The sequence below is a fragment of the Carassius gibelio genome, chromosome B19 (assembly GCF_023724105.1).
Source record: "Carassius gibelio isolate Cgi1373 ecotype wild population from Czech Republic chromosome B19, carGib1.2-hapl.c, whole genome shotgun sequence".
Classification (NCBI taxonomy): domain Eukaryota; kingdom Metazoa; phylum Chordata; class Actinopteri; order Cypriniformes; family Cyprinidae; genus Carassius; species Carassius gibelio.
The window spans coordinates 18,592,385-18,664,473 of NC_068414.1; the positions used below are offsets into that span (position 1 = coordinate 18,592,385).

The 72,089-nt window shown below is 39.7% G+C and overlaps 1 protein-coding gene across 4 annotated transcripts; it reads left to right on the forward strand.

Annotated features, from left to right (window-relative positions):
* Nucleotides 1–6,939: 6,939 nt before the first annotated feature.
* On the forward strand, nt 6,940–60,223 carry runx1t1 (RUNX1 partner transcriptional co-repressor 1). 4 transcript variants are annotated; one of them, XM_052584875.1, is made up of 11 exons: nt 6,940–7,385; nt 38,249–38,386; nt 40,603–40,844; nt 42,750–42,839; nt 45,993–46,174; nt 49,838–50,088; nt 50,766–50,863; nt 51,417–51,618; nt 51,838–51,906; nt 54,593–54,783; nt 55,790–60,223. In XM_052584875.1, exons 1-11 carry the CDS (start codon nt 7,358–7,360, stop codon nt 56,066–56,068), a joined length of 1,770 nt encoding a protein of 589 aa, XP_052440835.1. In that variant the 5' UTR covers nt 6,940–7,357; the 3' UTR covers nt 56,069–60,223. The 4 variants fall into 4 exon arrangements, with proteins under 4 accessions (XP_052440835.1, XP_052440836.1, XP_052440837.1 ...); XM_052584876.1 differs by having other exon boundaries at nt 6,951–7,385; nt 54,596–54,783; XM_052584877.1 differs by having other exon boundaries at nt 6,951–7,385; nt 50,766–50,854.
* The last annotated feature ends 11,866 nt before the right edge of the window (nt 60,224–72,089 follow it).

The following is a 72,089-nucleotide window of genomic DNA, read 5'->3' on the forward strand; positions in this document are numbered from 1 at the left end:
TTATAATGGGTATTTTGTCGCATAGCGCTGAGCTGCTCGTGTCCGGTGTACACGCGGTGTAAGGAAGCATCCTAATTGTGATGGAATATCTTAGGTGAGAGTTTGGGAGCACTCTGTATGCAAGTTCAATTTACATAGAGTTTGCTATTAGCATGTTGCTAAGCTAACCGCACGATACTCTTATAAATATAAAAATGAATGAATAAATGACTGAATGAATGAACTACAGTTCCTTTAAATGTTCTATTTATTAAAGAATCCTGAAAAAAAAAAATTATATGTTAAAAAAACATTAACTCTAAACGATCATGTGACACTGAAGAATCGAGTAATGATGCTGAAAATTCCGCTGTGTAATATCAGGTAAAAATGACATTTTAAATGAATGTTTGATTGCATTGAGTGTTTGTGATGTTGTTTAAAATGTATGATGTTGCTTTAGAACTTGTGTAAAAAAGGTATCTTAGTAGGCAGCATAATTAAGTTTCCTACTTCTTGGAACAGCTTTTACATATGTTGCCTTAAAATGCTGCCTCGGTATAGGCGGCTAACTAAGTTTTCGAACAGGGCATCTGTGCCTGGTTTATTTTGCTGAAATAAACTGCACCTTTTCTGTGCTTGTCTAAAGGACAGTAATGATTATTTATTTGTGTGGGGTTGGTATACAGCTCTTGGGGGTTTGAAATCATTGGTATTCAGCACAGGAAGCTGTGTGCATTTTTCTATCCTCCACTCTGCTTCAACCTTGCCCCCACTCCACTACGCATGAAGTCACTCCGTCTTTCTCTCTCTCTCTTGCATCCACCTGTTCCATGGTCCAGTGGAGGGCTGTGAATGCTATCAGGGGAAAGCATGGTGCGGTGCAGGCTGCCTGGCTCTAGTCCATCAGGGGTTCACTCAGGCTACTTTCCAAGCCCGCCAGAGCCGTGCCGCACTGTATCGGGGGCCCAGCTGCAGACCCAACTGCTGCATTACAGCATGACGGATGGCTTCATATCAGGTGTTTAAACCGAGTGGCCGCTCCATCTGTTGAAGGATTTGGGAAGTCTGGAGTTCCCGTGTGATGAATGGTGAGAAGTGATGCTGCCAATCAGGCCTACCTTTGGCAGTGTCGCTCCTCTGCTGTCTGTCTTTTCTCTTCTCTTTTCCTCAACCAGAGACAGCTCTCTCCTCCCTTACAAAGTCTGTTTTCTCTGCTTCTCTTTTTCTGTTTCTCCTGTCTACTAGTGGAAAGTGTCATGGTGAGTTGGATAGTTCACCCCGAAACGATTCTATCATAATTTTCTCACCCTCATGCTGACCCAGACTTGAACAACTTTCTTCTATGGAACAATGTATGATGAATGTCTTGGCCACTCTTTAAAATTCAGTGAAAAAAAAAATTTGACTTGGTTGATCCAGTTCACAAAATCTGTCTGAATGATTTGTTTACTCACTCACTCAATAGCTCTGAAGCAGCAGTTAACAGCCTACAGAAGTGAAAAATTATCTGAGAATAATGATTTTAGTCTGTTCTTCACACAAAGCTATTGAATGACTTTAGAAAACTTGGAATATAGTACACAATTCATTTAGGGTAGATTTAAGATACTTTAATGATACTTTTATGGTGCCTTTTTTGAAGTTTGACAGCCCCAGTCCTCATTTACTTTCATTATACTGAGTGTCCAGGAGTGGCTATTCTTCAAAAAAGTACCTTGTGTTCCATGGAAGAAATTAAAGTTATATGGCTTTGGAACGTCATAAGGGTGAATAAATAATAACAGTATTTTCACTATTTTCAACTATTCCATTAATTGTAGAGTGTGGGAAGTCTCTAGACTCGGGTAGTCAGCTTGAGAGTCAGATGTGCTTTCCACATGAATTGTCTGCAGAGCTAATTTGGTTCAAGTGGCTACTGTGTAGCAACCATCACGTTAGAATCAGCCAAGTTCAGTTCCGCCTAAAAACTTATATTAAATTACCATTTATGTTCTTAGCAGACATTTTCTTAGCAAAGCAACTTACAAGTATTGCACTCAGAATCAGACTCACAGAGCCTTAAAACCACGGAGGTCTATAACAGCTGATAGCATTACAGTACCTTGTTTTTTTTTTTCCAAAACTTTGCCATATTTGGTTATGGCCACACAGATGCAAAAACCCATCAATACTGAGGCATTAATGCCATGTGACTACGCATGAATGGCTGGGGTGACAGAAGACTGGGCTAAATGTCCATTTCATGCTTTAAAGTGCCTTCAAATAGTGTTACAAAAATTGGTGATATCTGATATAGAAGTTTGCAGCTTGCATAATGATCAAATAATTTGAATGATTGATTATGACAATTATTACAACAAAAAATACACTTACTTTGAATTGGCCATCAAAGGAGAAAGGTGCTTTTTGAACACACAATGATGCATTATCCAACAGTAAGACAGTGCTAACCATTGAACAGCAACAATGTAATAACTTAATTTTGACTGTTGTCACCAATTCCCATTACTTTTCAAACCCCTCCACTCCAATCCCTGAACACCATTTTTACCTTTTTCAATCCATTGATGGATTTTTCAGCTTTAAATATCTAACTTTAATCTTAAATACATCAGATCATCAAATCAAAATGTGGCTGAAAATACTGTTTAGAGTTAAGTTTTGTGTCTGTTGAGAACCTCATAGCATTTGCTTCATTTGGTTTATGTGAATTGAGGTAGACCAAGCCTGTAAACACAAGCTGAAAATACTCCCTTGTTAAAAAACTTATTTGTTGATATCCCTTTCCACTATGGTGGTTCATTTATGTTGATGTCCTCTCCTGGTGCAAACAAACACTTCTGTGCCTAAAGTGGACCTTGGATACCTTAAATCATATTTGTCTAATGCGTTTGTGTTTGCGTAGGGGGTGTCTTCATATGTAATGTATGCCAGAATGTGTTCATGCTTCCTCTTTCTGGATTCTTAATTTGTCTGCTTCACAGACAGTAGGCTTCTCCTGATGTGTGGGAAATCCATTTGACTGAGAGCACTTCCAGTTGTTGAAACAAGGCAGGTCTGGGCAAATCAATACACCGTCTTTCATTCTCATGGCACAGAGATGGGGACATATTTCGAGGAGCATGGTTCAGGAAGACTGTGTGTGAGTGTGTATGTGTGTTTATACATCTGTGACTGACAGGCAGTGCAACGTTACACTTCATATATCTTGTCTGTCAACTTTTATTGCCAATGGGAGCTGGGCTGGTTGAAGGCACTGAGATGTGTTTTTCACATGTGTGCACTTCAAAAAGAACTGTACAGATCCCGGCACCCAGAGGACACTCCTAGATCCCCAAACTTCAGCACTGAGAGACTCATATATCTGCCACTTTGGCCTGATCTGTCTTATGAGATACCCAAGAGCAGGACTGCACTGTATTGCTTCCCTCCATATTTTCATTTACACAAAGAGAGGTCTGTTGGCTGATTTATCTGAGGAATTGTCTGAGGTATAAAAAAATAAATTAAATTAAATGTAAAGGCAATTGTGATTTGTTAATTTAAGGAGAAAAGGCAAGGTGTGAAAAATCATCCACTAATATATGGCCTTCTGACAAGAACATGGTTGGAGAATGGTGAAGCTCAAGAGAACGGCCCACTAATTACATTATTGCATAGGTAGAAGTGCTTGTCAATTTCTTCCCACTTAGATTCTCCTCTTCACTCTCAGGAAGTGGGAGCTGCCAGACGGAATTTGAATTCAATAATATGCCAAGTGAACCATGAGTCTGCCATACAGATGCTGCAATGGAAAGAAAAATCTCTTATACAGTAAGTCATGACTTTTGCAGAAACATTTTTGTAGCCGTATAGAGTTAACTTGTGCATCCTTGTCAATAATAAATCCATTTCATTTGCTTTGCAAAAGATTGGAAAGTGCAAATCAGAACTTTAAATGAGCAAAACAGGACACAAAGGCAAAGTGTGCACTTTCAGTTGATATTGACGTTATTTTCCATTAAGGATAATAGCAACTCTGATGGAGGATTAAACTGCATGAGGCACTCTGGAGTTTTAAAGGTTTTAAAAATCCAATATTTCATTGAGTTTACTCTGCCTTTATTCTCCGTTATTTAGTTTTAGCACTTTATTGACTAAGAAGGTATCTATATATTATTTTTTTTTTTTTTTCAAGGCTTTACAACATAAATACTACATAGAGAAAACAATTTTTGCAGGTTCTCTGAAATTCATTTGTTAAAGAACTAGTTCACCCAAAAGTAAAAATTGTGATCACTCACTCACCCCCAAAACATGTTCAATTTCCTTCTTCTGCTGAACATAAAATAAAATATTTTGAAGAATGTGGGAAACTGAGTTTGATGGTGTTTTTATTTATATATATATATATATATATATATATATTTATATATACAACATCTGTTTGTTCCATCATTCAGAACTTTTAAATATTTAATATCTGGCTCTTAGTTATCTTGCTGTAAAGGATGTGCTTTATAAATGTGGATTGCAAACATAACTTTATTTGAGTTACTTCCTTCTTAAGATAAATCATTCGTTTTGTTACTCATTTGGTTAAATTAATAAATCAGCGTCACATTAGTGACTTTTGCTGTTATTTTAGAGCTACCAGACAGTGGCTTGATTGCATGCATGCCACAGGTGGCTGACCTGTAGGTGGGGAAATGCAGGAAGTCTGTGTGGCTGTTTGTGTTTGTCAGGCCCAGCATGTTTTTCCCTCAGCAGAGGCGAGGTATCCTGTATGTGTGCGGCCCGTCGCCCAGGGCGGATAACTTTCAGGAACCCCAGCGGCAAAAACAGCACTGTGTGTTTCCTGGTCTCTTGTGCTGTTATCAGTGGACACGACACCCGCTTGTGCCCCTGCAGGTTTCCTAAACCACCATCCTTTTTGCCTCCGGTGTCAAGATGTTGCCCTGTGATTGCCACAAGAAGCTTTTCTCTAACGCACGCTGTGCACAAAAGAGATCGGATTGAGTCCTTGTGATAACAGAGGGTAGGGTCTGTTTGTGCTGATCTGACAAGAGCGTGTTTCATTCAGCTGGCGGCTTGCAGGCTCCCAAATTGAGAGGCATCTCACTGAGTTGTCTTTGTCTGAAAGGAACAAAGAGTCAAACCTGCACATCACAAATTAGTGAGAGAAGTTTTGTCAGAGTTCTAGACTTTTTATGATCTCTAAGAAAACATAACTTGTCAAATGAGAAAAAAAATACCAAGAATTAAGCTCAGTGTTTGCATGAATTGCATGAATAAATCCTCATTTGAGCAGCTGTAACAAGAGAAAAACATTGTTAACATGAGTAATTTAACAAATTAATGGTAGTTGCCAGAATGATTTCATAATCTTGTTGCAGACCCTTATTGTAAAAGAAACCCCCCCTAGAATATACATATCTCACTTGAACCATGCAACGTATGGGTCGAGTTGGGGTTAAAAGTGAGATTTGGGAGAGGGAGTCTGCTAACTTCATGAACGGCATCTGAGTGAAAAAGGCTGTTATCATCGGGCTGTTAACGACGCTTCTGCTTTTCCTGGCTCGGCGGGCGAGATGAAGTCCAGATGGTCAGGGAAGTGTTTGCCCAAGGATGTAACCGAATATTCCAGATTTAGGGTGGGACCAAATGTAAAAGTTGAAGAAAGGGTCATTGAAAAGCTCAAATTGATTGACTACAAATCAGTTTTTTTTTTTTTTTTTTGGCTTGGGGTGTTGGGGATATCTATGGCCCTATTTACACCTGGTATTAAGGTCTTCGTTGATCTGATCACAAGTGTTCAGCTGAGAAATATTGCTGTTTAACATGTGTTTCCATGTCTTCTTTGTACACTTTCTTTACAGCTTGTTGTGAGGAGGAGTACAGTACCTGTACTACCCGAAGAACATTTATTACTTAAACCTGTAGTATTCTTTAGTTTTTCAAAGTATGTAGTCAAACCCATGGTCTATATTTGATAGCGTACGCAAACATAGGCAGTCAACACATGCACACAAGAAAGTTTCATCCATTTCTCTCTAAATGAATGAGCGATAAAAAATGTCTTAGCCCTCATTTAAACTAAACTTGAGTACACAACTTAACCAATTTGCACACTTGTAAGCACAGGGATCTATTGTTTTTGCCAACTCCAGTATACTGAAAAAAAAGTGAAACTACTGTGTTGTTCTTTTAAAGTGCATTTTCACATTGGACTGAGTGAAAATCATGGTTTCTGGTTCATTGTTGTTTTGATCTGTCTTCTCTTTTTTTCTACTTTGAAACAACAGCCAGGACTAATTACTGCAAAAAAATAAATGTTCAAGGAACATGTGTGAGCTAAGCATACAAAAAAATGAATCAGTGCTGATGATGAAATTTTCTTGCGTGCAACACGAACCAGAGAATACTTCTTTTTAAATATATTATTATTTTTGCGTTTATATCTGTTTTTCCGAAGCAAGTTTTCATCGCAGAGTAAAAAAATAATAATGACAAAAAATGCAATATTATTTCTATATTCTTCTTTAAATCTTGCACTAGCAGCTTAATATCTCACAGTGTGATTTTATCTCTTCCTTCAAATGTTGTAGCAATTTTGCTTTGAGGTGAAAACGGCTTCCTTAGTAGTTGTAGCACTCTCCAAACAGATCAGTACACAAGGTTTAAATGGGGCCTATTGGTCAGTGTTTGCTTTAAATTAAAGCAAGCTGTGTGTGTGTGTGTGTGTGTGTGTGTGTAAGAGAGAGAGAGAGAGAGAGAGAGAGAGAGAGAGAGAGAGAGAGCAAAATATCACAACAAACCGTATCGTTATCATCCCCTATGTTTCTAATACAATCTAATTTCTTCCAATCTGTATGGAGTTTATACCATAAACCTGTGCACATTTATGTCCAGATGCCTGTTGTATCAGGCTCCGCCCACCGCTAGAGAAAGCCCCGCCCGCTCTGCACCTGGGTTTCCCGCCGAAGCTCGCCGACTAGAGGCAAAGGACCACAGCTTCTCCACACAGCCGGGCAAGCGTTATTGGCTCTTCGGAAGAAACCGTTTTCTTCACTACTTCGCTGTTCTCCAGATATTTGTTACTCTTGTCGCACACTAGGATCAAACGTTTTTGTATATTTCGTGTTTATGTATTCGGACAGTTAAAGGAGAACGGCGCATTAAATGCGTTTAGTTCGACACACACACACAGCATCATCCTCTCGCCAGGTCGAGCTTCTGCACACCGGAGCGTCTCTAGAGCTGTGAGCACTGGAGTTTGACGGACACACTGTCTGCTTCATCTTGGAAGTATACGTTTAAGACTGAGAAACATCACTAATATATCAACCGAAGTCGAGGACAGGAAATTATTTTTTCTTTCACGACGCCGTTACGCATGGTGGGAATTTCTACCTCTTTTCAGTGTAAGTCGCCTCAGTTACTGGCTTTATCTCTATTTCCCGTCACCTCACACGAATAATTATCCTTCTGTACACCTTAGCCACTTTTGATACATTTATTACGGTGCTTTATTTTACATTTGGGTAAATGAAAAACCCTTCATTATTTTTCTGTCCTAGAATTCAGTTATTTGTCTATTATATGATCGGATTGCCCACATTGCTCAGTGTAATTCTCAACGTAAGGCGAGTATCACCTACAATACATAATAATACATAAAAATGTCATTTTTGATGTTACCCATATGATTTTGAATGGCCACTTACATTTCTGAAATGGTTTGCTGCCAAAGATTTTAACAAAATTAACGTTGTACGCATTTACCTCTATTTGTAAACAATGAAAAACATCGCAATACTATCTTTCTTTCGTTTTACGCTCATTAATGGATTTTATGGCGTATTTTATATCTTCTTTATCGCTTTGAAATATATTTGATCGGGTTTCCCCCGCAACTAAACCTAAATATTGTGCAAGAGAATGTATAATTCTCGTTATAAATTGCAATACTTATATAGACTAACTATAATATTTGTATGTGAAGATGAATATGTTCTGTCATCTCACGTGCTCCGTAAATTCTTTATCTTATATTCTATAGTTCTGCAAACCAAAAACAAAACTTAGGTCTTGATGTACGAATTTTAATGCCGTTTCTAGATTTGTTTAGAATTCGTAAATGTATTTTATTTTTTATCAAATATATAATATAGGCTACTTATTAAATATATTACAGCCTATTCAATAAGAATGATATAACATACATTTAACATATTTCTACATTAATTCATCGTAACATTCATACTAATGTATGAAGTAAACCATTAACCGCCAACATTAACTGGCGATCAGCATGTCATCTGTTGGCCGAATGTAAAATCACCTCCGTCTATAAACACATTAACGGTCTCTAATAAGCTTGAATTGTTGTTGGCCAGTCTGCGAGCTTCTCACGCGTTGCAAATTTGATCAAATCAAATGTTTGATTGCAAGCACAGGTAAACATCTGGTGTGAGACAGGAAGAAAATTGTGACAGCATGATGCATTTAGAAGGTGCTTTATAAAATGTTAATAAATAACGTTTTAAAGGAAGCGTTTGACAACTGGGATATGACAGTGGATTAAAAAGCTATGTTTAATTGTGACAGAACAATCAGTCACACTCGTGACATCACAATTCAGAATAGTTTTTTTTTTTTGACAACAGATATATATTTTTTAAGAAGATCCAAGACAACTGTGGATTAAGATGCATCTGAGAAGTGTGATTTCACAAAGGTGTGTTTAACAATTGTGATATCAAATTTGATGAACTGATCTGTTGACAACTGTGACATTATTGACAAAATGAGTCTGCCAATTGTGATATCACAGTTGATTGAGAAGCTGTATTGACAACTGTGACTTCACAATGGATTGAAAAGATGTGCTTATCAATTGTGACTTAGCCAGCTTTTTAAAAAGCTGCTCCTGTCACAATTGTCAAGCTCATCTTCTCAATCCATCATGATGTGAATAGTCTGCTCTCAGCGCTTAAATCCTCTCTTGACTGAAGAGTTGAGTCTTTAAAGGTTGGATGGGTAAAAGTTGAAAATTAAAGGGTAGAATTTTATTTTCCTTGCCCTCTGTGGCAGCCCGTGTGTATTTAAGGCGGAAAAAAAACCCAAAGGGATTTTGAAGAACTGCTGTTTCCTCGACAAATTTAGTTTGTTCTCACAGCTTGTGTTGTCAAATTTATGCTTTTTATTTTTGCATTTAACTATCAGTCAGAGTTGTTTTGTAATCTTGAGCATTCTCATCTTAAAGTAGATTTACATTTTATTTTCCAAAAGAGGTTTCTTTTACTTTAATAGTCATGCAGTTCAGGTTTTTAAAGATATGTTATTCCCTTGTATTTTTGTGATTCGGAAAAAAAAGAGGCAGCAATAACTGCTGTAACTATGACACTCTCCACTGTGAAATGGTCATCACCTCATTAAGGTCTTTGCCCACTGCTCCTGTCAACACGAGATTCGAACTGGAGACCATTGGACAGTGCAGGTAGTGAGTGTACATTGATTAAAGGCAAACAGTGTATAGTAGCTGGAGGTGAGGGTTCGGTGAGTGATAAGCACCATGTGTGTGTGTGTGTGTGTGTGTGTTTGTGTGTGTTTGGAGCCAGCATTAGCAGGCAGCAGCATCCTCTGGCTGAGGCCATCTGCACAGCCACCAGTCTGCCTGCCTCACACCTGTTCCCCTCTCCTTCACTCCCACTGGCCTCACACAGGTCAAACGCATGAAACCAGACACTGCCACAGCATAATGAAGAGATGACTCGACTGTCCACACCAACACATACAAACAACTGTGTTTGAGATAGAGAAATGGAAATACTCATCCATTATTTTTATGTATGTCCGAGAGATATTTACTCATATTGGTTTACGCTTGTATGTAAATGTTATACGTATTTACTGTAAGGATGATCTATAAATATGCACCGTGCATCACTAGAAATTAATTAACCTGTCAGTGTGAATCTTTTTTTGTTTTTTGTCACATTCATGAAAGACGAGCATTGCGTGTTCCACCACTGATAAATGTGCTTCTCATTTACCTTAAACGCAGAGCAGCGTAAAAACATTTGTAGTTAAGTGCTTACTGTGTATTTTAAATGATGAACAGCAGACGTTCTGGCCGAAAGCCAAGCGTGTTATCATTGCAGTAACTCATTTCATTAGTGATGTCATTAACCCCATACATAAACTGGCAGACATTCTCACCAGACAAATATGCAGCATGACTCGTTGCTTCACAATTTCTTTTTCATGCATGTTTAAATCAAAAACATGCTCTTTGAGCATAAGGATACAGAAACACATGCGGTACATTTTGCAGCGAGCAACCGGTATGTGTGCAAAAAGGTCTAAGCTGACAGACCATATAATTTCACTGGATGAATAAAAATTGTAATAACAAAAGGGAAGAAAAACGAGCGAGTTCAGTTACGCGACATCAGCCAAGTGCATTATATGCAGTCTTAATGTTTCAGCTCTTAAGGGAAACATTCCCAAAATGCATTAGCGTTATTTCACTCGCTTCTCTTTCCTTTGAGCTATATCATGTATGAGGCTCTTTATATTCATCGAGGGCTACTGTTGGACTTGCTGACACACTCAATCTTTGGCTGTAAATAAGCGACCTGAGATGTTGGGCTTTGTCAGAGGGGAGAAAGGACCCTTATTTGCGAGGGCTGTAGATTTGACTCGACGTGAGTCTCTATGGAGGGCAGGCCATGAATGATTGAGGCGGCCCTCATCTCCCAGAATCCGTACTTCGGATCGATAGGGGGCATAATGGCTACAAATTTTTCAACGAGGGGAATTTAGCGTGTGGTTATTGGATTTCATAAAGCATGAAAGTATAATGTGAGAGAAGAGGATGAGTGGTTTTTATTGTATCGTGGGGCTGGAGAGTACAATATAATGAGGCAATATAAAGTCAAAGGGGGATGTGTAAGAATTTACAAGGGGCTTTTTTAGCTGATACAGTTTGTACAAAACAAACTTGTCCTAGGTATTACATTTTTGTTTATTGATTTTAATAAGTTTAACAATAAAGAGTGGAGAATTTAAAATAGAGAATATTATTTCAATATAAAATATTTAAAGTCAGATATTTCTGATCAGGTCAAAACTAATTCTTGAAATTCATGAATATTGATATAGTAAACTTGATCAATTTCTGATGGCTTAAAAGAACAGAAGGATTTTAACTTGAAAATGGGGTCTATTTGAACCTGAGCCATCATTGTGGTCCAGACTGGGGTTAACTAAACAAACCGCTGCTCCAGCTGACAGGTGTCCAGGCCGCCCAGCCTTGCTCACTATCTGTCTTCCTTTCTCTCTGTCTCTTTCACTGTCTCTCTCTCTGTTAATCCAAAATTCACTTGCCAATTAACTTCTCTTTCTCTCCCTTCCTCTCTTATTCCAACACGTCGTCTTATTCACTCACATCCATCAGCCGCACTCACTCACACACATGCAGTCACGCGCATGCTAAACTACCGCTCTGTCTTCTGTCTCTGTCTCTCGCTCGCTCTCTCTCTCTCCCCCTCTGTTTATTTTCCTGCCTCCATCTGGACCAGGCTGATATTGTAATCGCCCTAATGCACATTGCCTTCCCCTTAGACACACACACAATGTGCCATCCTGACAAGCCCCTTTATATTTCAGATAAGCCGAGGATGTGTGTTTAATGAATACAAAGCCGCGGTGTGTCGCCGTGCACTCTGCCAGAAGGTAATCTTATTGAATAGGTGCTTTTCAGCGATGCAGAAGATGATAGCGGCGCAGTAGTGAAGATGTAACCTGTTATCTTGCGCCTCCTCTATTTTCCCGTCACAGAATTTACATTTAAAGATTAGCTGTAAAAGGGTAAAAAATTCAGGGTGGTGAAGGTGTCAGGAGGAGTGTGTATGTGTGTATATGTTGGGGGGGGGGGGTCCAGGGGAGTGTGACTTTAGCAGGAAGGAGTGAAGAAGACAAAAAAAACACACAGGTCTGTCATACAGTCTGTATCTGGCCTGTGTTTCAGCCTCGCGGCATCGCTATCTCGCTCCAGACCGAGTCTCTGCTCTGTGGGAACAGAGATTAGCACATTGTTATCTGTAATTGGGTTTTGTCTGTGGATTCAGGGGCTGCTTTTGCCAAGGAGAAGGTGAGAATGGCACATGACCAACATTACGCTTTGGCATATCAGTGTAAAGGCATGATTGATGGAGAATATGGACTGTGTAATGGCTTCATTAGGGTTTACTTCTTTTTATGAGGTAACAATTGCTGAGGGATGGACTCAGCTCTTGCAGGAAGTCTATAAAGCTTCTCCATAAAAAAGGGTGACAAACTGCCAAAAAGACGTCAGAAACATCCTTTCAGTGACGTTTATCCTATCTTATAGCTAGGGGTGGGCAGTATGACCGGATCTTATATTTGTTCATTTCATGTCGAGTTATTTCGCTGGATTAAAAAAAAAAACTTTATATATTAAATAACCATGTAATAATGCCTGGAATAATTAATAATGTGTATAATAATTAATAAAGTGCACACCAGAAAAAAAAAAGGTTTTCATTTGATTGATTACAGTGTTCCTTTAATTACTTTTCTTTGATTATTTTTCTTGATGTAAACTGAAAGATATGATTCATAGTAATGCACCAAATTATTTTCTTACTGCAGCATAGAAACCAAGTATATTTTGGGCCAAAAATCTAAACTGAAAATAAAGTTTTAATAATTACATTTGGGTAATTGAATTCTTTATGACAAGGAACAGTCTCAATATTTCAGACAACAAATTTTACGTATTGCTTCTCTACCATAATTTTTGGTTATGGTGAAGTGCGTCCACTTTGTTGACATGTTTACCTATTGTAGCTTATTCATGTTGTGTGCATTAAAAAAAGACACTGACACAGTCAAAATATGTCATCAAAGAATTGCTTATTCATCTGTTTTGGTCAATGATTTTGGCCCTCCAAAACTTTTTTGTCAGGAAATTAATAATGGTTCTTGGAATCAGTGCAGAAATAGACTCACAATAAATGACACTTGAGATAAGCAAAGGATTCGAAACAGAGGACACGTTCTGGACTGTTATAAAGCAAAATGCATTATACCTGAAATGCATCCAAATGAAATTTAAATTTGACTCGAATCAAATCTTATTGAATTGGGAAATCTGTATCGATAACCAGCCTTACTGGCAGCTATCACTGTATTCTCAGTTTACATGGAGCACAAATGCATTAAGCACTACCTTTTTCTGTAATTTATGGCATCAGAGTCAGAATCTGTCGGCCGTATCTGTTCAGTCACTAATGTTTGATTCATGGGCCGCTCACGCCCATTAATTTTGATTTATGGATTCTGATATGTATTTATGAAAAGGGCACCCACTCGATTGCAGCCTCTGTGGCCCAGTAAAGAGGAGTGTAATTAAGATTTGTTTTGAGCCTAGAGGCTCAACTCCTTCAAGAGCTATGGATCAATAGGCAGAGACAGTAGACCCCTGTGTGTTCACTACACATATTGACACGCTCAGTCAATTAGAGCTCCCGAGAAAGCAGAGAGCAAGCAAGCAGAAAGACGGCGAGAACAAGACGGATCGGTAAAATTGTACTCACTGCTCGACGGTCTGAATAAATGAAAAATAAGGTAGTATGCAATTGTGTAACGCAGTGATTTTCCAAAGCTCACAATGCCATATGGTGTGCATTCATTATAATGTCTATAGATTCTTACACCGCTAGAGAAAATAACACCTGGTATTCAAAAGCTTCAGTATACAGAGTTTTTCGAAAAGAATTTGTGTGTGTGTGTGTGTTTTCTTGTCTCTGGATTAGTCCAAATTGTATTGAGGCTATAGTTTGGGCTTTCCTGTTGTTGGAAGTTAGTGTCACAGACACTGTGGTGGGACAATAGCTCTGTGGTGTAGCACACTAGAAGATTGTGTTGTAGTTGAATGATCAGCAGGTGCCTTCGAGATAAACGCTCCGTGTCAATTATTTCTAGAAGAGGTGATTCATAAGAGGGGGCTGAAGTGTAGAAGTAGAGGAAGACAGAGCGTGGGGGAGCAGGTAAAGAGGAGCATGCGCCCGGGTGGATGAACCTCTTCGTTTTCAATGCGGCTTCGCATAAAAGAGTCATTTTGTTAAACGTCCATTGCATCTAAGCTTTTGTTTGGCATGAATGGAGGGGGCACCCCTGGCGCATTAAAAAGTGTTTGTAGCTGCAGAACGAATGGAGAATTGCGCTGAATTACTTGACATTATCTCCCCATGTTACCATCATCACTATTGGAAAGACTAAAAGAGCCGTTTTAACACAAAAGTCAAAATATAACAATATATGAAACACCATAGACCAAGACGATAATGCATTGATTACTCAATCGCTTATTTAAACATAATGCTCTGAATTATGGCAGCTAAGGAAGTACCGCTGGACTTTTCCTGACAAACGCGGTTCCTCTGATAAGACTCTCATATGCAGACTTCGTAGAAACCGTGGAAAGGGAATGAACCTTGTCTCAGATCCTGTTTATGGCTGGATGGATGTGAGCATGTTTTTTTAAACAGCTGGGAAGGAATTCATCCTGCCAAGAGCCATTCCTGGTCACTCAGGACTTCCGCCATTAGCAGCACGGCTCCACTGCACGCACATGACCACAGAATGAACCCACAGATGGGCACTGGCCTCGGCTGCCGCAGACCTTCGACACGCCAGTCATGTTTCAGACCCCTCCAAAAGAAGATACTGAAGAAGATCAACAAAGCAGATCAAGTCCAGCAAAGTGATGTAGCACTCATGGTTATTACGTGACTTGTGTGTGGTATTGTGGAGTGGATCTTTTTGGATCAATAGGGTCTGAGTTGAGGGGGTCGGGAGAGAAGGGCAGTGATCCGTACCACTTTAATTTGGGTTTAATTAACCTTTATGCCTCTAAAGATCTGAGACTCTGCCTGCAAAAACAATTTGGAGACATTTGTATTAAGGATGCTTCAATGTGAAATACTGTTGATGATTATTTTCATGTTATGTCTGATCTTAGAATTCACTATTATTATGTGTAAATAAATTGAAAAGAAATGCACTAAAAACTAAAATCAATCATTTTAAATGCTGCATCACAACATTGTAATGTTTAGTACAAGAAACTAATATCCCTTTTAAGACTTGCTTAAGATTACATTTAATAGTCTAAATTATTACTGTTTTAAAGATTAACTTGTTACTGACTGATGTGGATAAATAAAAAAAGTCTAATGCATTGGATTTGGATTTCTGGATATTCCTGGTTTTAATGTGATTCATCCGTGCATATTTTCTGCTGACATCACCACGGCCGTGTTGGCTGTCGGATAACTTTAACCATTAGAAGCAATTTAGGCAATGTTTGAGTCCCACCCAACTTAGTTTTTGCAGTTTTTCGTTGGGAAATTGTATGGCGCATGTCATTTTATGTTGACTTTAAGACTTAATTGCATGAGTTTGCATGAGTCCCAAAGAAATGGTGATTTTCAGTTTGGCAGAAAAGTTCCTGAACAATGTATCCAAGCATATACGGTATAGGGCTACGTATGGATTGGAATGGCATTATGTGGTATTTAACTGCACTGTGGTCTCTCTGATTTATTCCTTTCAAAATACACTTCAGTGCCAGTGTTCTAAATAGTTGCACGTTGCGGCGAGTGGCGCAGCTATGGCAAAGTTGAGACCCCTCTCCCAATGGGAAGGGGTCTCGTGGAGCAATAAAATGGCAGTGCATATAAATCCATCTTGCCTTATAAGGTCAGAAATGTTTTAAGTTGTTTCAGGACAGTTGTGTGTGCCAGTAATTGTTCCCCCATCTGTCTTAATGTGTCTTTATCAACATCTGGTTTTGTAAGCTATACTTCAGTAACAAGTATCATGTGTCAAGGGTTCCCAGTCCTGCTAGCACGATTAGCCTAGCCTTGACTACTGCTCCGAATGCAGCGCCACATATGCTTGCCATTACTCCATACCATTCACAAAATGTAATAACTTTTTAGGGGAAAGATGTGTGCATGTGCCTGTTTTTCTTCTTCTCTTCACTTTTTCCATAACTGTAAAGAATTATTTTGGTCTGGTTTTAATGTTCCCCCGGTGACTGGACAAATTACTGGCTCACAGGACATTCGGGGCTGCATGAGTGAAACGTGAATGGTTCATCCCTTCAAGCACAGCCCTGTCTGCACCTCCCCGTGTACCTTACCAACACAGAAAGCGAGAAAGACATCTTCCAGCCGTCTTGTTTGGAGCATGAAAGGAGATGTGTCTAATGAACCCATCCCGTGCTCTGAGGCTCTGGGCTCAGGAACATGCGCACACTTTGGCAGCGATGCAAAGATATGATCTTAATCTGCTATTTCCTCTTTGGCAGTATTAAATTGTCCACATAATAATTCACAGCTGCACTGGGATCAAATATAATGGTGCAGCTGCAATTTTATGTTTGCGAATTTTAACTGTTCTTTCTTTCTGTCTCAACGTCTCCCTCCAGCCCCGCCTCCTCCCGGCACCATATGGGAGATGCTGCTACAGTCAAATGAAGGGGGTTTGTGCCTTGGATGTGGTATGTGAGTCATGTGCAGCTGAAGCACCTTGATGGTTAGATTGTGTTGCAGTTGCGCGCGGTGTAGCGTGTGCTCTCAATAGAGGGATTAGGAGCTTGTCATGGTTTCATTCACCCTGAGACACTTGATTCCAAACATTTCCGTCCTCCGGAGACCTAATCGCATCTATAATTTGCGTTGGCCAGGTCACGGTCTGACTGCTCACCCTTTTATAGCTACTTAAATCTACCCCTGCGGTATTTTTTGTTGCGATGTGCAAACCTGTATATTTTTTAATCAAGTAGTCAGGGAGCTATTAGTCTGAATGAATAGTTGAGGAATCAGTTTATTAGGAGTAGTCCACAAAAAAATAAAAATTCAGTCATTGTTCTCTCTTCTGACTGCCGTTATCGGTCTCTCTCAATTTATTTCTTTTTATTGAAAGTCATGAAAACAATATCGTTAAGTTTTTCTTTTGCCATTTGAGCAAATGGGAATGCAAAACATAATATATTAACCCAACTATAATGATATATATACATCTTTTTATATAATTTTATATATTACTAATACGTTTTAGTAATTTCATGTATTAGGAAATATTAGGAAATAGCATACTAATAATAAAACCATTGCTAAAACAACAAATAGAAAAAAAAAATTGACTTTAAGATCGACTGGTCAGCATTTAGGCAACTAATCAACCATTGTGATCCATCCTATTTTTAATACGGTATCCAGAGTGATCCTGGGGTGATTCGCCACCATCATCATGAACAGCAAGGAAGACAGCACCCGTCACTGACAAGGGGGTCCTTTTGGACTAAGCCTCCCCAAGCACTTATTGCCAAAGAGATGATTTGTCATGCACGGCCTTAGGCTATTGCTTTTAATGACAGCGTAAATGGAAAAGTCGGTGGCTGATTAGAGAGCGTGCATGCACAGCATGTTTATTCAGATCTCACTTTTGGCTCCCGTCTGGTGCTCCCTGTCACTCCGCACCAAACATGACTCTCTTAAAAGGCCCCTTGCATCAGCTGAGCGCTGGAGGCGCCTGTATCTCTGTGTGTGTGTGTGTGTGCACAAGATGGATTAATGCTATAAACAGAGAGTTGGATTTATCTGCAATTGGCACCACGTTTTTCTCCACGCAGGATTTGATGCCCGAAGAGGAGGAGAGAGAAGAGAATGCCTTTATTCAAAACAACTGTTTGTGAGTAATTAACATATGAAAGGAAGCTTACAGTCTGGCAAATCCCTGCACTTGTTTTCAATTATTTATCCACATTCTGGGAGGGGGGGAAAGGGGGAGGCGTAGGTGGGTGTCTGTCGCAGAGGGAGGGTGGAGGGTTATCCAGAACCATGAAAAGAAAAGTGATTTTGTGAGAGGGCCTCTGGGAATTTGCTATCAGACATGATGAGATGAAAATGGAGTAAAGCCAAAGAGTGGATTATGGGTAACGCAGAGGGTCGATGATGAGCGGACAGTGAAATGGAATGAGAATGGACTAGAATTCCAGATCAGCGTGATTATTGGATATACCTCGGCTCATGCCTGCCGTCTCCCTGAGGCACTGATCTCACGAAAGCGGATGGGAAAGACAAGGCCACAACTGACCTCAGGGTGAGCTGTTCATAGGACACGAGAAACCACAAAGATAAAGAAAGAAGGACTGGATGGAATAAAGTTTTCACAGGCTTTTGTCAGGGTGGGGCCTTCCCGTATTCACCGATGCCACAGGCTGGAGATTGATGGACAGGGCTGCAGGCCAGGACAGTATCAGCACCGAGCAGAGCTAGTCAGAGGAAACCGGAGGGAGGAGAAGATCAGGCAACCCTGTTAGAGACAAGAGAGAGAGAAGGAAGATTGAGAGTGGAGCGCAGAACGATTGAACAGACGTATAGTCGCTGTGCCAGATGCCACAAAATATAGAGGCAGGAAGAAGTGAGGGAGGAGAAGGAGGAATGAAACAGGAGGAGATGGTCTGAACAGCAGCACATTCAGAAGCATCATATAGTATCATGTTTTAATGTGCAGATTTGAATCACGCTTGCAAGCTGTGCTTGTTCGCCCATAATCACTAGCTTTATTTATGAAGGGCTCTGGAATAATGTTAGAATCAGATTGCCTCATTTATGGATAATGCAGGCTGTTATGTTATACGTTGTACAGAGCAACATAACTTTGCAGATTCATGTCTTTTTCATTAGGGTGGTGGTGCAAACCAACGCAAAGTATTTCAGTAGAACTGAACATTTGTGGTAGAAGGGTTGCATTTGTAGTAGAAGCGTGTAGCTGGAGGCTATAGAGGGTTCAATTAACTCCCGCTGTCCTCATTCTCGCAGATCTCACTCGCTCAAAGACGTCTGCCTCTGTTCATGCCATTCATTTCAGTCTCTGACTTTGGAGTGCCTGACAGTGCCATTGATCTGCTCTCTGCATCTTGATCTCTGGAGTTTCAGCAGAGTGTGTGCAAAGGGATTGTGTTTTTGTAGTTGTTGTTTTCTAAAACCCTTTTAATAGCACGTAGTGTTGTGTTGAAGTGGAATCGTATTTGTTACTGCACACGTATTCCACATTGCACGTGTCTGTTTACTGCCCTTAGGGATTTTTGTCTATGCTGCGCTCGAAATTTACTTAGAGTCATAAAATTATTTGCCAGTTGTCTTTATTTTTTTTTTTTTTACAAAAAAAGTTACTTTCAACTATAAATAAATAATTACATAAACTTTAAATAAATATAAATACAATCAAGTGGTTAAAAACGCATCTCTTCCATCGTAGTTTGACCCTATACCTCTACCACCTGTTTTATTTTATTTTTTATAAAAAAAAAATAAAAAAAACACTTGACCCGCTTAGGCTTGCACTCTCTATTCTATTTCTATTCTAATTGTTTTCTTTTAAAAGAAAAAAAGTCCCTCCAACACTAGCATTCTCTATTCTTTTTCTATTCTATCTACTTGTTTTATTTATTTATTTATTTTATATATTTTTTGTCCGAGACTTACATATTATTGTTCTTTTCTTGGTTTTGATTGCTTCCTCATTTGTAAGTCGCTTTGGATAAAATCATCTGCTAAATGACTAAATGTAAGTGTAATTAAAAATAAAAAATTATTTAATTATTTAAAATGTATATATTTTTATTTCTTATCACCATTTAATCACAGCCTAAAGCTTGTAATGGCAATTACCTTTAATAGTTTTAGTTAAACTACCTTTAAAAGTTATTAGTGTTATAGCATCTAAAGTGATATTGATATTCTTATTATCATAATAAATATATTTAAATCACAGACATGCACAAAATTAGTCATTATTTTTACGTGGTATTTTTTACATTAATAATAGTATTTGTAAAGTTGGAAAAGTGAGAAAACCACTTTCCCTTTTTATTTTTTTTAATTTCCTTTGTCATGTGGTGAAGCTGTTGTGCCCCTGGCTTTCCTCAGCTAATGGACGAATGTAAACTCATTGAATTGAGCAGTTGTGTAGTCCCCTGTCCTCTCCCACCTCAGTCTTCATGCCATCTGTGGGTTTGATTTAGTGGCTAAGAGGCTTTCTGAGCAATGGACAAGTGATGTTAATAGCACACATATGCCAGAGGACTGTTTTAGTTTTATGGCTCTGACATGAGACTGTTTTGATTTGAGCGAGGCCGACCATAACTCATCCACTGCAGCACCGGTCAACATATATTTTATTAACAGCAATGAGTTTCTCATTTTATTTCCTCTGTATCTGTTTCTCATTTTTTTAATATGTATCTTTCTAGTAGTGGCGGTAACTTTATTTGGCATGTAGTACACACACAGAAACCCCTCTGCAGGTTGACAGGCTGCTCACCTCACAACATATCTGCAGTGCCTGTTGTCATGGCGACTGCATCGTGCTGCTGGCGGTACTTTGTGGTCAGGGGTGTCCTGAAGTAGAGCAGTACTGACCAGAGGGATGCTCGGGTCTGCCTGGGACACCCGGGGTCAGCGTGCCACAGTCCGTCCTCACCCCACCGAGGCTAGTGAATATTTCATGAGGATGCTGGAAGTGTTTTATCCTAATCTGTGAGTATAGAGTGTGGACATTTGTGAAATCCATGCCTCAGCTCCTCCTCGAGGGACTGTGTATTGTTTAGAAGAAATAAGTGGATTTCCTGTATTCTCACGCCTGTGAATAGAAATGTGTGCCACATTTTCTGTGGTAAAATGGAGTAAAACACTATTATTGGTAACTAAAAGCATTTACAAATAAGCAAAAATATTTAAAGGAAATAATGAAAAAGTAATAAAAAATTGAAGTGTCCATTGACTTTCATTGTATGGGAAGAAACAGCTGAAATATTATTTTAAATTTCTTCTTTTGTGCTATCCAGAATAAAGAAAGACATACAGGTTTAAACAACATGAGGGTGTAAAAGTTATGATTTTGGGTGAACTATTATTATACAAGGGTGCAGGAGCATTTGTGAATTTATGAAAGACAGGCATTCGATTTCTGTGGAAATCTATGGAACTTTCTTTCATTAATTTGCCTCCTGGGTGTTCCTCAAGAAGGGCAAGAGTGGGGTGGATAACAGCAGCTTGTTGATGCCCCAGTCATGGCTTGCGGAAGCATGATAGCAGGACCAACCTCTCGACCAGGACAGTGTAGGTCAGTCTGTGAGCTCGCCCGCCCTCCGGGCTTCCGACTTTAATTACCTGAGGAGCAAAACATCCCTGCTTGCCGGTGGAGGAAGAGTGTGTGAACAAGGGATATCGGGCCGCGCAGTCCTGCAGCAGCAACATCCTGCCCGGGGAGGCCGGGCCCTGTCCGTCCTGGTTCCTGACAGTGGGCTATCTCTGCCGGACCCGTGGTTCCTTCCATTCTAAAGGCCATTGTGTGGAGAAGGGCTGGGCCAGGAATGACTGGTTCCTGTTAGGCTCAATCTCTCGCTCGGCCAACTCCGGTCCCACTGACAGATTCCTCCTGTTTTGTTTTGCTCTCTCTCTTTTTGTGTTAGTCACTCGTGAGGATACCGAAAGTAATAACAGGACTAAGGAGAGCCTGCATTGAGCAGCTTCTGTCCTCTTGCCACAATATGTTTGCATTACATAATCTAAACATAAGATGGGACAGCTGGCATCCTCAGTTTCAAAAAAAAAGTTGACAAAAACGTTCTAAAGCAGGAACATCTTTTTTTCTTTCTCTCCTCAGTATTTGCTGGTGAATCTGTCAATGTGCATCTGGACTCGCCTCTGCAAACCGAACGGCTCATGATCAGTATTTAGAAATGAGATGTAGGTGTTTTTGTTTGTTACCTAACTGCAGAAGCAGACAATGAATCTGTCACTCTGTACATGTTGGTGTGTGCGTGTATGTGTAAAGATTTAATATCTGAAGTGTGTCTTACTAGCACCACCTAGTGTGCAAGCACTAATGGGATGAGCCACGAAGGCATCTCTACCTCTTTACATGTTAAGAGAATAAACAGACTTCAGATTAACATCAAACTCCACCGCCTAATGAAACATGCTCTGTTTTCTGCAGCAAGGAAGAGCGGCTCAGCTGTCAGACAGTTACTGGACTGGGCTGAGAGCAGAGTCTGGCTCCGGTCCAAATGAGGGGGCTGATTTTGTTACATGCTTTTCATGAATCAGCACAACTGCCTGTGTCACTTTCTAGTGTGAGACACACATTCAGATGATACTTGCACACATTATACAAACTGGAAAGCGGGATCATTCTGCAGTCACTGGAGTTGGGGGGGTGGGGGGTCTCTTTGGACCTGGTGACCGTAGTTGAGCTTGATTGGCGTGCACTGTGTGCCGCAGTCATGCTGAAAAGGTGGAGTGGGAAAGTCATGAATAGCTGTGGAACACAGATCTGGCCCCAGCCCTCAGCCACAGCTTGCTCTGGGACTCAGGGACAGCAGAACGGACAGATGGCTCGGGACTGGACACACACACACACATACACTTACTTATGCTTTTTCTCTTCTTTTTTGCATGCAGACCCACAACACAAGTTACATATGAAAACTAGCGGTGTGATGCACCAAAACAGATTTTTTACCGAAACACCAAAACTGTTTTCAAGTTTTGGTAATTCAATTAGGTTAACTGAACTCTTCATGTTGAGTCTCAGTATTTCAACCAAACACATGTTGTTTGCATAAAATGAGAGGGTTATTAAGATCAGGGGATGTCATTGGTCATCCATTCATATTTATATTTGCAACATTATACAAACTGTTTCACTATGGCTTTATTACAGTTTAAAAGCGCGACAGAGGCATTTCCGGCCTGTTTGAGTTTTCATTGATGCCTACTTGTTCATATCCGTAGCGATTCTACATAAGAGGCAGAATAAGCACTTCGCTGCTTATTTCTAGTGTTTTGCTCCTGCAAGGAGCATCTTCTTATGGTTTCTGCTGTCTGAGAAATATTTACACTGTGATTCAAACCCTCTTATTGGACGCTCTTGCCCTTTGGGGTTTCTTCTGTGAGCATCATACTGGCTGATCTAATGACCATCTCTACTTCCATAGTTCCTCCTCTGCTTCTCTTTTTCTGTCTCATTGCAGCCTCTGCAGCTAAGCCATCGTACAAGCAGATCATCAGAGAGCTCTAATGGCTTCCAGCTGTGTGGAAAATCAAGCCCTTTGGGTTGGGTCGAGAAGCAGACAATGCACAAGAAAAACTGAACTAATTTAGGCCCTTTTTCAGCACCAACAGACAACAAAAGACACCATACCCTTGGTGTCAATGTGCTGCACAGGTCAAGGGGCAGAGTGTGTGGGGACACCACATGTGTGCAACTCTGTCCCACTTTTCAAGTTGAGACCTTCACCTTGAACGAATAGACCCTGCAGAAAAGGTATTTGTATGCTCGCAGGCTTTACACGAAGCTCTTAAGCCCATCATGAAAAATCTGGCGCTATTGGTCCTTGGAAAACGAACGAAGTGGAATCCCTTCATCTCACAGTTTCCTCAACTCGCATTGTCTCCTTCCTGCTCTTTCAGTCTGTTAATGCAGCCAACTCTTAAAGCAGGCCTTTATCAAGCCAGCCTGGAATTATATTCTCTTCCCACCGGCTCTGAAAGGGTTGTCAGATTGGTTTAAGGGGAGGGAGGGGATGGGAGCAAGCCACAGAAAAGCTTGAATATTTAGTTTGCTACGTTGCCCCTCAATAAAATTCTGAATGTAGTGACTTATGAGAAATGTACTAGGTTAGAGGCAAGGGGAATTGACGGATTTGGCTTTGTGCTGAGTGGGCGTAAAGGTGTGTAAGCACTGACGAAAGGAAGTTGAAAGGACATTTTCTCACACACACCTCATTGCAGGATATAAATGCAGCAAGGGTTTGTTTTTTACCTCATGGTAAGTGATCATCCTAGAATTGTTCAATTATGTTTACATTTTCAGACGTCAATGAAGAGGTGTTTGAAAGCGTATCTGTCAGTAGCAGTCTATTTTTCTTGTGCCTTGTAGCACACTTTGCCTTTTATGACTTTGATAGCTACACTGCATTTTACTTCACTATTTAAAGCTGCAGGAAAAAGCAAATGAGGAAATCTAGCATTGTTGGAGTGTTGGTAATGTTCATAATTTACAAGTGAATGCATCCACTGCCAATTAAAACAAATAAACTTCTGGAACTTCCAGAAAAGTCGTTTTTCTTTTTTGCCAGTGATTGAACATTTAAGGTATAATTATCCCAAGTATTGTATTATTACCCATCTCTGTGAAACGGTTGGGCTGGTGAATCTCAGGAACATCAAAATGTGTCTTTGCCAGTGCTGTTTATCTCAAAGTCACACTCTGTTCAACCCCCAGTCTGGAGAGACAGGTTGGATGCTGATGAAGAGAGAGAAATGTGCCACTAAATGTGCGAGAAGGAAAGATCCGTCTCTCCACCCCTCGCCTCTCCATCCTTTCCTCTCGCTCTCTCTCCTGAGCGCTTCCTCCACATGGAGCTCATCTGCTGTTTAAGGCGGCTGGGAGAAATGCCTTCAAGCTGACAGGGGCTGAAAGCCCAGACATATGTTAATCACATGCAGTGATGGCAGTCTGGGAGGGCAGAGAGAGAAACAGCAAATCTGAGAAAGAAAGCAGAAAAAGAATGAGTTCGGGGGGTGGGGGTGGGGGGAGAGAGAGAGAGAGAGAGAGAGAGAGAGAGAGAGGAGGAGGAAGAGAGCCACTATAGAGACTTAAAACACAGCAGTGGTGGCAGATGCATGCCTTTGTTTGGACTCTCCAAATTGATTTTTCTTGGTTTTAATGAGGTTGTTCCTGCTTGGAAAAAATGGTGGAGGGGGGGCTTATTGATACAGACAGGACGGCCACATGCCACTATTTTGGATGAGTCTGAAGCATTAAGGCATCCACACAGTGAATGTTTAGACTCATGAATTAGGAGGTTAATAACTGAATCTGATAGTCTGGACAAACTGGCAAACATGCTGTTCACCTTACTTCTATATTTTTTCATCTGATACGAGTGCAGTAGTGCAGTATGAAGTGAATCTGGTTAAGCAGAAGCAGATGTGACTGAACTAAGATTGGTTGGTTGGACCAGAAGAAGGTTGTTTTTGCTGTTAATTCAGAGCATATGAGAGGACAGATTCACAGCAAATCTCTATATCATCAAACAGCACACATATCTATCTATCTATCTATCTATCTATCTATCTATCTATTTATATATCTATCTGTCTATATATCTATCTGTATTTCTGTCTGTCTCCGTCTGTTTGTCTGTCTGTCTGTCGTGTCTCTCTCTCTCACTCTCTCTTATGCGTGCTGTGTTTTCTGTGGCTGCTGCTCATCAGTTGGGAGGGGTCAGTGGAGGAGGCGGAGAGCGTGTGTGTGTGTGTGTGTGCACATTTGCGTGCGCTCTAGCTGTCATTGTCTCAGTCTGGAGGCTCAGGGAGCAAGCGTGTGCAGGATAACGCGAGGCCCCAGCGGCCACACGTGCCCTTGTTAGTGCAGGGCATCCCTGGAAGCAGAGCAGAACAAGAGGCAGGTCTCCATCTGTCCCTCTCAGGATCTGAAAGCAGGAGGACAGACTGCTCGACTCTCGCCCAGACCTGGTATACCGGCCTCAGGGACCTGTGCCTCCCCCCTGTCCCTCGCAAAGCACAGAAAGACGCAAAGAGATTAAGATTACTCTGGATTCTTGGAGATACAGTTTGTCTCCATCATCCATGATGCCAGGTGAGATTGGGAAGCTTTCAATGTGTGTGACTTTGTCGGTGGGAAATTGTGCATGTGGTTTTTTTAATGTAAGTATCTTAAAATACAGAAGTGGACTGTATAAGACAATTTGTATTGCTTTTTTACTTTATTGACTGCTTTTGGAAGTACGTTACTCAAATAATATATATTTTTGTTAATGTATTTATTTATTATTTAAGATCTCAGCTGATACTTTTTTATACACTATGTCTTTTTCTGATAAGCATAGATAAATGGTATATCTGCCTGTGCAAGGGAATACTGGTAAACTAGATCATTTATACTATATATATATATATATATATATATATATATATATATATATATATATATATATATATATATATATATACACTAATAATTTATTATTTTACATTAAATGTAAATTTTTTGATGCTAAATATTTTTAATTTGTAATTATAGCTGCCAATTCTGCAGCTATGATGTAACTTCATGATAGCTAAATCCACACACACAAGCTTTCCTAGACTACCACAAATTCATTAGCCTTTTAACTTCACCTTAGTCACTTTGGGCACAATTGAGAACGTTTCATTTATCACAGAAAATCCAAACATTATGTTCACAATATATAACCGTTCAAATACAAGACCTGTAGAAACAATGCAATGGCCTGATAGTCCATCCGATCTCTCTCACATCCTCATTACTGAGCCCTGTTCAGGAAAATCAGAAATCTGTTCTAGAAAGAGTAAATGTTCATGTACAGGAGCATGCAAGTAAAGAAAGCAGACTGAGAGGAAGAAAATGAGAGAGGAGAGTTGCAGAGGGCAGCTGGCGTGCTGTGTGTGTGCAGGCTGCAGGGAGATCTCAGTGCTGCTCTTCACAGATGGTGTTGTGAGACAAGCTCTGTTGGCACTGCTGCTCTCCTGTGTGCCGTGGCCACTACCTCTCTGCCAGCCAACCCGTCTGGTGCCCACCTCTCCGACTCCCCCTCTCCATCTACCCACCCTCGACTTCTCTTTCTGTTTGTTTCTCTTTCTGAACTTGCAAGTGTAACATTGTTGGCTGTGTTTTTGGCTCAGTGTGGCTGTGGTGGCTTTTTAAACTGGAGTTTGAATGATGAAATTCTATGGTTGAGTTAATAACGTATTGAAATCTTTCATGAGTTATAGATGGTTGCATTTCTACATTTGTGCTTTATTGGGAACAGTATATGAAGCAAAGCATGGCTTTATTCTTTTCTTTAAGATGTCTGTTTCTTACTAATTGTTGCAGATCTGGGCTTTCGATTTGTTCTTTTCAAACGGCCACTTAAAATGTGTTTGTTAACATTGGCCTTTGTGTGAAGCGTGTGTTTATGAATTGTGTGTGCATGTGTAGAATTGTTCTGGAAGCTCTGGAGGAAGCAGCTGTAAGCAGGCGCGTGTGCCAGGTCAGGGACACTTGAGCAGAACTGACACTGGGTTATTTCGGACACCCATCTGCACTGGAGCTACCGTTCCTCCAGGCCGCCGCCACGGACAATCTGTTCACTCGCTGGCAGGGTGCCAAACACAGTGCCGTCCATCTGTGGCAGGGACTGAAGCTCTCAGTGCTGAGCAGAGCTTGGCTCCTTCCTCTACGCCTGTAGTTTTATAGCTTTTTTTTGTTAGCAAGAGTGTTTTCGTACAGCGTGTTTTAAAGCATGTTCTCGGTTTGTGATAATATGCTACTGTAATATGATAAAGGTCATTCTTTTTGATAATGGAAACATGGTGAAGGTCCTGTAAAAGTGTTTTCATCGTGTTTAACAGGCTCTTAGTTTGCAGTATTTGGTTGCAAGTTTTTTTACAAATTTAAAAGTCAGCAATTTTCATATAATGTGTTTTCAGTGCATTTTATTAGATTTGGATATTTCGCTCTCAACTATAACAAAATGTTCTCTTGGGCAGTATAAACACAAAGCTTAGGTGTTTGTAGTTTTGTATGTTTTTGGGGGGGGGACTCCCCAAAAAAATGTGACCTCAATTCTTGATGGGACAGTGGAAATTTGACAGGAAATGAGTGGGAGAGATAGAGGGAGATGAGATTGGGAAATGTCTGCAAGGTGTGATTCAACTTGGGACACCCGAAGCACAGTTGCGCTATATATTGGTGCACTGCCCACGAGGCTATCACCGCAAACTAGTTATTTTTGTAACTAGTGCTTGTATTTTATGATTAATATTTGTTAGCCAGAGGGATTTTTGCAATACATTTGTATCACACTTTCTCTGTTCTCAATATATTGATGGTGCATTCCGATACTATAACAAGAAAAAGGTTGTTGTCTTGGGTAATATGGAAACAAGACCTCTTAGTCTTGTCAATTTTTTTTTTTTTTTTTTTAAATCGGTGCAGTTTCTGATGCAGAAAAATAACCTCTACCTCTAGCTTTGTAACTGTTGTATAAGATGTTTCCCATGCAATCTTTTGACCCGAGTTTAAGCGTTAAAGACAGGCTCTCTGGAGTATATTTAGTCATTAAGAAGGCACTCAGTGATGGCAGCCAATCGGTTGAGGGGCAGTCATTGCCTGGAGATATGCCTCAGTTCCTTGTACTGAAAGCCATTAGCAAACTGTGGCCAGTGCCACAATCATGCACGCACACACACAGAAAAGCGCTCCGGGTGGAAGTGCCCTGACGTTAGGTCATACTCCACCATCTCTTGCATCTCCTGCCTGCCAGATGTGACTCGAACCATTTTTAAGGTCTCATGGAGGGGAAGAGGAGGAGGGAGAGAGAGACAGAGACAGAGAAAGAGAAAGAGACAGTTTGTGTGTGTGCACACAGTAATTGGGCGGGGAGGGGGTTAGTTGTTTTCTGAATCTGGTTCTACTTAGTAAATCTCCATCCAGGACTGCTTTTCATAAATTGTCGACATATTTTTCTGCACAGCGGACTTAACTCACTCTAATTTTGAACACATGGCTTCTGTCATGTGATATTTTCAAAACACTTGCAGACAGAGGTCCCAGCAGAAATAAACCGTCATTCTGCCGCCAGGGTCTTTCTTTTTTCTCACAAATCGCCTCCCCCCCCCACCTCCTCTATGCCTGTCCGTTATTCTTTTATCACATAGCTGTGTTTTCAGTTAGCGAGAGCAATATATTATTAGCTCACATTTTTGAGTGCAGTAAAATAGTGCTTTGTTAATGTAAAACATGAGCCTCTTTATTATCTGTCGAAAATTGATTTGGCATCCACCGCCGTGGGCTCGACTCATCCTAGCATCAGAGACTTTGCCATGCTTTTGTTGCCAAGCGTGGAGAGACGTCCGTTCGTAGCTGACACAGCCAGTGAGAATAAGTGGCTGAAATGAATAAAGTGAATAAGTGGGTAAAGGGCTGCAATTTGCAGGTTTGAGTGGTGCTGAGGGCAATGAGCAGAGTGCAGAGGTAATTGCAGACTGCTCGAGCTGCAGGAGAGGACAGGAGCTGTATATGGATATGGATGAAACATCTGACGTGTGTTCTCTTAGCGTTCTGAGAACCTCCAGGGCTCTCTGTGGGAACCTCATGAACTTCTCTAGCTTCTTTCAGTCTAGACTTCTGTTAGGCTGTCAGCAGTTGCATGTTGTTGTTCAATATTGATTATTCAGTGGCTAATATTATATTCATAATATGATTTAATAACAGTGTACAGAAATATACTTACAACTGATCAAATGATATGAGCACGTATGCAACCACCAGTCAAAGCTTTGGACAGATTTGATATTTCTCTTTAATAATAATAATAAAAAAACGTATTATACAAAAGCTTATGCTTAAATGTTCAACATAGGTTTTATAGACAAATACAATTTGTGCTTACATGTTATTTTCTTTACAAAATTAAACCTGATTTCATAGTTTGATCAAAAGTGATAAGTTTTGATCAGTTAAATTATTTTAAAGTGTTGAAATGAGTGACAGCAGATGAGTTTAAATGGAGAGCAGAAGACTTTTGTGTGTCTCATTAACCTCAGAATGAAAACTTGAACTATAACAATCCTTTAGAGATTCTGAAAAGAATACCTCAAACTGTGATTTGCCAGGATACCAAAGACTGAAGAGAAATCTGATGTAATTATTCTTGGGAGAACCTAATGAGAATTGAGGTCATATTAATATTTCTCTAATATTTCTCGTCTTTGGTATCTTGGCAAATCTGAGCACAGTTTTAAGACTTTGTTGAAATCTGAATCTAGAGGATTATAAGGCTTTATCTCAGAATAAAAAAGTGTTTGGATGAGACCTAGAAAGTTATTTTCTTTCCGTCACATTGCTGTCTAGGAGAAAAAAATATATATGTTTAACTTTATTTTCATGTCTTCTTTCATGTTACGGAAACATTAAAAAACAACAAAATGTTGATGAGTCTGATTTTAGATGCTGGAACGGACAAGGAGCAAGGAGAACAAGGGGAAAGTGCCACTGTATTAATCTGACAAGCGGCACAGTTATAATCTCAAAATGACCCAGTATTGCTCAGTATCAGTCTAACACAAGTTGTTAATGTCTACTTTTTCTGGCCATGCGATGTTCTGTTTATGTGATGTTGTTTACACCAAACAAAATTTTTCCAATGACAGTGTTGCTTGTGGACCAAGTGCAAATCCCACGAGGATGTGTGTGACTTTAACCTACACGCTGCTAATGTGGGACACCGTGAAAAACAGCAGTGTTGGTGGATAGCCAGTTTAAAGCCATGTGTCTAGGTGCTGAGCCATATTGCACGTGCCGTTTTTCTCTGTTTCTCTCTCTTTCTCCCCACTTTTCAGCTGGCATCTGCTCATGCCAGGAAGCTGAGTGAGTCATTGACTTGAGAGTTGGACGAGCTTCATACTAGCGTTTGAGAGCACTAATCTCAGTATGAAAGGCCTTTTATTGAAAAATGCTCTAATTCTGCCTCTCTGGATAAGAAGTCAGTAAATAATTATTTACTGTATGTTCAAAAGATGCTGAAAATTGCAGTTGTGCATATAGTGTAATTGCAGAACCTTCATTGTTCCCAATTCAATTATGATTGTCTGTTTGTAGATGAGGCACGAGAGAAGATTACAAGTGCTTTCTATGCAAGTTCCCCCGTGAGGTCTTGCACTCTCACAGCCTTTAAGGAATGATCCTTTTCCTCTTTTTATAAAAGTCTGGCAACAAGATACTGCACAAATCTCAGCGATTTCAACGGATGCGTAACAGCAACCGTGAATCACTTTTATTGTTCCTCAACACTTGTTTTCTTCCTCTGCGCTTCATGCCAACGGGGCCTTATTTCAACAGATGGTTAAAACAGACGTTAAGATAAATCCGTTTCGAAGAAGACGACGAAGGAAAAAAGAGTGACTTCCACTATAAACGCTGCATCTGTTTTATTGGTCAGTCTTTTTTTCTTTGACGCAAGACCATATTTTGAATTGGATCAGCAGATGGCTCCCGGTCTTTCCTATTTACTGGAGAAATGCTCCAGGAACACATTATCTCACATTATAGCCACACTGTAAAACTAACAGTGCCCACTCGTCAGTGTCCACTTAAGTCGGCACGACTGGCATCAAAGTGGGTAGCTATAGTGTGAAATCACTTTCTTTTAAAGGTTACTGCCATCGGTAACCGATGATGGCATTTACGGTGCGTTTAAGAGGTGGAATGATTCATACATCTGTTGTAATCCAGAAATAACATCTCGATTGGGCGTGCTGTGGAAAGAGCCCGACGGAAGAGTGCAATCTCTTTAAATATCGGAGTGCACAGGTTGCTGTGCGCTGTGGTTTGTGGTTGGGTGGGTTGGTAACTCTTGAGTGAGCACAGACTGATGCAGGTCCCTTCAGCGTGCGCGCCATTTGATGGGATGGAATGGAACGTTGGCACACCACCTGGCGCCGGCCAAGTGGGGCTCAGGAAAACAATTGCGCCTGGGGAGAAGCCTTGAAAAGTGAGGGCTCAGGGAGAGAGAGAACGAGACAGAGAGGAAGATGGAGATCCAAAGGGACAGGCTTTGTTGCAAGGAGAATGAGCGGAATAAGTGTTGGGAATGAGTTCCACGAAGGGTGGGGGCATCCATACATCTTCCCTGACAAGCCGGCAGGGTTTGATGGGCCACGCTCTGTGCGCCGTTCCATCTGGCCGAGATGATTGCATGGTGCATAGGCGTGCACAAGTTCATAATGTATTCATACCAGCGCAACATGCTCTCTCAGTTCACCCTCGGCCTCGGATACCTGAGACCGCATCTGAATTCCAATTATCTGAAGTCAATGTTCTCTCTCTCTCTCTCTCTCGATCTAACCACATTACTGACTTCTTCATCTTTAATGCACGGCGGCTCTGAAGCACAGCAGCTGGTTGTAATGCCACCTTCGTCATCTACTTTCACGGCGCTATCTGTCCCATGAGACATCTCCCATGAAAGGTGTTCTCTGTCTTTGCCTCCCATACCTCGTGACCCTGATCTGATGAGTGTGAGTCCGTTATAAGCAGACATCTTGTTGGCATTAGTATGCAGCTGACTGGCTTCCTGTGGCTTTGGCACATCTAGCTTTACGTTAGTGGGCACAGCTTTTCTCAATATGTTCCTATGGGGAGAAAACCTCCCTGAACTTCCTGCAAACACATAAACGTGTGGATTTCTGAATTTCTGCGGGCACTACAGAAATATAAGGCTGAATCATCACAGCCGATTAGGTTTCAGAAAGCTTCTATACTAACTCGCTAAGTGAATAAGCAACTTTAGCTGGTGTGTGGGAGGATGAATGTAGCTGCAGCTTTACTGTTTTTCACAATGATACAAAAGCAGAGATGCATTGGTGTGATTCTTAAATTCATAACGTGTTTGCACACAGGGAGGATTTTTAATACACAAGAAGAAAACGAGATTATTCGTGACCCTCTTTTTCCTCATGAACTGCATTGTGCACACAGATGTCTGTTTTACCCACTGTGGAATGAGCTGAACAGTACTTTTTGTGCGAGTGATGTAAGAGACATGTAAGTCGAGCTGTGTGCGTCAAATATACGAACGGTCTCATGTTTTTTTTCTAGTTATGTTATCTGACGAAAAGATCTAACACAGGGTGCATGTATGAAAGGAGCAAACTAGACTAATGGATAAATAACATAAAGAGTGAATTTAAAGAGTGATGTTGATATCTAGGATACAAAATTAGAGACTATTAGTTTAAAACCTGCAACTCGCACGTGTCAGTGTTTAGGAATAGATTAAATGAAACAGGACAAATTAATCTTGACAAACTATGTATCATTATAAAGATCTAAGCCTCAAGCATCGATGACAGATCGCTGTTTTTCAATGGAAAGCTTATAAACACTGTAATTACTACATTTGTGTAAGCAGTACACATAAAAACATGAACATTAGAAATGCCGTACATACAAGATTTGTCGTAATAACGAGTCAAAAACACATCCACAGCTGTAAATCCCGGTTTAGTTAGAAAGGTAAGGGTCCACTGAACGACATATCATGAAGCACGTTAGTCCAACGAAGCAATAACATTGTAATACGGATCATAATTCCTTTGTTTACGTTTCAGTTCTTCAGCGACAATACTGTTTGTGTCCATTATGGAATAACTCACGATAACTCACGAAACTGCGTCTTGGTAGTAAAAAAACGGAATGGTTTTGCAGCGTACAGTGTCACAAACAGAATGAGATGATCCACAAAAAAAAAAAAAAATACATTCACCTGAAGATAGTATATTTGAATTCTGGTGCTCTCTTGTTTTCTTTTTTTCTTTTTGGTATTATTCTTGTTTTTCTTACTCAAATTATTCTTATTGTATTTTTCTAGGGCTCAAATAAATCACTCATATGATGTCTAAGTTTCTGTCTAGTGTTTTATAATTGAAAAAAACTATACAGTGCTATGTTTAAATAGATTTTAGAGGCCTTCAATACATTTGGTAAATATTTTTTTATATATTTGGAGGGGTGGGGGGTCTAGACATAGTCTCATAAAAATTATTTGCTGGAGTCTCATTTTTCATGATATCTTATTCAGATTTGAAATAGAAACTTATGAGACATGTGACTTTTAACCCATTACTTTTCTAGATTGCTCCACGATATCAAATAAAAACATATTTAAGTGTGGTAAAAAAAAAATTCAAGGCACTACAGTGTCTATAACTTTTAATATTTTTGAGCATTATCAAATCTGGTTGATAAACAGTAAAGCCCAAAGGGTCTTCTTTTCAAAGACACCAAAATTATGTTTGTAACACACTGAAGTATGAAACTGTTACAATTCTAAGTTAAGTAGAGCACTTTCAGCTGTGAGTACCATAATGGGGGGTGCTGGCTAACAGGTTAAAGCTTATAATATGCTAAACCAGACAAATTGTGACACATGTGACATACAGCCAAGTATGGTGACCCATACTCAGAATTCGTGCTCTGCATTTAACCCATCCAAAGTGCACACACACACCGTGAACACACACCCGGAGCAGTGGGCAGCCATTATACTGTATGCTGCTGTGCCCGGGGAGCAGTTGGGGGTTCGGTGCCTTGCTCAAGGGCACCTCAGTGGTGGTATTGCTGGCCAGACCGTTCCAGCACATTGACCAGACCATAGTTGGTTAGCTGTTTGGTTGGTTTGTTTTGGATTTCTAAGTAATGCTCTATGTAGATTATGTACTATTTAGTATAATTGTCTCCATGAAGCAAAATTGAAGCAAAAATTCAACTTCATGGACGACTGTAGAAAGAGACAGCAAGCACAGCTGACTGTTTAGATCTTAGAGGCAAACTAACTAACTGAATCTGAAGGATGTGACTCAGTTCTGCACCAAATCTGGCTGGTCTTTAGTAGTGGTCTCATAAAATAGTGTGAAAACTTTTTATTCTTTTTTTGACTTCTGTGTGTGTTTTTATATAAGGGTTTATAAGGGGAGCAGCTAGAAGAGCCAGTCACGTGTTCACTGCCACTGTTGGGTCATGAAAAATGACCAGGCGTGGAATGAAGATGAGCGAGTCGGTGCTTTCTAATGCTCAGTTTGGCGTGCCGTTTAATGGCGATCCATATTACTCGAGAGCTCTTTTGAAAAGCAATAAAAGACCTTGCCGAACAGGAAAATGGAAAGCACTTCATCGTCCTTCCTGGGAGCCACATTAAATCTCTTGCTGCATCAATATCCATGGTGGCCCGCCTAATAGTCATCTGTGCTGCTCGTCCGCCAATTTCTCGTTTTGAAAGGCAAGGTAACTGCCAAACAAATGCACTCTGTGCGTTAACTGCTCAGATTAACTTTATGAAATCAGGGCAGGATGGATGTGCACTCTGGTATGTTTTTGAGCCTGTTTAAAATGCAAAATTGATCCTTTTCCACTCGAAGTGGGAGCTCATTTGAATTGAGTTATGCATCCCTTTTTTCCATAAGATATTTGCGCAGTCTACCTCTTTTAGGTGGGTTTAATGCTGCTCTTGTACAATGCAGTTTCATTAGCAGTCCTTTTTACTTTAACTAATAGGAGATAAAATATATAAATATTGTGCATATGCACCCCACACTCCATACCATGTATGTAATACCTAGTTTTTCCAGACACTCTTGGTCTAATGGAAATAGTGAGGATAGAATATAAAAAGTAGAGAATGCTTTTATCTAAATGTTTTTGTTTTTCCTTTTCTTCAGATGGGTTTTTACACTCATTGATTGTTCTTTGTGTTGAATTCTCTAGTATAAAACTGAGATGTATTATGGTGATTATTATTTCACTTGAACATGGGATGACGCACACTATGGAAGTGCAATGCTTTTTAGTTGTCTGATGTCTAATATTTCAGAAGAAACAGTGAAGGAAATATGAAGCATAATGGATGTGTTGTGCTGACACATCTAAATGGAGGACATTCCACATTTACACCACTTTTTTTTTTTCGAGGGTCAGAATCTCATTGTGTATGTTGTGCACGCCTGTGAAAACACACATGTATGTGTGCTTACAGATTACAACCTATTTTTTTACCTCCTATCATCAATTTCTGTCCGACAGGTAAGGAAAGAAGATGAGGTTTAGACGCTTCGGGGTTGTTTCTCTTTTCCCGATTCCCAATCCAATCCCAACTTTGACCCAGATGTTAATCCTCAATTACACATGTAGATCCACAAGCTGCTTTTTATATGGCCCTGGGCTCTTTCTGAGACCATAGCTGAATAAAAGTATTTCCCGTAGACCTTATCTGTTTTGGACAATTAATATAATTTTTCACTATTTTATGTGATATTTTCCAATTACAGCGATCTGACAGGCATATTGACTTAGAATAGCTTTCACACTAGTGCTTGGGCTATTTTATTCATTCATTTCAGACTTGTGCTGTGGCTCATGTGAATTATAGTACCTGGACTTGTCACGTTGTTAACATTTCAATGTAATAACTGGCCCCATACTGAGATTTTAATGTTGAATCAAGCCACTTGCTTTTGCCTCATCCCTTTTACTGACTCAAGAATCTTTCATTTCTATCATGTTTTTGAATGAATATCATGGAACAAATGCAGAGTCGCCTTATTAGAAATAATTATGTCACATTTGACATTACCAGCAGTCATTTTTCACAGTAGCCTGTCCATTATATCTTCATTCTTCTTTTTTTTTGACAAAACATATAAAAAAAAACATAAAAAAAATTATTAAATCACCATTTAGTTAATCACCACATGTGTAGGTGTGAGACTAAAGACCCCTGCTGATTATTCTGTCATTTCTTTATCAGAACAAATAAACTGTTAGGGTCGGAGGGGATAGATGGATCCGTGCATGTGTAATATATAAAGTTTAAGCTTTGTTTTTAGTATGGACGACTCTGTTCTCAATTGGGGTAAGGATTGAAGGTGCATGGGGAGCAAGTATGGGGCAGATTAAGCCTACACAGGCACATATGTTTAGGATCTGGTGCACACATAGCCACAGAGGTTCCTAGGGAATGGGAGCCATACAGAGCTGAAATTCCCACCTTTTTTGTGCTTTCATGGTCTGACTGTGGTTATCTAAAAGCACCCACCTTTTTTCAGATCATACTACAATGTGTACATAGCAAGCAAAACAATAGCTGTTTAACATCTTTAGTTGTGAATAAGGGCAGAATGGTTCAACTTTTTCACGGTTTGGTTTGTTTCACGGTTTTAGAGTCACGGTTTCGCTACAGTTTGGGATGTGCTATGTTTATGAAAAAATTAAAGATTATTCTTTAAATTAAAAAGCTTTGCAATCAAGAGCAGTGAGAGATTTCTTTGTTGTTGCTGTTCATTTAATATGAAGACTGTCACTTTAAGAAAATGATCCAGTGCACTGATACAGTAGGCTTACATTCAGCCATCTATGTCTGCTGTAGGATACTTAACAAAGACGGGCATTTTGACATAATTTTTTTGTGTACCGTATTTTTCGGACTATAAGTCGCACCTGAGTATAAGTCACATCAGTCCAAAAATACGTCATGATGAGGAAAAAAACATATATAAGTCACACTGGACTATAAGTCGCATTTATTTAGAGCCAAGAACCAAGAGAAAACATTACCGTCTCCAGCCGCGAGAGGGCGCTCTATGCTGCTCGTGTAGGCTACAAGAGTATTGAGCAGCAAAGAGCGCCCTCTCGCGGCTGGAGACGGTAATGTTTTCTCTTGGTTCGCTTGTCTTAGTTAATTTCTCCTGGTTCATGTCAAATTAATTTTGATAAATAAGTCGCACCTGACTATAAGTCGCAGGACCAGTCAATCTATAAAAAAAAGTGTGACTTATAGTCCGGAAAATTCAGTATTTGTCCATTTAAACACAATTTGCGTACGTTCGCACTGAACAAGAGAGAATGGTTTGTCCAGGTTTTTTTTTTTTTTCATCACTGTTGCTGTAATCAACTGGGAAGCCACAATGCGCATCCATCAACAGAAATATATATTAGCTGAACCCTGTTTGTTTTATGTGTTATTTATAGCAACCCATTTTACAAATGTTTTGTCAGATTTAAGTTGAACCGTGGTCCCAGCGCGTGCCGAAATGAGTGTGGAGAACCGAACAGTTACATTTTTTTCAGCGAACCGTCATTTTTATTTTTCTTTATTTTTTTTGTGTGTGTTAACAATAACAACACTGGTTCTAACCCTGTATGCAGTTAGACAGAAGTGGCCAGAATATTTGGCTTTTTGTTTTTCTGTATATACATTGAATCTTTTGGTTTGGCCTGGCAAATAAGGAAATTGCATTGAAACGGGGTACTTTAGACATTACATGTCTGTTGTAGATGCTGAAGACCTCTGTGGGGCTCCTCCAGATTTCTGAAACATTTTAATGAGAGTATTGCCGGTGTCTTTGATCATTAGGGAAATGGGGATGACAGCTGGAATTTGACTGGTGTTACTATCTATGAACTCTCTAAAGGCATGTACCGTGTATGTAGCTGTGTGTGTATATCTTACAAGAGCTCAGGTGCTGTGGAGAGGCAGCTGTTGGGATATCACTGGGGTCTCACAAGAACTGTTCCACTTTTTCTTCTGCAGATCGCACTGAGAAGCGCTCCACCATGCCCGACTCACCTGCTGATGTGAAAACACAGTCCAGGTTAACTCCGCCCACCATGCCTCCTCCCCCCACCACACAGGGAGCTCCCAGGACCAGCTCCTTCACCCCCACTGCATGTGAGTACTAGCACACACTGTACTCAGCCTGTACATGCACACCTCAACAGAAGACCAATGCATTTGAATGACATGAAAGTATAAAACAGTCCTAAAATACCTGAAGTACCTTTCTTAAAATGAGACCAGTTCTGTTTTTGTTGTTCCTTGAAAAGAGGGGATATCTGAATAAATTTCCAGAATCTAAACTATTTTAACCAAGTCTGCCTAGCCAGATCATTGCAGTACAGATTCTTACATTTGGTTCATTAAAAAGGGAGTTAAAAGAGATGCAATGTTTCATTTAAAAATTGAGCTACATATTTCTGTCATGCTGAAAAATTGGACTTTCATGCCGAAACCCGGATTTCCAATCCATCTTCCAGCTTTTAACAGTTCTTGAAGTGTCATTATTGTTGACTAGTAAGTTGGTTTGAGGGAAATGTGCTTCAAATATTAAATCAGTTATGTTTCTGTCCAATAGAGAGTAGTACGAAAGCTGTGTGTAGTTCCAGTTGAATTTTCGGATCTAATTTGAGCTTCGATTGACAGACAAGACAGAGTAGGTTACTTTTGGTATAAAACTTAATCTCAGCTTTCAAATTGAGTCGTTTTGTAAGAAATTCAAACAATAAATACCATTTTATGGCTCTTTAATGTGTCGTGACGTGACAGATCGCTATAGTGCCACAGTTCAAACAGTATCTCGTTTCAAATGGGCAAAGATATCAGTACACCATTTTTCAAGTTCAAGTATACTGACATTAATCTACTGTCCTATCTGGTATGTTTGTCGGACAAAAATGGTGTTCAAAAATCGCCTGTCAATCAAACTCTCTGCAAAGGGTCAACTGCATTAAAATATTAGAATTTTCATGACTAAACGACTGCTAAACTGGATATTATGTATCGTTGTCAAATGTTATTCTTTAAATACTAGTTCTGTAAAATGGGTGATTATTAATAATTATACCCAAAATGATTATATACTTTTTTTACATACTCTATTTTGCTTTGTTTTGTTTTGTTTTATTCTCTCATTTTACCATGGTCAATAGTTGCAGGTTAACGGTTGCTTCATAACTGAAATACGGCAATCATTAAATGTCAGAGATAGATGAAAGGCGTCATAAATTATCCTAATGGTTACTACTACTACTACTACAACTACTAATAGCTCCTTTCTAATGCTCAAAGTTACTTTACAAACACAAAGAATGACAGAACAGATCAGAAAATGACAATGCAAAACAATTACAGAAACAAAATAAATCAAAAATTAAAAGTAAAGTAGTAAAATTATACTGTTTAGGGCCAACTAGTTGACAAGTCATTCAGATAATCAGTCAACTTTTATGTTTTTAAAGAATATGCAGTTTTGCGCTTCCCTCATTACAGTCGACAGGATTTCCCCTTGTCTTCTGACCTGCAGATTTTTGCTTCTGCCCGCTGGCTGATGCCACAAAGAGCATCACACATGCCAGCTCAGGGGAGCGCTAGAGCGGCTCTCTATCAAAGCCGTCCGTGCCACAGCATCCCAGCACCATGTCAGTGTAATTGAGCAGTGGTGTGCTGTCAACAGCAGTAACACATTCCTCTCTCTGATGTTACATCCCTAAAAACAGATCAGTTGGACTCTGCAATTAGCGCTTATGAAAAAAAGAGACGAAAAGCAAGCCGGGTCTGAAGCAATCCGGAGCCTTTTTAAAGGCAGACTCTAATTATACATTCTGAAGGTTTAACAAAGCAACTGCTTTGATTTCCCCTCCATGTAATTGTTACCAGATGCAGCTCAAGTATCTCGTTTCTGTTCTGTTGGAGGGAGGCCAGGCAAACGAGGCTATCACGCAGCCTAATCTCATTAGAGAGACGTTGATTCCAAGCTGCATCCCTCCGCCGCGTATGTTTCTCATTGTGGCACGGGGGGCACTCGACCACATGTATTCTCCTCCTCTGGACTTAATATGTCTGATGTATGGAAGCAAGAACGAACAGCTTCCTTCTCAAAGCTGCCGTGGCTGATTCAAAACAAATGTTCCACTGTCAAAAGAGCCTCATTCAAGCACCGTCAGTCACAGCATTCATACGCCAGTGTCATTTTTGATGCTGCTTTTTAAGGAATGTTCCTGGCAATGTTTAATGTGAATCTTTTGGGTTTAGATCATTCAATAATGCTAGGCTTAAAAATAAATGCCAAAGTTGTGGTGTGTAGAAATAATAAACTTTCTGTTTTCCAGTAACGAATGGCACCAGTCACTCTCCCACTGCACTGAATGGAGCTCCATCTCCACCCAATGGTTTCAGCAATGGGCCTTCATCATCATCTTCATCCTCGCTGGCCAATCAACAGCTGCCGCCGGCCTGTGGTGCAAGACAGCTCAGCAAGCTCAAACGCTTTCTCACGACACTACAGCAGTTCGGCAATGACATCTCACCTGAGATCGGAGAACGCGTGCGTACCCTGGTGTTGGGGCTTGTGGTAAGTCTGCAGTCACAAGTGTGTGGCACTTACATGTTTTCATTTTTTGTCATAACTTAATCCTTGTGTGAAATGATAAACCTCTTTCTGGTGACATATGCAGGACTTCTCTGATCATTTAAACAGCTTAAACCTCACCCTTGCAAGTTTGCATTCACCTATCTCTGAAATAGGGCTGGGTGATAAAGCGATAATTACTGCAATTTAATTTTCTTCGACAAAACGCTAAATGTTCGATGTAATGTTTATGCAGCAAAAGTGGAATGAAACAGCACTATTCATTTGAACCACACGGACTGTTTATTCATTATCCACTATGATGCACAGATGCGTTTATTCACAGATTAATCTTGGTCACATTAGCACTAAACAATGCTGTAAAATCCAGTGTGAAATGCTTGAATTCAGAAAAGAACACAAATGACTCTCTGATTTCAACTACTTTAAAGCCAGATGAAACAGTGCTGACAACTGTGAGCAATGATAATGTTAGAAAGTATTTCAATCTACAAATTACCTTAATTTACACAACAACCAATGAATTGAACCAAGTCCCCACCCTACAGTACATTTTATTCTTTTAGATAATCTGTTTCACTCTAATGTATGTCACAATGTGGAAGAAAACATCTGTCACTACTTCCATTTCTTCAAGACTAATGGGAAAGGATTTTCTAGCATAGCATAAAGTGTATATTTTGACTCATAGTCTTTAAGAAAAAAACAGTTGTCTCTGACAGGATACTAGTAATTATTGTGTCTCCTGAAAAGTTTACAGACAGTGGAAATTGATTTGTTTTGCTTTCTTGCCACCAAAAAGGTTTTGCCACCAAATCTTGTTTGGCTTCCATCATAAAAAATAACGGTTAGTCCAACAACAATAAATCGAATAGAACACATCTGTAGCTAAGTATAGCAACATAACTGAAGAAAAAAAAAAAAAATCCACTTGACAAGATGTGCACCATAAGCTGTACCACAGTGTTATTTTCGTTAATATGTAGTTATGGAATAAACAATGGTGAATTAGCAGCCTGTACTAAAGGAGGGCTGCTTTAATTAGCCATTCCAAAGGAAAGCTCTTTTTTTCAGCGGGCATTTGTTTATTTTTTGCTGTGTCTACACGCAGAGGCTTCCTTGTGTCCCCTTGGCTTCCATGGCTCTTTTTAATTCGCTCCCCACTCTGCCTTATTGAAAAGAGTGACACACTTAATTAGCACCACCGATGCTGGAGAAAAGCTCAGGAGGCTTTCTGGCTGTCAAAACAGGCCGCTGCAATCTGGCCGAACAGATGTAAGCCTAATGTAACAAAATTCAGGTCTGGGAAATGAGGGGAGAAAAAAAGGCGGTGTATTTTTCTCAAATGTATGACTCCCCGCTCTCTTTCCCATCTTTCCTTCCGCTAGCTCTCTTGGAAAAAAAACATGGAGAAAATTGAAAATGGTGCCCTATCAGTTGTATCAGTCTGTTAAAAGATGATAGAGCAGAGAGCAGGAAAGATTGAAATGAGTCATTTCACTTTTTTTAAAAGGGGTAAGATATATTTCAGTTCAGTAGGGAACATGACACATTTTTGCATATCTTCTGTGTGTGTTACGATGTTTATACCATGTTTTATCTTGCAGAGCAAGCTGCGCAGTGTGATACTGCATCTGTAGTTTTGTTTGCATACATGTTTGTGCATGTGCTTGTTGATGCGGTTGGCTCATACACACGTAAAAGCCTCCAGATCAAACTTCCCCTTACAAGGCCTTTCACCACAGCCATCCATATGCCTCCCATTACAGTCTTCAAATCATTCAATCTTCAGCAGGATATAGTTTTGCCTCCAATAAGTAATATTATCACATAATGCTTTCCACATGTATTCATGCGTGCACCATCTTTTTTCCTCTCTCCCTGCAGAACTCCACTCTCACCATTGAGGAATTCCACTCCAAACTGCAAGAAGCGACCAACTTCCCACTTCGACCTTTTGTCATCCCCTTTTTGAAGGTATTGCACAAGCAATCTGGAAAACATTTAAACAACTGAGGCACAGATGTACATATTTCTCCCAGCCATTTTTTTCATCCTGGTTTCCTCATGAGCAAAGAAGTATCAGGTTTCTTGATCACTGGGAGCTATTTTTTAATATGTCATGATGTGAACCCACATTAATCAGAATAACAGCACCATACGGGCCTGTCCCACTACACACTGTCTCTATTTATTAATACGTTCCAACGGACACCCTTGTTCGGCCATCGCTTTTCTCACACTCCGAGTTTTGAAGGGCAGGGCACATCTGAAACTATTACCACGGTAAGATGATCTGTTGACTGGGAGAATATCAACCTTTGCCCTCTCTGCTGCCCATTTGTCACTGCGGCCCTTATTTCATTACAGTTAAATGTGTCTCAGGGCCTGTTTATGTTGGAGCACTTAACACGAACCATTCAAATAAACACTCTGCCTATTATTCTTTCGACCATGGGAAGTATTTGAGTTACACATGCCATACATTGTATCACATTATCGTGTTCGAGATAAATGACTGTAGCCTGCAAAGCGAATGTATAATTTGTTAATTTATGACATATGTTGCAAATATTGTTGCAAAATAGACATCAGCGCTTGATAGAGATTAAATTCTCATGAGCATATGGTGACTGCTGTATCCATCCACCCTCAATCGTTAGCCATTCGTTTTCATCTGCTTGTAAGTGACAGCTATTACGCACGGCGCTCCAACCTAACCGTTCCCTCCCTCTTTGTCTAACCTTCACCCCCCCCATCTTTTTCTCGTGCTTTGTTTTCTTCCATCTTCCTTTCCATAATAATGAAATAAGCGACCAGTGGAGATGGATCAAATCTGTGTTGTTTACTCCATTAGACTATGATGGAAAAGAGGCCGTCGGTTTTCGCAGCGCACCGTTCGGAGGCATTTCATCTTGTCCACTGCTTGTCCTGGCTGGCTCTGTCGCACAGAAATTGGTCCCATTAGAGGTTGCTCAGGTCGCTGACGGATGCAGAGAAGCATACAGGGACACTTTCCCTGACTCGCTCGCTCTCGCGCTGCACTAAACCATATGGTTACTGTATCATCTAGTCAGGAGGGGTGGTATCAAAGATGCAACTTGTGTTATCTTTTTTTTTTTTTTTTTCGCTTCCTCTCTCCCTTTCGTCTAATTTTAGTGGTTTTCCTCAAAGGAGCCTTTAATGACAAATACCATATGGCTGTGGGAACAGGGGCTTTTATAAGTGTGCAGAAGCGCAGCTGCAACAATGTGCATTAGCAGCGTTTTTTCATTAGGCTAATGTTGTCTAGCGACCCTCCCGTCAGAGTTGGGTTTTGCGGGGAAGTGTTTACAGGAAGGGCAGCGTGCATCACTCTAATAATGTAATCCAAATTCGACGCCAGCTGACGGCCTTTGTGCTGATGGCTTTTGTTTATGATTCCTCTAAATGGATTCCTCGTCTGATAAATTTGTAATATTTAGCCGCCGTTTCGTTCGGCAGGCTCCATAAAGCCTGTAAGCACATGTGTTCCTCTGCGGCTCTGTGCCTCATTGCTCAGGAAGTGAGGATTACATATACGTGGCAAACTGCTTTGCGGCTTGTGTTTGATATGCTGGTTTCCAACTAGCTGTGTGCTAATGGACCACACAGGAGCTGGAGAACACACTTAGACATAATCATAGCAAATGTCAAATCTTTGCGTGTTTGTAGTCTTACTGGATTGAATTTAAAAAATCGATGATGATAAACAATAAAATTGCAAATTAGACTGCTCTAACTTTTATGGACGAATAAGCTTTTTTATTCATTGTCTTGAAATACACTGCAATAACGACTTTCTTCCTCAGTTTTTTGTCTTGTTTTCCAGTAAAATATCTAAACATTCTAAAAACAAGACGAAATTAAGATTAAAAGCAAAATTACTAGTGATATGAAGTCTTGTTTTCTATACAATGTGTCAAAATTAGGTGAGTTTAAACAAAAAAATAGATATGCCTATAGTGTAAAATCTAAAAAGTTGTATTTTTTTTACCCTATTGGCAGATATTGTATTTCTTATTTATAAAGTTAATTTTTTTGAAATTCTTAAGTCATTTTGCTTCTTAAGTAAATGTTGGGAAGCAAGACAAAATCATTTTTGCAGTGTACATGGTGTATGTGAACTGTCACTAACTATGAGGACCTCCATTTAATGAAAGTCTGAGGTCACTGAGGGTCAAAGCAATTTCACTAGCCTCTGGTAATTATCAGCATAAACTACTAACAGACCATTACCTCATACAGCTGGCGACCAGGCAGTCCTTTATAAACAACCCCCATCATTATCATCATTAAAATATATCAGAATGACTTTTATTTATTTACATTTTTAGATTTATTTTTTATTTTTGCCATTTAATCTGCTTCATGACCAGCAGCTAAATCTTGGCCACACTTTCTTAAAATCTGTGCTTTCGTTGTGCTTCGTTCAATATTCAATCAACGCACCGCTCCTAATTTTAGCCATTACATCACTGAAAAGGCGCACAGTGGGAGTACACTGAAGAATATTCCAGAGCTGAAAAGATGTTTGATTGTAGTCTTAGATCAGAGTCACAGGCCGTAGAGAAAGAAAAGAAAGAAAACAGAGATGAAGTAAGCACAGAAAGAGAGAAAATAGACATCATCCTCCAACTAACACCTTGTGCTGTTTAGATGCTGCAATAGTCTGACTGTTGCTGGATGGGGATTCACAAAAACCTTTCATCTGCCGTGAAAATGCTCCTCAGTGTGTCTTTGAAGTGGCGAGGCCTCCAAGTGCTTTCGGAGAAAGCCAAGCCAGCTAGTAATCATGACGGAGATGCAGAGGAAATGAGACAGAAAGAAAGCGAACGTTGCCCCCCTCTCCCTCCCAAACCATCTGCTTTGAAGATGTCACTTTCTATGTTGACCATGATTGCCCATATCAAGGGCGCAGGGCACTAATGCATGTTTCAGGTCACAATAGAGTGCTGCTCGAAACGGTGCGAGAGTGTCTTTATTTTGGAAGAATGTACCTGTAATGATAATAATGAGTAAACAAAAAACGGTGTTTAGAGCCTCTGGCTGTGGACAGTTTCATAGTGCTACATCTGTTCAGCACGTCCTGACCGCTTTCTCCCCCTACAGGCCAACCTGCCGCTACTGCAGAGGGAGCTGGTGCACTGTGCACGGCTGGCCAAGCAGAACCCGGCTCAGTATCTCGCCCAACATGAGCAACTCCTGCTGGACACAAGCACCACGTCACCTGTCGACTCGTCTGAACTCTTGATGGACGTCAACGAGAACGGCAAGAGGAGAACGCCTGACAGGTGAGCCAACTGTGAATGGACATCATTATCAATCGGTCATGTAGTGTTGTTGGTATTCTAAGAGTCACACTATATTTTCACTTGCCATAACAAAAAAAAAATACAAAAAATACAAACCATTTATTTTTCTGTAATTTATAAGTATAGCAATAAATGCATTTCTTTTTTTATTTAATATTATGTTTTCTTTACAAAAAGACCGCAAATTTACAAGAAGAATATCACAAGTCATTATGACATTTCACGCCAATTTAAATTCACAACAACATGTTCAGTTTATCACAAAACCACTAAACCAAATGTTTGGAAAAGTTATCAAGGTATAAAAAAAATCCAAAATCAACGAAAGTGAGTGAACAATCTCTCATAAAAGCTCATAATAAATATTTTTTGGGAGGAGTTGTCGATAAATGTTTATTTAAGCATTCATTTGTTAGCAAGTGGACTTTAGGCAGCCACACACAACTATAGACTAGGAATGCAAGCTTGTAAAACAGCTGGAGGGCTGTAGAAATGTTGCAGCAGGTTATGAGTGTCTATATTGTCATGCACCATTTGGATTCTCGTCCTTTAATGGAGCAGAACCAGGAGGAACCAGACACATCTGGAGAATGCAGATTCTGTGAAGGCTTCCTGTTGAGATGAACATGAGTGAGAATTTGCACTACTGTATAAAACTAGAGCAAGGCTACATGTCTGTTGCGGCCTGAGAGAAAAGATATAAAAGCTTTTATATATCAGTTCACTCCCCGGAGCTCAGAATTATTTCTTCTTTTCAGTGAGGAAATATGATTTTTAATACGCTATCTTATAAGAATACATATCAGCTCAGGCCCTTATGGTTATTAGAGAAGAATATACAGCTCTCTATTTTTCTCTTTCTTTATATCTGTCTCTTTTTATGTAATACCTGCATTTTTGCATGAGCTCTTATGTATGGTTAGGTGAGCCTGGGGACATGGCTGATAACACATACAGATGAGACTCAGCTCAGATACGGCTGGCTAAGCGCTTCTGTTTCTGCTTAGCTCGGCTCAGCTCGACTCAACTCTCTGCCTTTAGAATGAGGAGGTGCAAAATAAAGAGAAAGCAATATTGGAATTTGAAAGGGAGCAATGCCGTCCTTAATCACAGAGCACAATGTACGGTCACTTCAGTCTGATTAATATCAAAGGAATCGGGAAACTACGGCTACGGAGAACAGCGCACCCCACAATGCATTCTTAGTAGGACTCACCTCATTTAGAAGAGAAATGTGTGCCGAGACTTATTTGAATAAAATATTCCATTGTGCTGCACAACCACTATATATTTAAAATTCCAAAAAATAAAAAATAATAATAGGTTCGGATTTAGTTCACTGCTTTCAGTGATCCCCACAGTCTTGTAAACTAAGGCATTTTAAGATGTTACATTAGATTTTAAAATGCTTGCACACAAGGCCTGTCAATGAGATCTTAGTTGTATACAGTAAAAAACATTTATTTAATGCATTTGAAAGAAGTCTCTTTAAATTCATCAAGGGTCCATTTGTTTGATCAACAATGCGGTATAAAACAGCTGCTTTCTCTTTGATATATATATATATATATATAATATAAGTCAGAAGTCAAAAAAGAGCTTTATTAGCAAGTGTTTACACACAACACACAAGGCATTTGACTTGACGACAGGAGCTTCCAGTGCAGAAGAAAGTACAGACAGTGTAACATATATGAAAGTCCAGACATACTTATATAACACTAATATAAGAAAAACACAAAATTAAATAATGCACTATATACTGACGTAGAGAATTTTTATATTTTTTATTTATATACATTTCTTATTGCTATCAATGTTGAAAACAGTTGTGGTGATTAATATTTTTTTGGAAATGTGATATTTTTTTCAGGTTCCTTTGAGGAACAGAAAGGTCAAAAGAACAGTACCCAGTTTTAAATACGTTTTAATTAAATTACGCAATTAAAAATATAAAGTCGAAAAAATGAATTTTACTAATTAATATTGGGAATTTCAGACCTTTGTAATAAAATACAATAAATAAATTGCAAAGTAAATAAATTAATAGTTAAAAAAAAGTCATTTTGTGGATGAAAAAAAGACATGGTAGACATGAGCACATGGAAACCACATACCGTACCTGAATCAGAGACACAAGTTCATGAAGAATAGATAGAATTAGAATTGGTATTAAAATGTATGAGACAGGGGCAAAATAAAGGCAGCTGTGTTTTGGAGGTGTGGGTGGAGGAGAGAGGTGGCTTTGAGGAGCATATGGACGGTGATGGATGCACATTAGCAGCTCATAAAAGCAGCTCATTAGGAAGTTCAGTGTTTTCAGAGGTAACTGAGGGACGACCCCCTCACAACACACACACAGCGACTCATACAAGTACCAGCATCTGCGAACACCTGGACCCGTGACACATGAAAGTGAAGGGCAGAGCAATGTGAAAGCCCTAGGGTTTAGGTGCGCAGAACGAGTCCTGTAAGTGCACATCTCTTACTGTTCTCGTGTGCTCTGTCAAGACCTCCTTTTACTGACAACAAAGTACTCGACAGAAGCATAGAAGCTGCTTTTCTATTTAGCACATTAAATGTCAGACTTCTGCTGCCTTAGGGGCAGTTTGACATTGTCCCTCGACCCACAGCAGAGGAAAGTACATTACATCAAAGAACACACTGTCCTCAGAAGACATCTCAGTGTCTTGTTGGAGTGGCAAAACACAAAAATAAAAGACACTAATGATGGAGTCATCATTTTCCCTGACAATGTCTGGAAAGACAACCAGTTGTTTAGAAGAATCTATCTATCTATCTATCTATCTATCTATCTATCTATCTATCTATCTATCTATCTATCTATCTATCGTTCTATCTATCATTCTATCTATTGTTCTATCTGTCTATCTGTTCTATCATTTTATTGTTCATTCTATCATTCATTCATTCATTCATTCTCTTTCTTTCTATGTATCCCTCTGTCATTCATTCTATTGTTCGTTCCTTCTATTTTTCTGTCGATCATTCTGTTGTTCGATTTATCATACGTTCATTCTATCTTACTATCTATCAATCAATCTATCTATCGTTCTACCATTGTCGTTCTATCTATCTGTTTTTCTTTCTGTTGTTCGTTCATTCTTTCTATTATATATCGTCTTTTCTATCGCTGTTGTTCTATATATTGTTCATTGTCTTTCTTTCTATCTATCTATTATTTGTTCATTCTATCTTTCTTTTTATCTATCTATCTATCTATCTATCGTTCTATCTATCTATAGTTCTATCTATCCTGTCATTCGACACAATCTGTTTTGTTAAAAGCACTGTATAAAGGTGACTTGACTATTGTTTATCGATCATTCTATCAAACGGTCTATCTGTCTATCATTCTATCATTCATTTGTTTATTCTCTTTCTTTCTATCTATCATTCTATCTTTCTATCATTCTATTGTTTGTTCTATCGTACATTAATTCTATCTATCTATCTATCTATCTATCTATCTATCTATCTATCTATCTATCTATCTATCTATCTATCTATCTATCTATCGTTCGTTATATCATTTTACTGTTCTATCTATCAGTTTATATCAGTCTCACTTCTGCTCCTATGTTCCTGTTCCTCACTCTGGATTCTTCCGTCTCCTTCCAGAACCAAAGAGAACGGCTTTGATCGGGAGCCGCTCCATCCCGAGCATCCCAACAAGAGGCCCTGCACTATCAGCCCTGGCCAGCGCTTCAGCCCCTCCAACGGGATCTCCTACCAGCCCAACGGCCTGCCGCACCCCACCCCGCCCCCACCACAGCACTACCGTCTGGACGACATGGCCATCGCACACCACTACAGAGATTCGTACCGCCACCCCAACCACCGCGAGCTCCGCGACCGCCCTCGGCCTCTGGGTAAGAGAGAGATTACAGCAGTCATTAATAATGATTCTGAGACGTGGCTCCATGGCTGCGGTCACCAATGCCTCCAATCCTCAAACTTTGTAAATAACATATTCCATTTTGATGCAAGACTCCTATAAATGTTGAGGGTAAAAACAAGTTTCAAATAAAATGAGGCTCAAATTCAGTTAATAGACACCGGAAATATAGAAAGTCACAGTAAAAGGAAAAGGTTCTTACTTAAATAAATAATAACTGGTAATAAAATGTCAATTAAATTAAAAATAATTACAAATATATATAGGAACATAAACTTTTTTTTTTTTTTATGATTTGAGGTTTACATGAAACCAACTCTCCATATCAGGTTTAAGTGTGCTAAAAATATTCAAGCACGTTAGCCAGTGATATATGTAGGAGATATGCATAAGCCTGGCAGCTCTGGTGCTGTGTGGAGAGAGTGAGAGAGCATGCCCACAGGCTGCATGGGAGAGAGGACTGAGGGATGAGAGCGTGTGAGGAATGAAGAGTGTGTGAGCGATGGAGGATGTCAGGAAGCGGGTGAGCTATGGCTGTGAAACAGACGGCCACGACATGCCGCTGAGGGCAAGCAAGAGAAATGGAAAACTGAGGCCCAAATAGTAACACGTTTAACATTCGCTCTCTCTTTTTCTCTCGTTCTGTGTCAGGGATGCACGGAAGTACGCGCCAGGAGGAAGTCATAGATCACAGACTTACAGACAGAGAATGGGCAGAAGAGTGGAAGCACCTTGACCATGTAAGAAAAGTAATAACATTTTTATTACTATCCAAAGTATGTGTGTGTGTGTGTGTGTGTGTGTGTGTGTGAGAGAGAGAGAGAGAGAGAGAGAGAGAGAGAGAATATGACATAAGAAGTGTGTTTGCTGATACGATTGTGTGTTTGCATGTTTTTTTTGGGGGGGGGGGGGGTTGGGGGCAATCTTCTAGACAACAAGAATATATTAAGCTCAACTGGAGATTTTAGCTTTAAGTCTCCTGTTTTATAATGCAAACATTTATTTCAAAGTTTTTTTTATTTTTTTTTATGATTACCTATATTAACTTGTGTACAGTTTTGTTTAATAAGTTTTAAGAGACACATCAGTTGTTATTTAAGCTGTAAGGTCTCCTGGGCTATAAAAGAGCAACTTCAGAGCATTGCCTTTTTGTCAGGGGTTGGCATTAGTGCTTTAGTGACTGTAAACATATAGAGGTGTGAGACATCATTCAGTGCCAGCCTTTAACATCGTGTTTTTATATCTATTTCTATTTAGAGCAGATGTTGTGTTGGTAACATTCTTCCTGCTTGTCCCCCGCAGCTCCTGAACTGCATTATGGATATGGTGGAGAAGACACGCCGCTCTCTGACGGTGTTGCGTCGGTGCCAGGAGGCCGACCGGGAGGAGCTCAACTACTGGATCCGTCGTTACAGTGATGCTGAAGATCTTAAAAAGACCAGCAGCTCCAGCAGCAGTCAGTCCAGACAGCAGAGCCCTGCCAGCCAAGACACCAATGCTTTAGGTAACATTATTCATCTCAAGATGTTCGTCTGAGATGTCTGTATCACCTGAAAAGTTTATGTTCTATTTCATACATCAGTTAGTTTATTTAAAACTGATATGTCTGATCTTAAAAAGAACAGATTTAATGTCAGTTGTAATGATCTATCAGTTATTTTGAAAGGGAAAATGGTTGTACCATGTATTGTAAATGAAGTGTCCTTTTTGCTCTCTCTTCCAGATGTCCATAGGGAGCTCCTTCACAGGCCAGTGTCTGGATATGTACCTGAAGAAATCTGGAAGAAAGCTGGTTAGCATGCCATCTTTTTTCTTTTTTTTTTGAACGTGCACACACTCTCATAAGCGCAGGTGGAAAATCAAAGCTAAATTATTCAGGCAGAGCTCTTTCAAAGACTGTCAGTGATTTAAAAGCTCTCTGAAATTCAATCAGTCAGTTATTTGTATGCAGAACTGCGGAGTCAGGTGGGAACTTGGTTGGTGTCACACCAAACTCGGGTGTGATCTCGACATTACAGTTGTTTTCCAGAGATTGCGGTTGTTCTTGTGTAAAATCAGGGGGGGGTGGAATTCAAATTATATGCACAAGAAGGGATGCATATATAATGATGTTGGAACACTACAAAAAAATTGTACAAATATTAATATCTTAGTAAAAAAAAAAGGGGAAAAAAATGAATGCATATTTATAAATAAATAAAATAAACAGTTTCACAGATTGAATTCCTGTAATGATTTTTAAGCTACTGTTTTTTTTTCTTTTCATGCATATTTGCAACAAAATGACAATAGAAAAAAACTATCTTTTATAGACAAAAAAGAGATTTAGTCATCATGCATTTATTTTAAAATCATTAACAAAAATCTTGAGAAGCAGATATAACACTTGGAAGGTTAAGTCATTATGCATTTTATTTAAAACATTATTTGAAGCAAACACTATGAAAAATCTTTAGAAGCTGATAAAACACTTGGAAGGTTTAGTGGGTTTTTGTGGCGTTTTGTCTGACTCCTGTAATGTTCCCTGAGTCGTGTGTTGGGCAGTTCAGTGATTGGCTTCACTGGAAGCACCTCTACACATTCCAACAGTGATGTCAGATCATAAAGCTCTTTTATTGCTCTGGCTGAACAGGACACATAAGTGCTCCCAGCCTTTACAGCACTTCAGCACTACTGCCATTAGCTGTGCAACAGGCTCTCAGCTCTCCACGGCTCTCTGTTTTATCACAGCAGAGGAGCTGGTTAAAAGACGGATAAAGATATTAAAAGGCTTTGTTTAAAGAGCAGTTGATCTGTGCGAAATATGACAAGTGATGGGTTCTGTAATAGCAGATTGTTTATCTTGGCCTCATACGCGATAGAGGCATCTGCTAAAGCAGTTTGTCTTTGCTGTGTGGTCTTACCAAAGGCTTTATAAAAGCAAACAAGCCTTTCCATGAAAGTGACGTTACAAAACACAGTCTAAGTCTGCTCGTTTTAGCTAATACGTTGCCTTTACATCACAACGGCGGTAGTAACACCCTAAACAAATCACCACAGATTGAAATTCCATCTGAATAGTAATATATAAATGCAGTAAAATGTATCAGGGAATGTGGTGCATTTTCCGTGACCTCAGCCCATCAAAAGGGATGACTTTGTGCACCAAACCACCATGGTTTCACAATTCAGTCCAGTCTTGATGAAAATGTCCCTGGCTCTGTAATCCTTCATATTTAAGACTGGGGAGGAGGGTCTGTGCAACCGCAGCCATCCATTTCTGCAGAACAAGAGACTGCCACGACAGTTTAGTCTATTAAAACTCCTCAAGATCAGCATGGCTTTTTCAAAACCATTGTACGCCTCTAGTGATGGTTACACAACCCAAGCTAAAAGTGTTTAAGAGTCAAAACTGCCTTAAAGCGGTCTTCACAAGTTGCCACAGTGTAATAAGGGGTGAATGTCCTTTTTTTTTTTTTTTTAGAAAGATTATGTACAGTATGTGATGAATATTCAAGCCCTTTCTCACACCGTGCCATATCCTGATCTGAATGGGCCTTTGGGGGTGCAATTGAAATGCATAATTTAAATATAAATTGCCCGATTTGCATATGCAATTAGTCAGGCTGCAGCCTTGAACAATGAAAACAAACAAATACACACACACACACACACACAAAAAAAAGCCTAGTCTGCTCTTCAGATGAGTTTTCCAGCCAGAAGTATTTACGGTTAATGGGATAACAATGTAAAAGTACAGATAAAGTACGAGTTCAAGGAAATACATTTATACTTCAGAGGGAAGAATATCAAGGATTACCTGTAATCTGCCTTGTGCACTACAGTCAAGTCTTTGTTTTGAGGCAAAACTAAAGCACTTTTTGTTGTTTATTTGTGTTCAGCAAACACAGAAAGTCATCTGAGCCCATTCAAATAAAAATTGATGTTTCTAATTAATCCCCAGATTAATCGTTCAGCTGCTTTTGAACAAAACAAGCCAACAGGATCAATTAAACAACATAAAAATCGTTTTCAAATGAATTAAAATGTCAGATACTAATGTTGGGTGATTGTGTGTATGTTCTGTATATATAGAGAGACGTTCTTGGCATGAGCACTTTCAATTTATTGAATGTGCATTAGTGTGGTTTTCTATAGTTTTTTTTTAGCCCTGGCATGCATACATATATACATACATCTTTGGCTGTTGTTGTGAGATATCAAGTGCATGTGCAGCTATGTAATTCTACATGGTCTGACCCTTAAAATCTACTTGATGTAAAACAATCTAGTCAGGTTGATTAAGTCATATCAAACAATATTTTGGACTTCAGTAAAACCAGTTAATTAAGATGTTGTAGTTTCGATGGAAAAATCTGATTTGCAATGAACAGCAGACAGATAAAGCTATGTTAACATCAGTTATTCTCTCTGAACTCTTTGCTGGGTTTCTGTTGCTGTGCCCCGGACACTTAAAAGCACTGTGCTCTTTCTTTCAGAAGAGGCTGTGAATGAAGTGAAGAGGCAGGCCATGTCTGAGTTGCAGAAAGCCGTGTCAGAAGCCGAGCGCAAGGCCCATGAGATGATCAGCACCGAGCGAGCCAAGATGGAGCGCACTGTGGCCGAAGCCAAGCGACAAGCAGCAGAGGACGCGCTGTCAGTCATCAACCAGCAGGAGGACTCTAGTGAGGTAACAGCTTGAGCGCCTACTGCACATTGTTATTGTGTTAGCGAACAGCTGAATGATTCATTAGGATGGTAATACATTCCATAATTGATTATATTTTGCATTATATATCATCTTGGGGATTTTATTTTATTTTATGTAATATGTACATGCCTGATTCACTTGGCTAGGCTGTTTTAGTCCCATTGCTTACATTCGTTCTCTTTAGTGTGGAAATCTTTAGAAAACATGGATATCATATGAAAAGCACAGGGGGAAAAGAAAGTGTCCCAGATAATTCCTCATGCAGCCCGGTGTCATGCAGAGCTGAGGAATATAACATTGCATTTATCACTGCAGGCAGAGCGGCACTTTTCCTCCTCTAAATGAAACATGTGGACAGTTAAGGTGGTACTGATTTGGATGAGGGAAATTGGGAAGGGAGCGCCGAGTGTCTGCGCACAGCGGGGGTACGGCTCGTTTAATCAGTTAGCAGAGAAAGGTGGCACGCATCTGAGTTTAATTGCACGAGCCATGTTTATGCACCTCCCCCTGGAGGATTGCGTCGGTAGCCATTTATAACTCTGGATTCTTGTCTCTGGGACGCATTCGAGACTTTGTGATAATTGCTCCTATTTGGCCTGGAGACAAACACAAAGAGGCCACAGTGGTAACCTGAGTTTCTGTGTGATCTTTGAGCGTTTTGTAGTTAACCTGTTACAAATGTGTCTTCACACAGTGCCATGTGGAACTGGGTAAAATGACTGCGTTTTTCCCTAGCTAGCTCATTATTTCCGTGTTTTCAAAGCAGGGAGATCCAAAGAAAAATAAAGCAGAATCCTCTATTTAGACTTAAAGTCAAATGGGAAATGTTTGCTGCTAATGAGCCGAGACTTTCGCTCGTTTTTCTCAAAGGTCTGTGGATCCATTATTTCCTAATTGGGATAATACCCATGGAAAGAAATGCATGTTTTTATATATATATATATATATCACAGCTTAAACCTCCTTCCCCCTCTCTCTTGTGCAGAGCTGCTGGAATTGCGGGCGCAAGGCGAGCGAGACTTGCAGTGGCTGCAACACGGCGCGTTACTGCGGTTCCTTCTGCCAGCACAAGGACTGGGAAAAGCACCACCACGTATGTGGCCAGACTCTGCAGGCTCAGCAGCAGGGCGAGACCCCCGCCACCGTCAGCTCCTCTGCCACCCCCAGCAGCGGCGCCGGCAGCCCTGCGGACACACCATCCGCCGCTACCCCTCGCTCGGCCACGCCCGGCACGCCCTCCACCATAGAGACCACGCCGCGCTAGAGCCCCGAGCGGGCCGGTCCTGATGCCTCAGCCGGCCGGGGACTGACTCACCTGCCTCACTCGCTGCAAAACGCTAAATCTAGCGCACTAACAAAGAAGAGACTGTACTTAGGGCGATCACCCCCCAGGAGGTCCATTTCGGGTCATATTGACTTGCCATGATAGAGAACGCAAAGATATTCTTTGTTCGAAATTCTCATTGTTCTTTATTGTTACTACAGCTATTATCGCTTACTGTTGATAATGTCATTTATTGTTGTTGTGGCTCTCTTACATTCTTGTAAATAAGAAGACAAGTGGAGTAGACAGCCGGGACCTCTTGATGAGTATATCTGACCTGCCCTTTGTTATGTTTGTTTGTCGTTTTTTTTCCTCCTTCGTTCCGTTTTCAAAGCTCTTTATCCAGTAGCTGGGATATGAAACTATTTGACCTCATTAAAAGACACTTTAAATGACAAAAACCAAGGATATACTTCATAGCTGATGTAAGCAAAGACTGAATATTATTAAGACAAAAAAAACAGCGTTCCTTGTAAAGAAGACAACACAATGTTGATGAGAACAAAACACGCCCATGAAGGGCATCTGCATTGGACGTGGTGGAGTAGACGGCGGATGGCGTTTCTGGCCCGCGCGCTGAACTCTGCAGATGTGCAGCAGATTGTGAAGGAACGCAGATGTTCGTCCCTTTTCTGCAGGATTATATCCAGGTCATTGGTCTAAGAAATAAAAAGCTGTTTCACTGAGGAATGTAGGGGCGAGAAGGGCCCGTGCTGGATTTTGAGTACCGCACAGCGTAATGAAGGATGCGCTCTGAGCCCTGATCCCAAATGCACTCCATCAGCTCCCAAAACAGGAAGTGAAGTCATCGGCCCACCAGAGCAGGACTGTCAGAACCTCACTGTGACAGCCGCTGGGAAACAAAGGGCTAAGAAATTACCCATAAATCACTGGCTGTTGGAGCCCTCTCCTGTCCTGCCTATCTCTAACCCCGTCACCCGTCCTCGTTCGGCTTCTTTTTGCCCTTCTAGATCTCATTGTGTTAAACACTTGTGTCCTGTGCCGTCTCCAATGGTTATTTATTGTACATGTGATGGACAATTGTGACGACGCATTAATAGTTGAAATCACGGTCACAACTTTTTAGTCTTTCTAGGTGCAGAAAGGAAGAACATATTTTCTCTTTTTTCTCTCTCTCGCTCTCTCTTTCTCTCTCGCAAGCTGCTTTTCTATTCGTATGTGTTTGTGCTAGTCCCTCTTGTAGTTCTCTAAGAAAAAACACTTTTCCCATTGTCCTCAAAAGACATATGCTATCTCTCAAAGCTGCTACTCCAGTCTCATTCAGATGTTTTTTTTCTGAGAACTAGCATGTTACATGGAATGCTAACATAAATGTTTTTGTACATGGGACGTACATAAATGTATTTGCACTGTCACGGTTTCTCTCGGCATGCTTCTTTTGGCAGTTTTTTTTTTTTTTTTTTCCATAGGGAAAATCTTCATAGGTTATCTTTGGAGTGCTTCGTTACATATCTGTGATTTCCTTTTCTTGTTAAAAAATGAAGAAAAATCTATGAAAAAAAAAGAAAAAAAAAAGAAAACAGAAAAAAAAGAAAACAGAAGTATCACAATCTGCTTTTGTTAACATTTTTTTCTAAACATTTTTGCTTTGAATAGTTAAGGACAGTGCATGCACATGCATACTGAATGCTATGGTATATGTTGTTTTTGTTTTCTACAAAAAAAAAGATAAAATGTACAAAAAGAGACTAACTTTCCAAATGCAGAGGTGAAAAACAGACAGCTTTAACACTGCAGAGCACCAGGATACACAGTATTACAAAGGAATTAACATGGAAGACAGCCAAAGACAGACATGAAGGACCAAAACCTGATTTTATCCAAGATTTAAACATGACAAAAATGACTCACTCCAATGCATTCTTGTTTTCTCCACGTGTTTATCAGGGGAAGCCACACAGAGCAATGTTTCCATTCGAAAACCTTTAACTCTCCCCTGTTCAGAGCCAAGACCAGCCCTATTCAGCTCATAGGGAGGAGCAGCCACTCAAACCATGTAGCAGTCCCTAAGAAAAGAGGGTTTCACATGTGGATGAGGCGGTCTGAGTGATCGAGCAATAATCGAATAGGCAGATCCCATATGTAGATCCTACAGGGCGAGTGTCATTGTCGTCGTTTTTCTTTCCGTATCATTCCTCGAAACAGATTAGTCATAAGAACGCCGCTCCAAAAGGCAACCAGACCAACCGAACTGAAGCTCTTCTTGTTCATGAACGGCACATAACCAAACCTTCAAGTGTTTCAGCTCAAGATTAAAAGCCATGTGAGAATCTAAAACTAAACAACCTCGTCAATGGCTTAAGAGGAAGAGGGGTCTAAACGGGCACTTAAAGGGTTAGTTCAGCCCCAAAATGGAAATTAGGCCATAAATTACTCACCCTGAAGTCATCCTAGGTGTATATGACTTTCTCCTTTCAGACAAATTTAGTTGGAGTTATTTTTAAAATTGTTGCTTCGTTTACAACAGTGAGCGCAAACTAGATTAAAGTGATTATTATGTTTTTAATATGGATATTTTACTTATGCATCGATTCACTACAGAAGGCCTTTTTACACCCCTGGAGCCGTGTGAGACACATTTTTTAAATGGATGAGCTTTTTATTAAACTTCTCATGTACCAATTGAGTGTAACACCCGCTGAGTGGCATAAAACAGCTTGAAAGATCAAAGACATTTTTTTTTTTCATAACTCCGACTGGATTTGTCTGAAAGAAGAAAGTCATATACACCTTGGATGATTTCAGGGTGAGTAATTTATGGCTTAATTTTCATTTTTGGCTGAACTAACCCTTTAACTGCAATCTGATGGCTCACATCCCATGGTGCTAAATGCTGTGCATTTGACCTCTTACGAGGAGCGGCTGGCTCTGAATGCACTCGGGGCCTACTCCAGCATGCTACGGTTAAATAATCCAAAAAAACATGGGTGTAAGACACCTGTCCACATCGCTAGAGAACCTGCCAGCTAAGCTGTATTGAAACACTATTTTTGAAAAACACATATAGTTAGTGCAGTGAGTTCGATCAGGGTGACCTGAATAAAATATGCGTGGACAAAGCGTTAAGTAACTCCTCCTTCTCCTTCCCAATCTAGTACGTCTGTTTTGCTACAACCTTTTTTCCTCGGTGGCAAAAAGTCTCACTCTACCTCTGACAGCACGTTAGGAGCACCAGTCGCTGAGCGGACACTGGTCTAGTCAAACCAAATGGGCACATGAGAGCAGGACTTAAACCCAAAGTTAAAAGCTCATATAGCTGCAAACCATATCACTACTTGGTAACAATGCAGACCTCATGAAAAAAAAAAAAATTATGAATAGAATACGTAAAAAAAAAATGTTTTGTTCATTTTAAGTTTGTCACGTGTACAAATCGCTTTGAGTCAACTCAAAGTAAAAAAAAAAAAGTTTCAGAGTGTTGACCCCATTTGATATACACTTTAATTCAATCCATGGTCAAAGATGAGAAAAGTGATATATTCCTATTGCCCTCCTCTTCTCCTGCACCCCCTTTCCCCCCATTTCTGTCTTCTATTGTGAGACACGCTTGGCCGCTCGTCAGTGTCGTTTAGGTTCGTGTTTATGGGGGATTCACACCAAACGTGAGCGAAAAGTAACGGCTGGTGAATTCGCGCAAGCCTTGTTTGCCAGGTGTTACCTTGATTTTTTTTCTCCAGTTTGTAAAGTGAATTAAACTTTGGGATAATAAAGGGACAGTGGAAACATTAAGTGTAATGAATTGGTCGGGTGGGTTCAGGATGGGCAGTCGTAGGATTCTTCGAAAATCTTTATTGTGAAAAAAAGCTCATTAAAAAGTTGTTGTGCAATACTTAATGTAAACATGAACCACAGGTTACAGGTGGGCTGGGAGGGTGTGGACTCTCTCACACCTTTTCCAAATATGGTTTTTGAGTCTACTGTTAGAACTGTGGTTTCTTGTTTAATCTGTTTTCTTTATTTTATTGTCTCATTTTTGGGGGCTGTAGTACATGGTCTGTCAGTCTGTGAATCTTTGCAGTATGATTCTGGTATTGTTGTACTCTTTACTGTGTAATAAATATGTTCATACCTGCATTCAAGATTTCTTTTTGTATTTGTTTTAAATACTCTACATGCATACAGTACATTCTGTTCAGATGCATCGTTTGCATTCATTCGTTAAGCAACTTATAAATAACAACAGAAATTAGTTCTAAAGCAGCAGGAACCTGAGAAGTGCTAGAATACAAAGTTTCCAGATTGTTCGAAATGGTAAAGTAAGAAAGTAAGCACCAGTAAAAGTATGTTCATATGGTATCTGTGAAGCAGGAAAATATGTAAGAGTATTATCATTGTGATTTCCAAGATGCATTTGGATAAATCTTAAAAACATTTTTTTAATACATTTTCTGCATTATTGAATATTCAGATATATTAGATATGCCACAGGCTACAAATTTCACCATTATGCTAGCCTATTTGCACTTTGGTAAATCATAGTTATTATGACATATAAAGTATACATAATAACACAATTGTGACCTTTTATCTCAGAATTTTGAGTTTTGCCAAGTCAGAACTGACTTTGTCATAATTTAAACTTTTTTCATAATTGTTTTTGTCATAATTATGACTTTTCATCTTAACCAATTTTTGTTGTCCTTTTATCCTATAATTGCTTGCCAGTTGAAATTTTTATTTAATTAATTTTAATTATTTTTTTGATTTATGTCTTAATATCAAATTATTATTAGTTTTACCAAGCATTATTTTATTTTTTTTCATGTGTAATATCTACAGAAACCTCAAAGGACTACAAATGTGATGGAACTGGTCAAAATATGTGGAAATTATATACCTTAAAGCACTTCTAAGCTCAATTCAAATGGCCTTTTTACAACAAATATGTCCAAACCTAAAACTTTACTTCAAGTAAGAGACCTACAGTTAAAGAGTGAGTAAATTGTACTTCAGTATATATGTATACGTGAATGGAGAAAAGCTTGAGGTGAAATTAGGCTTTGAAAAGCCCTTTGAAATGCCGGCTACACCCAACATAAGTGGCCTTGGGAATTGAAGAGTAAATGCTCTCTGAAGGGAAGCTATTAGCGTGGAAGGTCTGTATTTAAAGTGTCACTTAATTCCCATGTCCCCCATTTTACATTTTACCTAATGTCGAAATGTTAATACGTCCAATATTCAGCCCACTTTGTCCAGAAATGTGACAGCAACATTGACAAGGCAACACATTTAGTCCAGCAATTACCTTCGTCCCGGACCGAAAGCCTTTATAAATGCGACCGCCCCCCACCCCACACCAAAATGAACCCCGGGATTCGTCGTTTGCTCAGCCGTGACAAAACCTTCAGAGAATCGCACAAATCTTCCGAGAGGTCTATGCCTTTGTGAAGCTCTCGCGCCTCTTATCTGCGTTTATTACCGTTTAAGAGATCATAAAGCCGAGGATGAGTTGAAACACTGCGATATTCCTGTCACTTACCACCTTTCGCGTTTCAACTCTCGTTTTTTATCAAGTGGCGGGAACTGACAGACCCTCAATTAAGCGAGGCCTAGAGAACTGTTCTCAACCGATAACAATACAAATGGATTCTTTCAAACAGAGAAAAACAGCTGTCTCTATTATTTGAATGCTTCACCTTTCCCCGCTCGATTAATTGGGTCTTTGATCACAGGCAGAGGTGCAGAGTGCCTGATAAGAAAAAGGTTATTAGTAAAGTAGCCCGGAGGACCAAGCCGCGGCCTAGCGCGGGCTGCGCGAGATGAGATAAGCCCATAATGCCCATGTGTGCATGTGCTCATGAGCGATAGGGCCGCCGTCTGCCTCCAAGACGATCGCACGAAGAAGAGCAATACTCTGACGAGACGATAGCTAATGCGGGATATAAATTTGGCTTCCAGGGGTAGAACGCAGGATTAAACTCCATAAAGAGTTCGGCTCTAAATGGTTTACATTTTTTGCCTCTAAATCAAACTGTGTCGCAGAATTTCACCGTGCTTTTTTGAACCCGATATGCGGCGAGGAATATTACTGTAGTATGCCCACAGTGACGGAGGAGAAAATAACACTCTGCCTTTGAGAGTCGAGCGAGAGTGTCTCTTTGATATGCAGCCCAGCTAAATTTGAGGTTTTAAATCTGATTTCATCTAAGCCTGTTTATAGTCCCATGTCCACGGATGAGGCGCTGAGTGATTCGAAACACCTCGTTGAAAAAGCTTCGCAAAACTCTCTTGTAATAGGTTTTTTTTTTCCTGCAACTACAGAGGAATACAACTAGGGGGTACGAGAGCATATTAGGCCTGTTATGGTGGGGGCAAAGTGACTCCATGGAGAAAACATTTTTGATTAAATTACAGAACACAAGGTTATCTTTTCCCAGCACATGCCTCACTGCCCCGGGCCTGGATAATCTGTTAATACCATTCAAGCAAAATGACATTATTAAGGAAGTGGAGTACTGCATCTCCACCCAGGCCTGAATGATGCATGTAGCCGACCCTTCATCATCCTAGACAGAGGAAGTGGGCCGAGATGGAGAGAGAAGGAGAAAAAGGCTGCCTGACAGTGACAAAAGCACTGCTTAAATGTCAGCTAATGGTTCCACAGCACCCTGCTGATGAACAGGGCGAGAAAGGAAGGAAAAAAAAGAGCAGAAATATATCTATCGTTTATCTCCAGGGGCTGAAGAGCTCAAGCCTATATTTATCCGGTGAAAAATAAAACAACACTGCTCTTTCTCACACTGTCTTAAAATCTGCCACATTGAGAAAATGTGTAATCCAGTTCGTGGTGGACATAAAATCTCAACTAAAATCATCCATTTCAAGCTAGGATCTAGGTCGGGTAATTTACATTTTAAATTTAGGCTATAGGAAGGTATGTATACGAGTCAGTACAACGAAATCAAACAACGTCTACGTTTACATGGACATCAGTAATTTAATTGTTTACCTTATTCTAAATAAGCCAATATTATGATTATGGTGTTTACATAAATTGTTTTTAGAATATTCCTTTCATGTTCCTGTTTTTCTTGTTATGATGTTTTATTAACAAGATTCGGGAGGAGCGCATCAGATACTTAGCCTAATCAACACAGGTGGACCATAATCAAGTAATCAATCCCATAGTATAAATATCGCTGACTTACCTCTATCCATCAACGGTTTATCAGCATCCCTCCTCCACCCCATCTCATCACTTTGAGTTCACTTTATAAAAAGACGGGGAAGGGGGGGGGTACTCTAGGTTCGGGCCATTCCCGAGCTCGGAGCCCTTCCCCGGACAGCACGCCAAATATGCATACCATACCTCAGCTAATTAAATGTAAGCGTGAACTCGTGAAATAGTACATAGTTCGATTAATGGCACACGTCATTTCATCCCCACGTCATTTCACATACAAACATATAGTTCGTCTTCGTGATGATGCCATGGGTGTTTTATTTTAAATGTTGGAAAAACTACATTATTTGTACATGCATTCAGATGATGGCGGATGGTGTTGAAGCTCTTTTATTTACCCTCAAATGATTGACCACTGCCGTGTGTGTATCCTGTACCAAATGAGGCGAAGTCTTAAACGATGGTAGTAATGTGATTATGGTATTTCCAGTAGATGTCTATTCTGCACTTTAATAATGCGACTCAAAAAGGAATACTCCACATTCCTTTTTAATTCGTCTTTAATTCGTCTTAATTCGATTAGTGTTTACTTCGATTATGACTTTAGCCGGATTAAGGTAATCAAACATCTCTGTTTACATGGTAGATTCTTATTCAGAGTATTGTCTTAATCGTATTAAAATCAGAGTATTGTTGTCCATGTAAAGGTACTCAGTGTCTTATTTTGAAGATTCATATATGTATATAAATGTATACAATCTCCGACCAACACAAACTGAAAGGACGGGGGCTTATGAACACAGGATAATTGGGAAAACACAGGTCCTAGGAATAACACAATAAACATGGGACACTGAACACATGGAGGGAAGTCCAGGGGCGTGACAATATATATATAATATGTAAATGTAAATCTTTTTAATAAAATATAATTACAAATAATGTAAATTTGCCATACTGTTTTTTGCATATACTGTACTTTAGAAGTAGGCATATTTGGACACAGCATGAGTTCATGAGCCTAAATGATTCTGAACTGCTCATAAGAGTCATTTGATGAGATTCAAAACAAATGACTCTTAGGAAGCCAGCGTTAATTTGAATCGGACCACTGGTTGAAGTGTACCAGTTTTGTCAACACCATCCACTGCAATTTGGTCATTTAAAAACAAATGTTTCACTCAATTGGGATGCCATGATGCATTTTAGTGAAATAAATATTTAGTGATATAAATATTAATATTAAGAAAGATACTGTGGTTCATACTTGTTATTACACTAGAGTGTGTCAAATGTTTGTGTTTTATGATTCAATATTCAAACTTCAACTCATTCTCCTCCCAAAAATCTCACCATAGACTCCGAACAAACTCCTTTAAATAATCGGTTTAAATAACTCTTTTTGTTTGCAAAATGGACATCACAAATGTTTGATTACATTATTTATTTATTCAATGGTGATTCAGATTTACTATGTGTACTGCATACTGAGAGATTTTCTAGAAATGTAATAAAAAACGTAACAGTAAATCAGTCTGAAGCATCAGCTCATCTCCAGTTCTCGGGACAAACCTCCCAGAATGTTTTAGATGACTCCCTATTGAACACAGAGACAAGCTGATGAGTTCAGCTGGGTGTTTTAATTAGTGAGACATCTAAAACATTCTGGGAGGTTTGTCCCGAGCACTGGAGTTGAGAAGTGACCTATACGGTGTGCATTAATGAGAACAGGACAGGGGTGAAAACACACCTCTGGAAATGCAGCGAAGAAGACAGCACAGAAGAATCACCTCCAGGCCCCCTGAAACTGAACTGGAGCTGGATTGCAAGAAAAGTGCCGACATGCACATCGCCAGAAGCCCAGAGCTGTGGGCCTTACCCAGCTGAGATGACTGATGGCTAATGAGAGCAGAATGAGGACCAGGCCGACTGCTACCCACTGTGTGTTTAAAGCGTGATTGATGCTTTTCATGGCTCCCGAGCCCCCTCTTCACAGGAACAGCTTGCTCTAAACACACAGGGCAGCACTTGCTGACTTAAATACAAACTTTGTGTTTACGAGAGCCAGCCTAGTGCACAATAAAACTTTAGGAGGCATATGGAACCCACAACTTTCAGACCTCACTGGATGTGCCCTGCATACTGTCAGTTGGCTAGGCTTGAATCGAAAGCAGCTGTGAAACAGGCACGTGGCTCGTCTCATGATCTAGGTGCGATGTTATATGTAGAAATACGCAAGGCCTCGGTAGTACTGGTTCAATTAACGTTGGGTCCGTTGAATCATCATAGTTCCAGGAATTTTCCATGAACCCACCGGGGTTTTGGCACCAGAAACGTCTGAATTCAAGGAGCGGGGCTGCGTGCTATCCATCATTCTGCTAATATAGTCTTTCACAGAGGATTTCTCATGTGAGATATCACACCAACACGATCCAGGCTGCCATCGTCGGAATATTGCAGCCAGCTGATACATTTTTTGTAATCTGTTTTGTAAACTGTTTTGAGAAATACCGCTAAAGAGATCTCAGCGGGCAAGTTTCAAAGTAAACAGAGATGCCATACACTGTGTTTTCCCAAGTGCTTATTATGTTGATAAATGGTTGCAAACAAATGTGACTTTCAGTTTGCCAGCAAGAGGCGATGCAGTGGAGCAGCTGGGTCAGGTGCTGCCCAACATATGGGTTCTCCTCTTTCTGAGACAAATCTATTTATTGTGTATACAGTAAACATTCATTATTGCTCTTATTAGTTATAATTAGACTTTGGATATTATTTGATACAGTCATTAAATGCATAGTTATTATATAACAGTTAGTTATGCTGCATTCCAACAGTGCTTTATATATCTTTTAGATCCACTCACACCAAGAACGAGGAGTCAAAACCCGTAAGATAAATTCTCTGCTGATTCTCTTAAGATTTATTCATATTTATTTTTTTTTTTTTAGTTAACGAGTAAAATGAGTTCTATGGTAAACAACTTGACCATACTTTGGCGTTTTGTTTTACAGCATTTACTGCACATACTCACAAACCTTAAACATTCTTATATAGCCAGTCTTATTACACAAATACATTTTTAAAAATAAACTTAACTGCTGCAAATTTTATCTTTTCCATATGGGTGTGTGTTCATATTGTAGAGTAAAAATGTCAAAGTATTGTCAATTTACATTAAACACAGGCCTTGTTTTACTCATGAATTGAAAATCTGTATCATAGGCCTTTTATGCCATTTGGTTGTTATCATTGGCCCAGAGTAAATGTCTTATGTCTGAACTCATACATGCTCATGCCAGTAATCTCGGCCTTCACATAGAGCACGTTACTGGTAATTTACTGGTTATGTTGCAACTTATCATACCGGTAAATTCATTCTGGCAGTTTAGTTTTTAAAAGGTCCTATACACATGATCTCTAAATGGTCATTTACAGGTTATTTACCACTAAAGACTGTATGTGCGAAAGGGGCTAAAGATTCATTCAGGAAGAAAACATAAGTATTAAAATCATTCACTCAAAAGATTCCTTAAAAAACTGAATAATTCAGGAAAGAAACAGATCTTTATTAGTGAGAAATTGAATGATTTATTCAACCTATTATTATTATTATTTTTTACATTTATTCAGTGACAGAGCAGTACTGCTGTGTGTAGCTCAGAGACAGGCAAAGGTTGCTGTGGCTTTGTTTAGAACTATTTGCAATGGTGAAGCAAAAATAGACAAAGTAACTTCAATATTGCATCTGAAATGTAAGTTACTCAAGATCAATATTAGCACAATTTTAAAAAAAATGTGTGAAGTAAACTGTTATAGTTTAGAAGCAATTTCACACTTATAAAAATAACAATATGATACATTTAAATAATATGACCAGTTTGCAGCATCAAGCTACATAAAAGACTGTTTTCTACAGCTCAAATAAATAAAGGCAGCTGACACCAGAAGTCTTGAACACTCCCTAAAATAATGTGGATAGATTGTCGGGTTGAATTTGAGAGCAAGTCACCCACAGGACTTCCAACAGAACGTGAATTGGACTTTTATCCTCATTGGATCTTTACCCATGTCTCCTCTCTCACACACAACTGCACTGATCACTTAGGGAATGGAGGAAGTGAGAAATTCAGTGTGGCAAAGCTGGTGATGCGCCTTTCATTCCGCCAAATAAACAACCAGAGAGAGGTCATAAATCAGCGGGGCTCCGTCTGGCCTCCCTACCCCCATCCTGAACACACAGAGTAACGGCATGAGGAGGGAGGCGAACGAGAAACATAGAGCATGAGAGAACTAACGTAGAAGGGTGAAAAAGCAAGAGAAGGATAGAAGGTGAATAAGTGCAGCTGACGGCCAGAGGAGTGACAGGACACACCTGAGCTCCTGTGCATGATTAATAGTGCTAGAGAGACACACCGGTGTTAAGTACCTAGAGTTCCTGCGCAATTTATAGCTCCTGCCGCGCTCTCCCCCCATGCTCATCTCTGCCGTCCCCCCACCACGGTCTTCCCCAGCTGTTCCACACCTGGACGAGGGCCCGGGAGAGAGACGAGCCATCCATCTCTCACAGGCCACAGAGGGAGGGGTGAGGGAGCGCAAGCACCCAGCAGGTGCTCCGTGGAGTTAGGGATGGAGAGAAAGCATCCAAAAAACACAAAGCTAAACAGTATTGCAGGTAAACGGATCTTGGGTTTCAATGCGAACTGCAGCAATCATGCATCTGCCGCTTTTAAAATTAGCAAGCTCTCAAAGTCTGCTTATCAGGCCCCCAAATCATATTTCACGCTGTCAAGCGTCATAGCTCAGATTCCTACAGAGTCTCTGGGAAGCGAATAAACCGCCTCCCTCGGTCACACTTTGATGAGATGTGATAAAAGTGGCCCCTGTTGGAATGGGAATCTGTATGGATGAATGATTCCTCAAAATGTGGAATTGATTTTTCAGTAAATTAAATTTTTTATAGCTTTGAGACTTAAAAGGCACCTTATCTTCACATGGGAATCCCACCCAAGACCCTCAGATGATTTGAAATCACACTGAAATATGCATCTGAGCTCTGGGCTCTCTCAAGAAAAAAAGAGAGAGAAAAAATAATTAATTCCAGCTGCAAGATCATGAAGAGCATATGAGCAAGTCTTGTCAGGATTGGTACAGTGACGCCCTATTCGCACTCGTTCTGATCAATCCAGTGGCAGAGATGACACCTCTAACCCCACGTGAGACAGATCCTGTCTCGCATGCCACAGCTCTTTCATCTTCACCTTCACACGCATTAATAGATGCTCTCATCCTCCAAACCCTCACAGGGGCAAAAATACTCGATTTTTATATTTTCTAATGGAAATGTGAGCCGTACTGGTGCAGAACTAACTGGAACAATCTTAAAGTGGTTTCCAGGGCATTGCTATGTGAATGCTAAGATGTTTCTTGATGTTTAGAAAATAAATTTCTGCACTTGCTGGACATTGTGAGGTTCTGTAGTTGCTTAGGGATTATGGGGCAATTTGCATAAACTTAATCACAATGGTAAGACTGTGTCTTCAGAAATAGTTTGAATAACTAGCAGTTAACCAAGTGGTAATATCTCTTACTTTTTGGATTCAAATTAAACAAATATACCATTTTATGTAACTGAATTCAAAAGGTTATGACCAGTCTTAAAGAAAAGAAAAATGAGATGACTAACATTTCAGACTAGTCTAAGTGGTTTATGCGGTTCGCACAGGATGATTACCAGGTGGTTGCATATAAGCAGTGATATAATTAAGTAAAATGGAAATAAATACACATTTTGAACCGAAATAATAAAAAAAATCGATGGAATTGGAAAACTGGGACTAAACTAAAATGTGGTTTCATGGTTCCAAATTTAACTAAAATAATAAAATACAAATGGCCATAAACTTTTAGTTTTAGGCTTTGATATAGAATATTTTGTAAAACTCATCTGTATTAAATTTGAAAAATATTTAGATGATCATTTAACATGCTGACTTTGGCAGTATAAAAATATTACAACTTAAAAAAGAAAGACAAGGAAAAAAAATATTTATATAAAGAACAAATAACAAAAACTAAATCAACAAATAAAAGAAATAGAAAACAATAGAAGAAACAGAAATATACAGATTAAAGAGCCAACCTGGCTCCTACATATGGCTTTTGGCTGAAATTATGGGAACATTCAAATTTAATTTCTCACTTTTTTGTCATCTTGGATGAAATTTTTCAACTGGTTAAAATAATAATAATAATAATAATAATAATACTTAATGTTGCCATGAAATGAAAATTCACAGTATTATTTTCTAAATACATGTTATAGAACTTATTGTATAGATCTTATTTTTTATTTTTTATTTTTGCTCTTTTTATTGCGCCAGGACAGTTTAGTTGACAAGAAGCAAACTGGGAGAGAGAGAGGGATGTGGGATCAGGAAAGAGCCAGGATTCAATCTCAGGATGCCCATTGTGTCTTTAAGGTCAGAAAATTGGTACAAAAAATATGTAAAAAAATTGTCTATTCGTTGATATATTGTACCAGATCAAGAGCTGCATGCCAGTTCATGAAGAAGGGATGCAGATTCATAGAGGTACGCAGAACAACATTCTGTGGCATACTTAGCACACAGAACCTGTAGGCAGTGCAGGTCTGCAGCTGTATTCAGCTTTTGCCCTGCGGATACAAGATAAATGTGTGACAGTAGCCCATGTAAATGAGCCTACGTGCCAACTAAACCTCTTCCCTCGGGCGGCTCGTAGCTGCACCCTCACATTCAATGTCATGCTTGCCTTAATCATGCAGAGATTTACTACCCTCTATAATTTCTTCAGTATTATACATCTTTGTTTTTCATAGCCTGCGCTTCCCTCCAGCAGTGAGTCGCTGGGCTCAGCAGTGTGATTTCCTCACCCTCTGTCCCAGCCATCCATCTACGATGACTGATGCCACCCAGATCTAAAACAAATGTTTGACCAAGCTGTTCCACTGTATTATTCAGCGGTGCGAAGGACCTGACACGTTTGACATAACACATTTGCCCCAGTTTAATAATATAGATTCCAGATAAATATTTACAGATGGTCTTTTGTCTGTCTCAGTGAGAATGATTTATTCAGATGAGCCGAGGAGGTTTCTGCCTCTTTGACTGGCTTGAATGCATCAAGGATGGAACATGCTGGAATTTTCTCGTGCTGATTTTTCCTTTCCGCTGATCATTTGCATGACACACATCAAGCTGGCACTTCTAGACAGCTGTATAGAGCCGTCATGCTAAACCAGTCTGTTAAGAGAAACCTGGGAATACAGGAAGAAGGAACATTCGTTTAAAGGGTTAGTTCACCCAAAAATAAATGAAAATGATGTCATTAATAACTCACCCTTATGCTGTTCCAAACCCGTTTATCTTCGGAACACAGTTTAAGATATTTTAGATTCAGTCCCTCCATTTAAGCTGTGTGTACGGTATACTGTCCATGTCCAGAAAGGTAAGAAAAACATCCAAGTAGTCCATGTGACATCAGAGGGTCCGTTGGAATTTTTTGAAGCATTGAAAATACATTTTGGTCCAAAAATAGCAAAAACGACGACTTTATTCAGCATTGTCTTCTCTTCCATGTCTGTTGTGAGAGAGAGTTCAAAACAAAGCAGTCTGGATATCCGGTTCACCAACGAATCATTCAGTTCACCAAATCGAACTGAATCGTTTTAAACGGTTCGCATCTCCAATACGCATTAATCCACAAATGACTTAAGATGTTAACTTTTTTAATGTGGCTGACACTCCAAACAAACCAATATCCCGGAGTAATGCATGCACTCAAACAGTACACTGACTGAACTGCTGTGAGAGAACTGAAGATGAACATCGAGCTGAGCCAGATAACGAACAAAACATTGACTCGTTCATGAGTCAAGAACCGTTTCTGTCAGACGCGTCCAATTCGTAAACCGAGGAGCTGATGATACTGCGCATGTGTGATTCAGTGTGAAGCAGACCGACACACAGAGCGTCTGAACTGAACTGATTCTGTGCTAGTGTTATGATGGGCGCGGGTAAACCGAAGGCTTGAATCAAGGGTAATCATCGCAAATGACGCCATTACGTCGAGCGCAAAAGAAACGGTAAACCGATCGATCTGTCCGAAAGAACTACTGGTAATCCGAACACCGATGCAACCGGTTCTTCACTCGTGAACGAGTCAGTCTATTGTTCGTTATCTGGCTCGGCTCGGTGTTCATCTTCACAGCAGTTCAGTCAATGTACTGTTTGAGTGCATGCATTACTCCGGGATATTGGTTTGTTTTAACTCAGAGGAAGTGTCAGCCACATTAAAAAAGTTAACATCTTAAGTCATTTGTGGATTAATGCGTATTGCAGATGCGAACCGTTCAAAATCATTCAGTTCGATTTGGTGAACTGAATGATTTGTTGGCGAACCGGATATCCAGACTGTTTTGATTTGAACTCTCTCTCACAACAGACACGGAAGAGAAGACAATGCTGAATAAAGTCGTCGTTTTTGCCATTTTTGGACCAAAATGTATTTTCGATGTTTCAAACAATTCAAATAAATAAATAAATAAATAAATAAATAAATAATATAATATAATAATTCAATAATAATAACAATATAAATAGTTAAATCAATGGTTAATAATAAAAAAGTTTTATTTATTTTTCATTTAGTTTATTAAACAATGTTTTATAACATACGAATACCTAATATATCTTGAATTTAGTCTTTATTACCCCATTTTAAATATTTAACAAATTTTTGTGCAGTTTGCTTAAAACATGAAAAACTAATTTGCCTGTG

Excerpts from the sequence above, each read along its gene's own strand:
- runx1t1 (XM_052584875.1), top strand. The coding sequence starts at position 7,358 with ATGGTGGGAATTTCTACCTCTTTTCAGT. Across the intron at positions 38,387-40,602 it reads CTCCTTCACCCCCACTGCAT|TAACGAATGGCACCAGTCAC; the intron begins GTGAGTACTAGC and ends TCTGTTTTCCAG. Across the intron at positions 51,907-54,592 it reads AGAAATCTGGAAGAAAGCTG|AAGAGGCTGTGAATGAAGTG; the intron begins GTTAGCATGCCA and ends TCTTTCTTTCAG.